The sequence below is a fragment of the Canis aureus genome, chromosome 26, assembly GCF_053574225.1.
Source record: "Canis aureus isolate CA01 chromosome 26, VMU_Caureus_v.1.0, whole genome shotgun sequence".
Taxonomy (NCBI): Eukaryota; Metazoa; Chordata; class Mammalia; order Carnivora; family Canidae; genus Canis; species Canis aureus.
Genome location: NC_135636.1, coordinates 22,573,578 through 22,645,666, shown reverse-complemented (window position 1 = coordinate 22,645,666; position 72,089 = coordinate 22,573,578). Strand labels below are relative to the sequence as shown.

At 44.3% G+C, this 72,089-nt stretch overlaps 1 long non-coding RNA gene across 2 annotated transcripts; it reads left to right on the top strand.

Annotated features, from left to right (window-relative positions):
- Positions 1 to 26,791: 26,791 nt before the first annotated feature.
- LOC144298015 (uncharacterized) lies at positions 26,792 to 48,877 on the top strand. Of its 2 annotated transcripts, none has more exons than XR_013365014.1 (6): positions 26,792 to 26,978; positions 38,937 to 39,029; positions 45,552 to 45,668; positions 45,813 to 45,910; positions 48,022 to 48,202; positions 48,630 to 48,877. It is a non-coding gene; the product is annotated as an uncharacterized LOC144298015 (long non-coding RNA). The 2 variants fall into 2 exon arrangements; XR_013365013.1 differs by having other exon boundaries at positions 26,792 to 26,988.
- Positions 48,878 to 72,089: the final 23,212 nt, after the last annotated feature.

Genomic DNA, 72,089 nt, shown 5'->3' with positions numbered 1-72,089 from the left:
GCCCAAGATGTGTCAGTTACTCATTATGTAATCTTCAGCTGGTTATCTTAACTCTCAGGATCTTAATCCATTATCTAAAAAATAATTCCATTTTCATAGGCAACTGGAGGATTAAATAGGATAAAAAATATGAAATTAAACTTGAAAGGGTGATAAAAATATATGTGAATTTGAATTAGAGTTCCCCAAGAAGTAGGCTCTGAGCTAAGGATTCATGTATAAGGAATTTATCTGGGAGGTGATGCTGGGACGCCCTTGTTGAGGAGTGGTGAGGGGAGACCGAGGAAGAAGGGCAGCCCATACACATGAGTTCTCAGGCTAGTTATGGGGAGGTAAGTAGGGCTTATTCTCTCTGGGAGCTCTGGGCCACCGGGAAGAACAAGAACCAGAGAGCTATCCTATCTGTGGGGTGAGGGAGGTAGGGGATCTACCTGCCCATTCCCACGCACTGTTGGTATGGCTGCGGGATGTAAGGTAATTTGCTGTCACTGGTAGCCTGCCCCCTACTCATGCTCCGGCTGTCCTCGAGAACTCCCCACCCCCACCCCCACCCCAGGAAGAGAGTTGCAGGTACTGGCAGCTGATGTTATGGAAATGAGTGGTTCCAAGGGGATACTGGTGGAGTTCTGACAGTGTCTACCACAGTAATCATCTTTCAAGTTTCATTTCAAGCAATATGCTGATAATGATCAAAATACATATTTGGATAGACACTTTAATGTTTCCCAAAATCTTTCCCAAATATTATCTCAAGACCTACTTTGTGGGGGACGGCTCCAGCCTATACTTGCCTCTGAGCTCCTACCACCCCACAGTATGGCCCTTCTATCTAGTACATCTGGTGCTCCCTGACACCTTCTTCTCAACCCCTCCCCCTCCCCACCCCCTACCTCAACTGGCCACTAGCAAGGGAGTGGGAATGCACAGATGCTTGGGAAGGGAGAGCTTGTCAACTGACAGAATTTTTTTAAAAAGATTTTTATTTATTTATTTAAAGATTTATTTTCATTCATGAGAGAGAGAGAGAGAGAGACAGAGAGAGACAGAGACATAGGCAGAGGGAGAAGCAGGCTCCTGTCGGGGAGCCCAATGTGGGACTCGATCCCGGATCCTGGGATCACGCTCTGAGCCGAAGGCAGACGCCCAACCACTGAGCCATCCAGGCATCCCCATTTATTTATTTTTGAGAGAGAGAGAGCAAGAGAGAGAGAGCGCGCACAGAGGGAATGGGAGAAGCAGACTCCCCCACTGAGCAGGGAGCCCTGTATGGGGCTCAATCCCAGGATCCTGGGATCATGACCTGAGCTGAAAGCAGATGGTTAACCCACTGAGCCACCCAGGTGTCCCTAACTGATAAAATTGAATCCAAGATGGGACTTGATTTTTTAACTCACATATATTCCTATTCCATCCAGAAACTTTATTTTAGAGGCAGATACCTTCTGATGAGAATGGGGTGCTGGAGAGGCCTGCATAAATAAAACTCAAGGATGACAGCCAAGCCTCTTCTTAAAAATTGGATTCCATCTTTTGTCCCAGCAAAATACTTAGTGGAACTGCTCACATGGAGCAAAACAAACTGGCTTGAATTGCTTGCCACTCTGAAGCAACCCTCTTGGGATATTTCTGATTTAAAAACATCTTATCTCAGAATCTTCTCTCTCCCCAGATGCCAACCCCTCCTACTCTTGGTCTCTATCTCCTGGGTGTCAGCCCCTGTGGTCAGAGTCTGGGGTCCCTCAGCCTTTGCTGGTTTGGCTCACCATCCAGGTACCTCCTTCTGTTTCCCTAACCCATGCAGGGACCTCCAAAGCTGCTTTTCAGCGGGAGAAGGTGACCTTGCAAATCAAAGACAGCCCACCGGCCTAAGACTTGCTGTGAGAGAGGGGGTCAAGAGTGACACAAGTCCTTCCCTGCAAGAATTTCGGTGTCCCCCTCGCTCCCCTAAGTCTGGTGTCTTGAAGCCATCCTTACGCCTGGGAAACTATTGACGGGCTTGATTTTTTTCCATCATCAGTTTTTGGTTCACAGGAGATGAAAGCCTTAGAGAAACTCAGAAATAGTGCCTAGAACAACCCACTTGCAGGTTCCCAAAAACACCAGTGAGATGTTGGTGGCTTTATTTTTTGATAGCTCTGCAACAGAGCCGCCTGCATTTTTTCCCACTCAATTGAGTGACTTTTTGATGGATTTGACTGGTTGTTTTGGCATCGAAGAGGCACACACTTGAGCTGGGGCCCCACAGAGGCAGTGAAATCAGACATGAATAATAATCATAATAAACCTTCACAACACTTGAAAGTTGCCAAGAGCTTTCCCGTGCATTTACCTCGTTCCATCCTGACGTGCCCTGGGACACAGACAGGGCCGATATCACGGCTCTCATTTCCCTCATGAAGGACAGAGAGGCCCAGATGTGGGTGCCAGCTTAGCCTCTGGCCTGACCAGACCTGGATTCCTTGTCTGGGGTTCTTTCTCTTTTGGGGGAAATGAGAGAAGGAGAGCACACACGAAAGCTGCCTGGTGGGGTCTACATAGCAAGAGGCTAGGCAAGGCCTCTTCCGAACATTAACTTGGGTAGTAGAGCCAGTTAGGATTCAGGGAATCAGGTTGCAAAGAGGAAAACAAATATCAGGTTCCTGGATGCCAGCCTGAGGCAGGCCCTGATGGGGTCTGAGCAAGTCCCAGGACTTTCAGGGGACCCAAAGACACCAGGCACACTAACAGGTCCCCAGGGCACTTTGCCTGGTTATCTCTGAGGGCTGGTGCCAGGCACAGCTGTGAGGTGAACATACTTGGCCTTCAGGGTCCTTGCTGGGCTTCCAGCTCTACCATGCAAACCTTTCTAGCAGCTCCCACTGGCCTCTAGGCACATTTTTGCTCCTCCTTCCCCCTGGCTCTCTTCCCTTGGCTTCATCTTGCTGGCCTCTCCTTTCATCCAGTCCACTATTTCCATCCTCCTCAACCCCAGGGGAACTCCCTGCCTCACCTCCTCCTTTCTAGGATTTAGCTCCCTTTGCTCATAGAGGTAACACACTGCTTACCAGAGGACACCTTATGGTCCTCTCCCTTCTCAGGTGAAATACACTTGTTTTTACTGGCACTTTCTTGGGACAGTGCTCCCTCTTCTTGTCTTGGTCCAAGTGGACAATCTGAGATGTTGCTTCTCATTGGTCTTCTCTTGGAGGTGCCAGCACCTTTGCTGAGGGCATCTCCTTCTTTCTTCCTAACTCATGTGGGGGCCTTCCAGGATCTTCTCAGCTAGAGAAGGTGACTTTTCCAACAAAAGACAACCCACCGGCCTAAGACCTGCTATAAGTGAGGGGGTCAAGGGTGACACTGGCCCGCTCAGGAAGGCTTTCTTGGCTGCTCCAGTCCACCCCAATCTTGGGCAGCTGAGACCTGGAGAGCTGGGTTGATTGGCCCTGGGCCCTGCCCCCAGTTCTTTGGAACTCTCCTTTCTCCCCCACCCTCTCCTACCCTCCCTCCTCCCTCCTTCTCTCCCTGTCATCACACACACAGTGGATTTCCTGTGTTCTTGTGATCAGTCCCTACTCTTCTCACAGAAATCTTCCAGGGAACTGATATGCCCTTCTCCCAGGTTGTTCGGATCTCAAGTTGGTCGAGTGGAGCTCTAAGGGAACTCCAGGCCTCTGTTGGGGTGGGATTGGGTGATGTGGTGAGTTTAGCTGGGAGCTCCTGAAACTTGCCAGAAGAAGTGGGGCCATGAGTTAGTGTCTTATACTGAATGAACTACTTTTCTGTCATTTTGACAGATCTGTGTCTAACTCTTGTCTCTCAGCTGACAGGAGCTTCTCCCCTCTTTTGCAGGGACTTCATGCAACTATCTATCTAAACGAGATGCTGTCAAGTGTGGACATGGGACAAGATAGCGAGTGTAGGCAAAGGATAGGTTGTTGTTCCTGTTCGTGCACACCACACAGGTCTTTGGGTGACTTATCTGCTTGGGGGCTTGGGGGTCGGCAGCTCCCTCATGGCCTCCTCTGCTCATGGGCCACACACTCTCAGGCTGCAGCCCCTTCCCCTCCCATACACTCAGGCAGCTGGTGTGAGGTCAGTGCTGGGCACCCAGCCGGGAAGTGAGGGCAGGCGGTGCTGGCCACTGTGGCCTAATGCAGGACACAGGCTCCAGGGTGTCCCTGGGGATGTGTCCTGGCCCCTGGGGATCATAGGGGGTTCTTGGCCCTCCCCACCCCATCCCAATTTCCTTTGGAAGGGCCTGACAAAGATGAGGTCTCTCTTCCCCCTCCCCTACCCCCACCCCATGCCAAATGTGAATCATATTTCATTTATGGCAGTTTCTTTCAGGGAAAAACACATAGTTTGACCAATTAAAGCCTCTGTTGGACTAAGCCCCTGACAGAATTGGGGAGGCAACTGAAAAGGACGTCCTGTTCCTATGGTTTTTCATCTCTCTCTTGTTGTTGTTGTTTTTTTTTTTTTATTTTTTTATTTTTCCTTTTGGTCACGGTTCAGATTTAGAGGGAAGCAGTGATGGGAATAAACTGTGTCCATTCTGGCCTCTTGGCGGCTGGAGGGATCAAGCTCCCAGCTGTGCAGGCAGGGCCAGCAGCAAGGCCAGGCCCGAGAGGCCCCAGTGGACCCCAGGAATCTGGACAGGGAGGAAGGGTGCTGCCCCTGCTGGGGAGGGCCAGGGGTGGAAAGGAAGCCCCTCAGTGGGTGTGAGAGGGAGGAACCTACTCGGGGCAGCAGGGAAGGCAGGGTGTAGAGGGCAGTGTGGCCTGGCGACCTCTCACCAGCTGAATCTCATGCACGGAGGGTCTATGAGTGTAAACTAAGGTGCAAGGGACATAGCACCCTGCACGGGGCCCAGGAGACTGGCTCCATGGGTCTGGGAGGAGGAGTTGGGGAGAAGGAGGACACACGTGGCAGGTGTTGGTGCAGTGAAAGTAGCTGATGGGTTAGTTCCCAAGATTCTCTGGGGCCTTTCAGAGTCACAGAGCAGGCAAGGTGGGAGGGGGTGTCCTTCACAAGCAGGTGGGGCCAAGCATGTCCTCCCCATCGAGAGGACCTCACTGGTGTGCATGGGCTGGGAAGACCTGGGAAAAACTGAGTGACGGGAGAGGGGAGGGAAGGAATGGAAACTAAGTTTGCTGGGCAGCTAGGCACCTGGCACAGTATTAGGTAATTCACACATGCCTTGTTTCATTCCAACAAAACTCATTCATTCATTCACTTTATTTATTTCATCATTCAGCAAACAGTTATTGAGAGCTTATCATATATTAGACACTTTTCTAGGCGGCAGAGATGGAAGTCAAATGAGAGAGGACCCCTCTCTCAAAAGCTCACAGACCTGATGGGAGGGGCCTTCTGTGAGGCTGGATAGTCATGGTTTCCTGGAGGAGGTAACCTTTGAGCTGAGTTTGAAGGACTTAACTAAAAGGAAAATTGAAGAGTGATGATTGGATATGGTGGTAGTGTTCCATGTGGAGGACAGGCCTGTCTCAGAGCTTTGGCCTCAGCCACATGGAACCATTTACACTTCCTTGAAAATGTCAATGCTTCAAATCTCCATGCCTGCATACACATTCTGTCCTCCACCCTGGAGGCCCAGGGGCTGTTATGGGGTCTGAACACAACAGTGAGCTTTGCAATACTTGCTTATTATTATTTATTGATGGGGGACATGACAATGCCACATTTTACATATTCAATTCTGACATTAGTGTTCAAGAGGCCACTTTGGAAGTAAGGGGTTCTGTTGAAGGGCATGGCTGTGATTGGGGGAAGAAGTGGAAAAGCCTGGATTAGGATGATAGCTTCAGAGATGGAGAGATGGTTTTGGTTTTGGGGCTGGTGGGGAAGATGGGGCAGGATTGGAAGGGGAGAATGAGGTGATGGCCACATGTTTTGGCTCATGCAATCAGTGTGTGACCCCTGCTGTCAGAGCCTGCTATCAACATGAGAAATTCAGCAGAGGAAGACAGATGTGGTCTCTTTTAATGGGAATGCCAGTCCAGGAGGGAAGACAGTGAACAAGAAGCAGATAGAGTGGTACATGCAAAGACAGGCAAAAAAGGGAGTTTGGGCACCTGGCTATGCTCTTGGAAGGTTTTGACTAGTGCAGCATCCCAAGGAAGTCAGATGGGGGGGGGAGGTTTGAGATAGAGGGTGGAAAGCAAGACTTGGAGTGATTCTTCCTTTCACAGATGGCAGGGCCACTGAATGGGTCCGCTGGTCACTTTACCGAGAACGCAGGTGGAGGAGCAGCATTGTGGGTATGGACTCGCTGAATCTGGGTGTGTACAGGGCCTCCATGTGGTGATGTCTAGAGGGTGGTCCAATAAGTAAGTGTGGCATTCATCTGAGAACTCACGATTGAATAATTTAGGTTTGCGTTCATTCACATATATGTGGCAATTGAGGCCATGGGATGGGAATCATTCAATGAAAAGAAGGAAGAGTAAAGAATGAGTCATGGAAATAATTGGCTTTCCTTCTTCCCTCTCTCTGTTTGATAAAGCAATATAATTCTAATTAACTTTTTGGGAAGATAAAATATGCACACGGTGAACATTCAAACAGTGCAAGAGGGTATATATAGTGAATGGGGAGTTCCCCTCTCACTCCTAATCCCTAACAGCCCGGATCCTATCTCTAGAGATAAACCAGTTTGTTAATGTATTCTGGAAGTGTTCTAAGCCTATAACTCTATTTTATACAAATGTTAGCACATTATATTTATTTTCCATCTTTCTTTTAAAACTTAACTAAATACGGGGCAGCCCCAGTGGCTCAGCGGTTTAGAGCCGCCTTGGGCCCAAGCCATGATCCTGGAGACCCAGGATTGAGTTCCGCATCGGGCTTCCTGCACGGAGCCTGTTTCTCTTTCTGTTTGTGTCTCTGCCTCTGTGTGTGTGTGTGTGTGTGTGTGTGTCTCGTGAATAAATAAATAAAAACTTAGAAAATAACTAAATATCTTCACAATTATTCCTTATTAGCACTAAAAATCTATCCCAGTTTTTAAATATAGCTGCATAATATTCCATCATGTGCCTGTCCCATGACCTAATTAATCAGTTCCTTATAAGTGGGAATTCAGTATGTTTTCAGGCTTTTGCTCTATATACAATATAGCAAAAATATCCTTGAACATACAAACATCATTTAAGGATTAATTTTGGCTGCATGTAAGAGTGAACTCAAACAACAGATTTAAACAATATAAGGGCATATTTTTTCTCATGTCATGAGAAATCTGGAGTAGGCAAATGCTGGCATTGGGTTAGTGGCACAATGACATCACAGCAAAGTCTCCATGTTTGTTTCTTGTGGCTACAATGTGGCAGCTTCAGATCCAGCTACCACATGCTCTTTCCAGGCAGGAGGTGGGAGGGCAGACAAAAAAGGGGAGAATGGTGCATTGTGAGCTAAGTCTGTTATTCTTTTAAGGGGATATTTTAGAAGCCTTCCAGACATTTTTTTCTTACATCTCATTGGTCAGACCTGTGTCAAGCAACAATCTCTATTTCAAGGGAAGCTGGGAAATATCTGTTAGTTTGGCTCATTGCTCTGCCAACAAAATCAGGGTCTGTTGTAAAGAAGGGGAAAATGGGCCTTGGGTAGATGTATGGTAGATTTTATCTGTAGTACGAATTCTTTTAAATGGAATTGCTGGATTAAATCCTTCTATGCATTTAAAATTTTGATTATGCCAAATTGCCTTCCAAAGGTGGTTTTGTGTTTTGTTTTGTTTTGTTTTGTTTTACCAATTGTACCTCTACAATGTGCAAGAGTGCCTGTTTCCCTGCATCATTGCTCACAGACTATTGCCAAACTCTTTATGTTTTGCTAATCTGATGGGCGAAAAATGACCTCTCATTGTTCTAATTTGCATTCCTTTTGCTGTGAGGTAGAGCATCATTATATGTGCTTAAAAACATTGGCATTGAGAGGAGAAGAAAATCCCATAAGGGAGAATGAGAAGCATGGAGTGGGGAAGAAGAAAAGCAGGAGAAGTTGGGCTCCCAGAGGGGAGAGAGCAGCCTCAAGGATGAGAGGAGGATGGAAGGGACACTATCAAATGTTGCAAAAAAGGAAGAATAAGGACAAAAGAATGCCCATTGGGCTTAGCAACATAGAGGCCACTTAGGACCCTAGAAGGGACCCCAGCAGGTTTAGCTGGAGTAGAAACCAGTAGAACCTCCTTTCCTGCAAAGTGTTTCTTTCTTTTTCTTTTTTTAAAATTTATATGAGTAAATAAGTAAACGCAGAGGCGTTAAATAACTAGCTTAAGACTTACAGAGCTTGGAAGGGGAGCGCTGGGACTTGAGTCCCTGTGTGTTGGACCTCCAGGATCTCTGATAGTGAAACCCATAGAGGTTGTGGTGGAGGGAGAATATTTGTTTAGAATGGCTGCCTTACAGACCTGGAAAGGGACTTTGAGTTTATGGGTCCTCTTGCCCCATTTAACTAGTGAGGAAACCGAATACCATTAAAGTGAAGAAACATGGAAGAAAATGTGAGCTGCTTGCAAGAACCCAGATCCTGCTTGGATTCAGGGCATTTTGTGGGATGACTCCTTTCTCCAACAGGGGCGCTAGCGAGTACCTTGGGTTAAGCGGAACTCCCCTGTCAGTCAGCACCTTTGACAAAGCAACTTCCCTGGGTCCTGCATGGAGAGTCCCCAGTCTCCTGAATGCGGAGAGATAAATCCAATTTATGTTCTCAAAAATGATCAAGATATTGCTAAATTTGGGGTTCTGTCAGTTAGTAGCCTTTTCGGAGTGGTCTTGTTGCTTAAAGTAGACCCTGTGCCCTTTAGAGAATTATTGTTCCCTTCTGTCATGGCAGATGCTCTAAATTGCCACCACCTAAGGTCACTAACATATGTATTATCACCATCTATCTTTGGCTCTCAATAAAACCAACCCGATAGCCATGTCTCTAGCTTGTCTGATGATTTTTTTTACCCATTCATTTAAAACATTTTTATATTAGACTTAAAATAATTGCTATTATAATAAAATATTGTTTATCATCAAAATAATCCCTGTTGAGGAGTTAGGTTAGAGTCGTAATATGCCCAGTCTCTAAAAACAAATCATGGTTGGCTAAGGCAATCATGGTAATATGTTCCTTTTTTGCTACATATTCACTTTCCCAGACTTGCAACTGGATGGTGGAGGAACTCATGCGACACAGTTCTGGTCAAAGAGTGTTAAGAGACACTCACGAGAAGAGCCTTTAGTAGCATTAAATCTTCTACCCCTTTCTTGCCTTAAATGTGGAGGGTAACTTAGAGAAGAGGTAGTCATCTTGCAAAAGCAAGTGACAATAACAGATCAAATAGCCAGAGAATGGAGGAGCCGAAAGATAGGTCTTTTATGACTTTGTTACTGACCCTGGACTCCCAACCTTCAGATTTTTTATGATGTGACATAATGAACTGTCTTTATTATTTAAGCCACTGTTACTCATGTTTCTGAGTATTTGTAGCTAAAAACATTCCTGTTACATTCCTGAGGTTTTTTTTTTTTTATTACAAAGGCTCACTCATTATTCAGTGGATTGCATTCTTCACTTAATATATCTTAGTGATTTATTTATATCTACATACAGGTCTGCCTCATTTTTTCTTTTTACAAGCATATTATACTCCATTACAATAAATATACTACAATTTATTGCCCACTGGTTGAAATTTAGAGTTCTTCCAATTTTTGCTTCTTCAGAGCAGAGCTGTAATGAACATCTTGAACATATGTATTGGACACTTTTGTCAGTATATCTAGAGGTTAAGTTGCTAACAGTGGAATTGCTGGATCAAATGCTATGTCAGCTGTAGAACTTGATGGTGTTACTAAATCATCCTGCAGAAGGGATGATTCATTCATTAGTGAATTCATCATTCACTAGTAATGAGTGAGTAAACACATTCAACAATGAGTAAACACATTCACAAATAGTTCACAGGTATGACTGTTTTCCCAAACTCTCACCAAATACCTGCTATTAAGTGTCTGTATTCCTGACAGTACGATCAGTTTTGAAAAGGTATCTTACTATTTCTTTTTTTTTTTAGATTTATTTATTTATTTATTCATGATAGACAGAGAAAGAGAGAGAGAGAGAGAGAGCGAGAGAGAGGCAGAGACACAGGCAGAGGGAGAAGCAGGCTCCATGCCGGGAGCCCGACGTGGGACTCGATCCCAGGACTCCAGGATCGCTCCCTGGGCCAAAGGCAGGTGCCAAACTGCCGAGCCACCCAGGGATCCCCCGTATCTTACTATTTCAATTTGCATTTACTTATTTATTATTCAGGCGGGGCATTTTCTCTTATGTGTGTTGGACATCTGCATTTCTTCTTTTGTCACCTCCTTTTACCCATTTCTCCACTTTTCCTGTGGAGTTATGAGCCCTTTCTAATTTATACAAATTTTTTTTGTGACTTCAGAAAATTAACCTTTGACAAATGTGTTGCAAGCTTTACCCCCAGTCTGCTGTTTATCTTTTGACTTTCTTAATGGTATTTTTTATCCCTCAAACAATTTTAAATTTTTATGTAGTTGTATGTATAATCACTTCCTTAATGGCTTCTGGGTTTTTATTTTATTTAAATAGAAAGGACTTTGCACTCCAGGATTATAAGCACATTTATTTATTTTTTTTCCCTCCTAGTACCTTTATGGTTTCTTTTCTACGCTGAAATATTTGCTTCAATTGGATCTTATTTTGGCCTAAGGAACAAGATAATGATTTTTAATTTTTTCTTAAAACCCCTGTGCTGCCAGTTCTGAGGAGCCAGACTTGCATGTGGCGACCTGCATAAGTCATGGTTACCTTCCTGTTCCCTTTAGATCTAGACAGTCTTTGGAGTTGTTTTTTTTTTTTTTTAATTTTAATTTCTGTATAGTTGACATACAGTGTTATATTAGTTTCAGATGCAGCACTTCCATACATCACCCAGTGCTCATTACGACAAGTGCACTCCCTAATCCCCATTACCTCTTTCCCCTCATCCCCCACTCCCTTTCCATCAGTTTGTTCTCTATAGTTAAGAGTCTGTTTCTTTATTTGTCTCTCTTTTTTCCCTTTGCTTATTTGTTTTGTTTCTTAAATTCCACATATGAGTAAACTCCTATAGTATTTGTCTTTCTCTTACCGGACAGTCTTCAGAGGTTTGAAGACACCAGGAAAGACAATGTTGTAACACAGGGGAATGGCACTCTGTGAGAATTTCCAGCACGAGGGCAGGCAAGGTGGGGGAAGCAATTGGGGAGTGGAATGTCTGTCCCGAATCCACGACCTTCATAGTAAAGACTGTTTTGAAGGATCTGCTTTGAAAAGCCTCCTAGTGGGGCCTGGATGTGAGGGACTCTGAGAATTTCCTTTTCACAAAAAGCTGGCTGAAACTGTCCGTGAGGAAGCAGTAGATCTTGCAGGGGCTCTTCGAAGCTCTCTCTGAGACACAAACACAGCCTTCGTTCCCCAGGTGGCCAGAAACAACTCTCTCTTTTTTTTTTTTTTGTATATTTTTTATTGGAGTTTGATTTGCCAACAACTCTTAACTGCGTTTTGCTCTTCACTTCTTTCATTCTCCTCTTCCTCTGGTCAGTTACTGGCCTTAGACATTCCCCAGATCCTATGCTGTGCCAGTCCCAACTAGGGACACATTCCACTAAAAACCTCCAGACTCCTGAGCAGGAGTGGAGTGGAGGCAGAAGATCAGAGTTCTTGGCACAAAAGAAATTGGGGTTATCTGTACATGTATATGGCCAATGCCCTCCACAATTTGCAGGAACATAGATTTTGCAGGTGAACTTGCTCTGAAACCATTGTTAAGACTCTTTGAGAGGCTAAAATAAAAGGGCGTGATAATACTAGATTTGGCAAAGGTGTAGAGCCTTTGTGGTATCTACTGAAGCTATTCATCCCTATATCTTGTGATATAACAATTGAGCTCCTGTGCACCAGACATGTGCTAGAGATGTTGATGGCGGCAATGTTTGTAATAGTCCCGAACTGGAAATAATTCAAATGTCTATTGATAAGAGAATGAATACATAAGTTGTGGCAGAGTCACACAATGGAATCCAATTCAGCAATAAAATCCACCACCCCACCTTCAGCATTCAGTATTATACATATTATGGGCTGACTTGTGTTCCCTCCTCAAATTCATAAGTTGAAGTCTTCTACTCCAGTACCTCATGTGACTATATTTGGAGATGGGGTCTTTAAAAATGCAATTGAGTAGAGGTTGTTAGGACAGCTGCTAATCCATTATGATTGGTGTCCTTATCAGAAGATGGAATTAGGACACAGATATGCACAGATATGTGAAGACATGGGGAGAAGATGGGCTCTACTAGCCAAGGAGAGAGGCCTCAGATGAAACTAATCCTGGCAACAGCTTGCTCTTGGACTTCTAGGTTCAGAACTGTGAGAAAATACATTTCTGTTGTTAAGCTCCCCAGTCTGTGGTACTTTATTACCACTGCCCTAGCAAACTGATAAATATGTGACTGCACGAATGATCCTCATAGATGTCATGCTGAGTGAATGAAACGAGATGTCAAGCGTACATACTGCATAATTCCATTTATATGGAATTTAAGAATAAGCCAAACCAATTGGTTAACTTTAGGATGTGAGTATTGGCTGGGAAGTGGCAGGAGGGAGCCTTTTGGGGTACTGGAAATGTTTTAGATCTTGATGGGGGCGGTGGTTATGTGATTATATACCTATGTAAAAATTCATGAAGCTGTGTGCTTAAGATTCTTGAGATGTGCCCACATTATTATTTGTAGACTGTATCTAATAAAAGAATAAAACAAAAAAGATTCTTGAGAAGAGACATGAGTATTTTGGGGTCGGCATCACCTCAGTGTGGCTTGGTCCATCTGCCTTTACCAACAAAGCGATGGGAATGCAGGCCAAGTGAGTACTGTCCAAGTCAGTTCCTTCTGAATCTGAGACAAAAATAACCACGTCTCAAGTATGTTCTTTCCTTTTTTTTTCCAAATGGGAAAGGCACAGGCTTTTTTTCACATTCCCAGCCAGAGGGAATCTTTCTCAAACTTTCCATAGAGATTCTCCTTTGGGCAGACACCAAACATGGACATTTTCCACCAGGGAAAAACATGCTGGGGAGTTAGAGGCTTCTGAAAAAAGAGGGTTGGGAAGGAAATGATGGCAGAGCCCCCTCCCCAACCCAGCCTCTCCCCAGTCCTCCAGGAGCTACGCTGTAGCGCTGTAGCGGCTATGTGTTGTCACCTTGGGGGCACTGATCAAAGGGTCTGTGACAATGTTTCTGGAGGACAGGGGTGGGTGAATGGACTGGGTCAGATAGCGGCCAGGATTGAGCTCACTCTGAGCACTGGGCCTTTCCTGTCTTGTGGGAAGGATTTAATGCTCCATCCCCCACACAAATGGAAGGAAGTCACAGATATTAAAAGAGTGTAATGCAACATATAAAATGTGGACAGTGGATGGAGTGTTCCAATTCTGTCTGGCTGTGTCCATCTGTCAGATGTGGAGAAGAATGAGCCTGGTTTCCTGGCTGCACTGCCTCTCTCTCCTTCCTCCTACTATCCCCTCCCTGTTCAGCCAATTTATTTTGTTCCTCACCATCTTAAGTGCCCGGGGGGTGGGGGTGGGGTGGGGGCGGGGTGGGGACAACTCTTATGATAGCTTTGCTAGGAAGGTATTTTTCAGGTGAGGATGCCAAGTTTAGGGAATGGAAGTGACTTGCCTGAGATCACAAATCTAAGAGATATCAGAGCCAGGATTTGAATCCTGGGCAGTGGGATCCAGCCTTTGGGCTCTGGCCACAGAGCTCAGCTGCCTCAGTTCTCCTTTTCTTGAGAAGGACATTGCTGGACTGTTATACTCGAGCCTGTCTCTCAAGATAACATTTTAATGAAATGTTTTAAAAAATGAAAGTACAGAAATTCATGATGAATAAAATATTAAAATGTTAAAGACAGGATTAGCATCACTGATTTTCCCTTTTGCGTCAGGCTCGAATATAGCACTGTTATGTCAACTTATTCCTGGGATCCTCATCCCCAAGACCTGCTCCCAATACATGATGGTGCTTCCAAAGCCCAGTCTTGGTTAAGCCTGTTTGCTCTCCTTTGCTCTTTGCTCTCTCTTTTCCTTGGAACTCTCAAATGGATGATCTTGTATGCCCTCAATTTCCATCTCAATGTGGGGGACTCTAAATCCTTCATGCCCAGCTCCAGGCATATGACTTCCCTTAGGTGTGCTTCTTGTATTTCCATTGACTTATCAGAATCTCCTGCTGAATGCTATTGACCTCCTAAAGACACCTCATTCTCAACTGAATTCATCCCTCCCCCCATTCTGTTCTCAGATCACCTAAAGGTGATCTGCTGTCCTGCCGTCAGCAATAGCAGCCTTCTTGATCACCTGGCTCTTCCCTCATCATCATTTTCTACACCCAGTCTGCTATCAAGCCTTGTTGATGTTTATTCTCAAATACTTCCAATAGCAGCCCTTTCTTCTCCAGTAACCCACGCAGACCATACCACTTGCTGGGGGTGGGAAGATCCAGAAGAGAGGACAAATGAACACAATGGTTTGTCTGGGCCCCGCAGCTATAGTGGGGGCTGTAGAGAGGGAGGAGTGGACCCACTTAGAGCTGTGTAGACAGGGCAAGTGGAAGATGGAAGCAGAACTATGCACCACGTTGTTGAATTGTCTTCTCAATCTTTTATTGTATACATAAATATTGTGAACCTACTGTATTCTAGGCTCTTGTTGGATGTTAGATAAACAAAGATTGAAACTCAGCTCAGTGTTTGGAAAGCTCACAGGCTGATAGGAGAGGCAGACCTATAAATCAACCCCATAGCAATATACCATTTTGGGGGCACCGAGGAAGAATAACCAATTGTGCTTGAAAAGAAGGCTGGGAAAGTTATCCAGCGAAGGTGACCCTGGACTGAACTTCAAAGTTAAGTGGAATGAGGGAGATGACTGATGTCACCGGTGATGATGTTGGTCATTATAAAGGAGAAGAAGATGTTGAAGCTCACCGAGGTGGTAATGATATCCAAGGAGACTCCATCAGGATGGTTGGATATGATGGGGCTGTGGAAGACACCCTACCTTGGTGCCTCTGCTGGTAATAGTTTGGGTGCTGATATGGGCCATCCCAAAGCAGTCCAGAGAGCTTCATTGCCTGATTTCATGTGTCCTCTGATAGTCATGGCTTGTGATTCAAGGTATAGTTTAGCTGTGTCTTTTTCTTAATGAATGAAGAAGCATTCAGAACCCTGACATTCACTTGGCTTGCAAGCAGAACATAAAGATAATAATTTTTTTCTGGCTATTCACTTCCAAGGACTTGCCTGCTCTGGGATCATAAAGAGATATTCTTGCAACTGACCTTGACTTGATTTTAATCTGAATAAAAAGTCACTAAGAACTGAGGAAAAGGAATTTTTGCACTAATTACTAGTTGATCAGCTGGCAATGATGTTGGACATCTGGTCTCCATCCCACCTCTCCTTATTGCAGAGCCCTCTGATTCAGCATCTATAGCTCCATGTGCCTGGGTGCCAAGGGAGCATCTGTGCTGTGTCCAGAGAACTTGTGGAAGATTTAAAATGGAGCTGTACTTCCTACACTATTCCAGTTCTAGAACCCTTGGACCTGGTGACTGATTATTCCAGAGGGGCTTCCTCATCCCGAAATATCTCTCCAATGGGAGAGAGAGAGAGCCTGTTGTATGTTTGGAGTCCTGCCATTACCACATCATTTCTTTGGCCTAGGTCTTGTATCTCCAGGCAAAGATGAAGAAGGATCATATCAAGATGTTATCACTCTCAAACATCCCAGTAACAGAGTTTATAGGTCACTGTTTCCTGGACCACTGTACTTTAATGATGGGGAAGAAGGAAGAACTGATTAATGTCTGGGCCATTTCTCAATGAACAGGACTGGGTAAGGATGTGTGGCAGAGGGGTCGACAGCTTTGGGACTCTGAGGCCTGAAGGTGGGATCTGCAGATGATGGAGGTGGGGGAAATGCCCTAAAGTTGGCCTGGGACTTTGGGTTGAGCAAGGTTTAGAAGTGAATGAAAGCAGTGGCTCTCTGTTTGCTTGAAGGCATCAGGAGACCCTACAGAGGTAGAGATTGAAGACCCTGTGGATGTACTGGGAGCCCCTGCCTTTCACCTGTGCCCTGCCATCACTCTCCAGAGCTAGGTCTTTGGAAGGTGGGGCCAAATCCTATGACACAATTCATGACAGACATGGGCTTCCCGGGGTAACCAGCATGGCAGGTGAGCAAGGCCCATTGTCTGTAGGGACTCCAAGCAGTCTTGGGTTTGCTCAGGCTCCTCTGGCTCCCTACTTCCTACTCTCAGTTTTTCTTTTCCTAGTATGCTGTTAGTGTAGAGATACCAGGTTGCTTTGCATCCTAGGAAATTGATGCTCCAAAAGAACTCAGTAAAAACCCAGACATTTCTTTGGTTTTAATAATTTTTAGAAAAGCTTTAGCAAGGCCCACTTTTTTTGTTACCATAAAAGTCTAACTTGGAGGGATCCCTGGGTGGCTCAGCGGTTCAGCGCCTGCCTTTGGCCCAGGGCATGATCCTGGAGTCCTGGGATCGAGTCCCACGTCGGGCTCCCTGCATGGAGCCTGCTTCTCCCTCTGCCTGTGTCTCCACCTCTCTCTCTTTCTCTTTCTGTATCATGAATAAATAAAAAAATTTAAAAAAAGTCTATCTTGGTTTTTCTTCAATAATCAGCCATATTCTCTAGCTGTCTCCGCATGAAACATCTTTTCCTGGTCCCCTTTTCAAGGCAAGAAGCCAGGCCTTGAGACTTCAGAGAACTGAAAATTCTGGGGCTGGATGTTCCTGGGTACGTACCACCTGGCTGAGCCAGCTGTCCTATTGCAAAGAATGGCATTTATGTTGGAATCTCATAACCATAGGCAATCAGGTTCTAAATTCAAGAAATTCTAAGAACTCACTGGGTAACTTTGAGTTATTTTTTGAAAACATGAAATAGAAATTGGGAACAGCATCTCAAACTCTAAGACTGAGTCCTAAGTCATCAGACATGCCTATCATTGGTTTGCTTACAGATTCATTTCTTATCCTTCTCCCTTCTCTGCTCTAGATTGTAGAGAACTACATTTTCTAGGCTCCCTGGTGCTGGAGCCCACCTTGCAAAAGTAAAGTTGGAAATTTACACCCTGGGGGCAGCTCTTAACTAATGACTGACAGATGTAGGCGTATCAATACCCCAGCTCCCCTGTTCCTGAAGTAACCTTCTGTAGTACTGATCCAAAGTTAGCCTCCTGGCACTTTGGTTGATTTCATATCCTTGCCTGGCCCTCTCCCTACTCTCATTTCTTCACCACCTGCCAGGACCCACCATTCCCCCCACCATTCACAGGAATTCTTATCACAGGGGAAGACAAAGCAATGTCTCTGACTCATTCTTTTTCTAACTTCCCCTCAGTCTGAATCAATTGGACACTTGGCGCATATTGTCATTTGTCATCATGTCTCAGAGCCTTGCCTTCCTGACCTTAGAATAAGTCCTTAGAGGGTATCTTAAACTCCTAATCCCTCCTGAAATGTCCTAATGTCCTAATGCAGGCACTAATGCAGGCACTAGGATATCTCTAGGATCACCCCTTGTCAGAGGTGGAAGGCTGTGGGGATCATTGAGGCCAGATGAGGAAAAAAAGCCCCAGAAAAGCTAAGGGGCTTGTTGAATAAATGATCCTTTCTCCTTTTCTCCTGACCAAGATGTGTAGGGAGACATTGTGTCCTCATGATAGTCATTTCTTTATTGAGTTGTTATTATTATTATTAATAATAATGCTTTGTGGTATCCTGAGGGGCCTGAGGCCTTTGGCACATGTGATTAGAAACCTTCTTGAAGAGAGGGAGGCCCCATGTCTCATGTTCCAAGCTATACTCTCAGCGTATAGAGCTAGGCAGGGAGAGGAGTATAGGCAGTGAAGTAAATGGAGAATCACAGCAGGGTTTGAGGTATGTCTGTAGAGTCCAGTGGGGGTCCGAGCATTTAGCCCAATGTTGCTGGGGAGGGGAGCAGAAAATGTTTCCATGATGAAATGAAACCTGCGCTGAATGTTGAAGGCAAATAGGAATTTCCAAGGTAGGAAAAGGTAATTCCCCCAAATTCAACATACAGCCAACATTAGATTTAAAGATGATACTTTTTTATTTGGAGAGAGTTTTGCATAGGGTCATGAGAACAGAGTTTGGGGTCAAGTGGAATCTAAATCCTGGCACTATCACTTCCCTTGTGACCTTGAGCAAGTTCCTTAAGCTCTTTGAACCTCAATATCTTCAGCTGTGAATTGGGATAATAAACCTCACCTCATTGGATGGCCATCCAGTTCAAATGAGAGGAACAAATTCTTGACTTGTACAAAGCACTTGAGAAGCTATAGCTATGATGTTCTCACAGCAAACTTTTAATTATTATCATCATCAAATGAATGTTGATGCTTCTCCTACTGTGTTCAAGTGTTGAATGAATTTCATCTTGTCCTATGCACCCTCATTTGAGAGGACAGAAGATATTATACCCTGGACTACAGACTCAGAGAGAAGAGAGGACCTGCCCACTCTTACCTTATGTTGGGTTCCCCAAGAAGAAGATGCCAAATGAGCATGTGAGTACAAGTATCTTACTTGGGAGGTGATCTGAGGAAAGGGGAAAGAAACACTGAGAAGGGAAGTCAACCCATGCAGGAAGCATTTCAGTCTAGTCTAGCCCACCATGGGCAGTGAGCTCAGTTCCACAGGAACCCCCTGGGAGGCAGTGTAGAGCGCATGCCTTAAGGTTACCCCAACCATGGGGAATGCTGCATAGTTATCCAGCAACTCCAGTGGTGACTGAGAGCTGATCCTGGGGCATTTGTAGGCTGCATAGCAGACTGTAGTGGCCGGAGAGCAGGTGGGTGCTGGCAGCTGGGTGTGGGATGTGGCAGTGGCAAGGGGGGTGCCTTCAACAGGACACTATCAGTATCTCTTTCCCTGGTCTTGTGGCTAGGGAACTGAGTGACTGCATGAGCGGAGATGGGTGCCGGGGAGACAGGAAGGGAGTCTGAGGCCAGACAGAATTGGGACAGGTGCTGCATCTGCCTCTGGCATTTATGCTTTGCCTCAATGAGCAGTCTGATTTGGTGCCCTGGACAATTTAAGTGTTCTGTTTAAGATGCTCTTCCCTTAACATGGTGATTTATGGATAACTTTGCATTTTTACACTTTTGCTTCATCAAAAAGGGCCAAGAAAATATGTGACTACCCCCCAGTGTTCTCTGCCTTCAACCCTGCTTTACCTGTTATTAAATTCCCCATCAGTCCTCTCAGATCCAAAGAAAGATTATTAAACATTCCTACTCATAGGCAATTTTCATATGTGAACACCACACACGTTTTCTCTGTCTAGTGCCATGTGTTGTAACCTGACCCTGAGAACAATTTGGACCCAAGGGGGTTATTTGGGAGATAGTCCCAGGAGTCACTCTGTGGAGTAGGGATGTCAGACAGGGAAGGGAGGAAACACTAGTGGAAGGCACATTAATGGGTTAGTGTGGGCCCTCTGGAAACTGTCCTGCTTGAATGTCCCCTGAGGGGTGAGGAGTGAGGAAGCTGGAGTACAGTCCCCAATATCCCCCACCCCCACCCCCACTTCACTGGGTGAGGGTTGCTGCTGAGGAGCTAATTCCCAGGCACTTCCAGTGTGCTCTCTGCTCAGGGGAGCCCCTCCCCTGTCAGATAGTGCACTCAGGTAGGCCTGCTGGCTGGGGCTGAGGGAAACCAGCTATGAGAGCTCACTGGAGGATGGAAGGAGACCCTCTACCAGGAATACACAGGCACCGGAAGCCGCTTGACGTCCCCCTGGTGGGGGTGGGGCACAGCCATAAATGTGAATAACTCCTTCATCAGGCCACTCCCCTGCTCAACCAGCTTCCATGGATCCCTATTACTTATTTCATCTGAGCTAACTTCCCGAATTCTTGCCATTCCAGTGCCACCTGATAATTCTTTACCCTCTAATCCATAAATAATTATAACCATACAGAATGCATAATTAATCAAACTAACATTCCGGCTTTCAACACCATGTGTGCAGTGGGAGCTAATGAACATTTGGCTGATGGATTAGACCGTTTGGGACCTGCCTTGCCAGCCCTACACACAGCTAGCTGTATACTCATTCCCAGCCTTGCTCACCCCCTCACCCCTTCTGGGCCTGCAAGCCCACTTTTCACCTTTTGCCTGCCCAGTTCCTGTGTATTAATCAAGGCTTGGTTGTGGTTGCACCTCCACTGGGTCTTCTTCCTACCCTTGCTCCTTCATAGTGTATGTGCGCAAGGGTCACTTGTCAGGCCAGGGGCTATTTGCCATCTGGTTGAGTGTTGGCTCTTGCTGCAGGCGTGAGCTTTGTCTGCCCAAGGCTGGGGCTTGAGTCTCTTCTCTGTCCACATGGCACAGCCATGCACAGGGTCAAGTTCTTGATCAGTCCTCTGTGAACACTGCTGTGATGGGAGTTGGCGATAGGATTATGAGGATGATAGCGGATGCCGTTGGTGCCCTGCACACATCTCTGCAGCATTCACTCTGTACCCTAAAGCTGCTTGTGGTGAACAAGCACCAGGACTTCCTTTTCTGGCTGGGGAGTGTGTATGGCCTGTATGTAGGGCAAGAAGAGGTGTGTATCACCTCTTCTTGCATACATTAGACTAACACACATACCCCCACAATGAACTACAGAGCAGGAAGGACCCTTTGGCAGTTGGCCACTTCCTCATCTTCAGGTGAGATCACTTTGAAGGGTATGCTGGGTGTTCTCCCAGGGTTGGACCTGCCTTGCCAGCTTTATACACAGCCAGACTTGTTCCCAGCCTTGCTCAGAGGAACAGCTCCAGAAGCCCACAGGGGTAACTTGCTGGAAAATGTACTCCCGTTTTGGGGCTGCTTTCTCTTATTTTTTCAGTTCTCAACTCTCTCGTGAGTATTTCCTACAGTCACTTCTCCCCAGATTAAACTTGCACTCAAATCCTTTTCTCAAAGTGTGCATTCAGGGTCATCCAAACCATGTGGGTGACCTCAACATGAGATCAAGTAGGTATAGGTCTGTGAAGCATTCTGAGATTGTTGGAGGTCACGTGCCTATGAGGGCTGGGAGACCATGAGTGTTAGGGGCCAGGTGGACCTGAGGTGTTGTACTTAGGGGTAGGTCTGAGGTCAAGGGAAGGATCAGGTGGGCATGGGAAGCAGAGTTTCTCAGTGTAAGCTCTTTGCTAAAGAAGAGAGAGATTGATGAACTTGCAGTGACCCTGAAGCTTGTTAGGCCCTGAGCATTGCCAAAAGACGTGCTTTGACTGGAAAGTTTACTACAAAGTAGTTTGGATATTGGGAGAAAGTACCACTTTTGCCAGCCAAAACCCACATCTTTCTGAGTCTGAGAGGCTGCTTGGGTACCTTTTGCCAAGGCATCTGCATACCTTTGTCCTGACACAGTACTTGATCTGTTCCCCACCAAGAGAAACTTGAATTGGTGGTTATGACCTACCCTTTGGGGTCATGGATGGACCTCTAACCCCATCTCAGATTTACCTCCAGTCCTGGCTTCAGAAAAAAACCCCATACTTGCCCTAGGCTGATTCCCCCACTACCCCCAAGCCATTAGACTAACCTATACATCCAATTTCAGATATTGCTCCAGAAACAGATGCTGTCACTTCAAGGAGACTAGCAAAGAGGAAGTGGGTCCTTGAGTGCAGCCAACTCATAGCTGGAGCTCTGAGGGCACATAATCCCAAATATCCTATGGGGTAGAAGCTCTCCTAGGGCTTGAATTCTAGGTGATTCTATAATGTGACCTTGGCAAAGAGTACCAAAGGCCTTCGTGACTATGTGAATTTCATTTCTCATGCATCCATCTGTTCATCCTGAATCTGGAACACTTTTACCCATTGAAGGAATTAAACAGGAGTTGGAAAAAGCTCAGCAAGACCAGCCAAAGACTCAAAGAACATTTGGCTCAAGGAAATTCTAGAAGAGAAAGAGCTGGTGAAAAGGGAGCCTGGAATCCTGGCAGCTACCTCCTACCCAGAGCAGGAAGGGTAGTAAAGCTGCCAAAGGAAAGATCCAGGCCAGGCTGGGAAGCTGCCTTCATACATGGCTAAGGATGAGAGAGGCAATGGGACTCCATTCTCTAATGAAGTACAACACAGAAGCAATCAGCTTTGTTGGGGCTGGTTAAAGGGGACCCTGAAGACGTGCTGAGGAATTTGTTTGGTAAAAAAATCTTCTGATTGGGAGAGAAAGGCCTTGTTTTTACTAATTCTGGTTCTTTCATTAGCAGGATGGATAATTTTTTTGTCTTTCATGAAATTAAAAAAAAATTGAACTCTCATTCACTCTGGAAAGTGAACAAAAGTGTACTGCAAAGCCCCTACCCTGTGCTCTTTTCCTAGCCACTACCTCCTCAAGGATAGCCACTATCCTGACTTTTAACAGAATAGATTAATTTTGCCAGTTCTTGAAAGTCAAATAAATGGAATTATTCAGTGCATATTCTTTCGTGTCTTTCATTTTCCCTTCAACATTACATATGTGAAATTTATCCATATCGTGTGTAACAACAGGCCATTCTTTTTCATTGCTGTATAGTATTTCATTTTATTGCTATACCATGGTTTATTTGTTCATTCTGCTTTGGATGTATGTATGAATTGTTACCAGTTTTTAGCTGTTAAGAATAAAGCTGCTACTGCATTCTTGTGCATGTCTTGACAGATAAATGCTTGCGTTTCCATTGCACATACCCCAAGGAGTGGGATTGCTGGGCCACAGAGTAGGCATCTATTTAGTATTTTTAGATACTACAAAGTAGTTTTCCAAAATATTTTCAGCAACCTCACTCTCACTAGCAATGAATGAAATTTCCAATTGCTCTGTATTCTTGCCAATACTTGATACTTTTTGTATTTTTCATCTTCCCATCCTGGTGGTTATGTAATGATATCACATTATGGTTTTATTTATTTATTTATTTATTTATTTATTTATTTATTTATTTTTAAGATTGTGTTTATTTATTCATGAGACACACACACACACACACACACACACACAGAGGCAGAGACACAGGCAGAGGGAGAAGCAGGCTCCATGCAGGAAGGCCTGACATGGGACTTGATCTCAGGTCTCCAGGATTAGGCCCTGGGCTGAAGGTGGTGCTAAACTGCTGAGCCACCTGGGCTGCCCCACATTATGGTTTTAATTTCCATTTTCCTTATGACTAATCAGGTTGGGCAACTCATACTCATGTTTGTTGACTATTTGGATATCTCTGTAGTGAAGCGTTTGTTCAAAACAAGCTTGTTCAAAACTTTTGCCCATTTTTCTGTTGGGTGGTTTGTCATTCTCTTATTCATTGCCCACAGTGGCTGTGTGATTTTGAGCAAATCTCTACCCCTGTATAGGCCTTTGATTTCTCACATTATGTATTATTATTCCCTAAGGTTCTGGGGGTAGGGTTCACAATCCTGGACTTTTAAGTAAGCTTATTTCAAGTCCATGACACCTCTCTGTTATGGGCAAATGACTCAGGCTGGTCCAATGAGACATTTGTTGAATATTTTGGGAAGATTAAGTTCTTTCTTCTGGGATTTCTGGATGTGAGGATGATGTTAGATGATGTTAGGTCTTGTTGCCGTTGACCCATGAAGACATGAAGAGTTGCTCAAGTGAAACCAACACCAAGGAGAGCAGAGAATGGAAAGAGAGAGAGAATGTGTGTGTGTGTGTGTGTGTGTGTGTGTGTGAGAGAGAGAGAGAGAGAGAGAGAGAGAGAGAATTGATGAAACCATCCTTTTTAGTTTTTCTGGGAGCCAGCATTTTCCTTATCACTTAAAAGGAAGAAAATTAGTTTTGTGATTGCTATTGATGCCTTGCCCATGTTATCTCTTTGGCACTCACTATTCCCTTTCCTACCTATAGCTTTCTGCTCACAAGCACTTGAGACTGAGGATATTTCCTAGTTTTTGGAATCTCCTTGTGTAGGGAAGGCTGGAATACTGGGGCTTAGGAGTCCTGGAAGTAACCCTGAACTAATGACAGATAGAAGTTGGTGGATAAACACTAGCTTCCTCTCCCTTATGTGGGACACCTTGATGTGTTCTATACAGTCCCTAAGAATTCTTCAGCATAAGTGAGCTCCCAGCTTTTCAACGTGGTGACCTGTTCACTGATGCCCCTTCATGGGCTGCCTTCCCTGCCTTGTCTTACTTTCTCACTCCTCTCTTGGTGCTGCCTGAGATCATCTCCTTTTTATTTTTTAAAAGATTTTATTTATTTATTCATGAGAGACACAGAAAGAAGGCAGAGACATAACCAGAGGGAGAAGCAGACTCCTTGCAGGGAGCCTGATGTGGGACCTGATCCCGGAACTCCGGGATCACACCCTGAGCAGAAGGCAGATGCTCAACCGCTGAGCCACCCAGGTGTTCTAGATCATCTACTAAATAAACCTCTTGCATAGCAATTCTTGTCTCACAGCCTGCTTTTGGGAGATCCCAAACAAAGATAATGAAGGAACTGGACTCTAAGCCAAAATTTCCATAAGCATTATGGAATCCAAGTTAATCTAATGTAATCAGATTCAGTTTGAGGGCTCTGTATGGAGCTTGAGTAAGTCCCGGAGCACCTAAATGAGTATAAAGTCATCACTGCCTTCAAGAGCGCTGCCAGTTTGGTGAGAAGATAAGACTCCCTAATAAAACACTTGCATAAATATTTTTCAGAACTCTGATGTTACCAGGCAGGGACCTGTGCTGGGGGTATCTGGCTAAATTTGGCCAGAATCCCCAATTTTATGGTTGCTGAGAATCCAGAGACTTCCTACCAATGTCTTCAAATTCCCAACAGAAGACTGGGCACAAAGCCCATAGCCACAGAGATCTGATCACATACAGCATTTTGATAGTTTGGTAATTTTAGGAAAGGTTTGGAAAACTATGAAAGTAATCCTATCTCTCATCCCACAGCCATTTCCCATGCTGCTGAGGCCATATCTCCTTGAGCAATACCTCCTTCCAGAGGACCCTTCTCATTGGGATTGCCCCTAAGCCATTGGTTCAATCTTCTTTCTTGGTGGAAAACCTGCTGGGCTGGCCAACCTTCTCCAGGGCTCTTTGGAAATTGGAATAAATCAATATTTGCCCTTCTTAAAAACTGAAGTCTAGCTTGATCTTGAAGTTATCTTTGATCCCCTTCTTTCTCTCATCCTTCAAATCCAATATGGTGGCAAAACTAATTGGCTCAACTTTCATGATACATCCAAAATCTGAGCACCTCTTACCTCTCCACTGCCACCACCCTAGCTTGAGCCACTATCTTCTCTTTCCCTGATGAGTGCAATAGCTTCCCCACAGGTCTCATGATTGCCAATATAGTTTTCCTTACTAGAAGCAGATTTATCTTTCTAAACTTGTAGGCCACATCAGTATATAAACTCCTCTTTGCTCAAAACCCATCAAAGGCTCCTCATCTCATTCTGAGTTAAATATGGAGCCTTTCCATGATACACAAGCAGGGGTTGGCTTTCTTCACCACTTTGACTTGAGCATCTACTGTTCTCTGCCCACTTTCATCCAGCCACACTTCCCTCTTGCTGTTTTCTGAACCTTCCAAGAAAGGTCACACCTCAGGGCCTTTGCATGTGCTGTTCCCTCTGCCTGGAATGTTTTTCCTTAGATGTCAGCTTGATTCAATCCTCACTCATGTGGAATTCTTACTCAGAACGAATGGTCTTGACCATTCGTATAAAATATCACCCCCTATTGGCACTCTCTAGTGCCTTACTCTATTTTATTCATCCCTTTGATGTATTAATTGCATATAAAAGTAAAATAATTGGCTTATTGTTTATCTCTTTGCCAGTATATAACCTTCTTGAGATACAGCAATTTGTTGTTGTTGTTGAATACTATAATCTTCGTGCCAAACACAGAATATTTGTTGAATGAATGAATGAATTTCAACCTTGAGAAAGTCTGGAGCTCCTAGGGCTGCTCCTGAGCTTTGATCTACAGAGATAACACAATAATATTATAATGGGTAAGACTCATTGCTTGGTCTGAGAGCACAAGTGAGACTATGTCTCGTTAGCATTTAAATTAAGCCTTAGTCTTTACCTACCCAGATTAATGGCAGTCCAGTATCTTTCTTTGGGCTGAATTACCCCTGAGCCCCAGAGATTTACATAGTCCAGTGGAGCCCCTCCTGCTTCTAGAATCCCTATAGAATAGAAGAATCTGATTAATCTCTGGCAGATCCTTTTTTTCTGATGCCCTCAGCAATTCGCTCTTCGTGCAGCAAGACTTTGTTTGTTAGAGAAAAACATGGATGAAGGGGGAAGACCATGACTCTTACATCAGTGGAAGATGATAGTCACGTTTTGCTTTCCTTTCCTTTCCGGTGTTAAATGTGGAGCTCCAGCACCTTAGTTCCAGGAGAAGAAGAGTAGGCGATGTCTGCTGCTCGGATCGGTGCTGCAGGGAACACAGACACTACAGTGGAGAGATGGAAGTTAACTGTGATATGTGGGCTGGGAGAAGCGTAGGCTGGACCTCTTGTTTCATGCCTTCTTGATCAGACAGCAGGTTGGTCAAAGCAGTCAAGGCAGATGGCTGTTGAACTTATTTATAAATGTCTGTAGGAGCAGAAACTTCCTTGCAAGGACACTTTCTTCTCAGCCTGTGGGATGCTGTCAGTGCCAGGAACCTCTGGGCTCATCTTCTATGAGGATATCACACTCATAACAGAGATGTCATTTCCTCCTTCTTCCATGACAGTGTTCCCTGTCATAATGGGAACACTTGCCCTGCTGGCCTTCAGTGACCTTCAGATCCTCATGACCTCTCCTGGGATCCAGCCACTCAACAGCAAGTGGAAGGTTTAAAGATGTACATTTTTCTTTCCAGTGCTCGATTGTAGAACCAGCTTCCTATTCCAGAGTTTGACTAGGCTGGTTGCCAGTGTATTGACCTCTGAAGGGACTTTAAACAGCATTTAAAACACTGGATATGATTTCACCTTTCTTTAGAGACCAATCCCTGCATTAGATGTGACCTTAATATGTGTGTGTGTGTGGCAGATTTATAAAACATTCCCCAGCAACTCACTTATCAGGGAAAAAGTGGTTTGTCTGTAATCACTCTGCTGTTGTTGTATATGAACCCCCGTCTATGCAGTAATGGTTGAAGGAAGCTGATCCCCCCCCACCCCTGTTTTAGAACTTACTATGATACAATATTTTAGCCAGTCTCTTTTACTAATGCTTGAGATCTTTGGGATAAAATTGCTTCCACCTTCAGCTACCTCACCTCTTCTTCCTTAGATGTATTAGGGTATATGGGCAAGGGGCTCATGAGCCTTTGTAATCCCAGAGAAGATGAGGATTCTGGGTCCATGTGAGGTCTTTCTATGGCCTTCTGTCCATATGTTGGTTATCACTTCCCCTGCTGAAACTTGGGCTGAGGTTTGTTATAATACAGCTTGATCTTGCCTCTGCCTTTCATCCAGCTCTGTCCTTGGCTAAGAGACTGGACTTAGCATGGGAGGACCCTCATCCCTGCCAAAGCTCACCTGTGTAGGCTGGGTCCCCCTCCTCCTCTCTTCCCATCCCTCACCCCCCAAGGAAGTCCCAAGGAGTTTGTGGGCCTCCACCCTAAGCTGGCGGGACTCACAAGCAAGTTCTCACCATTTTAACTTGGACTTCAGATCCATACAAATAGCCCCAATGTCTATTACCTCCCAGATTCTTGTATAGGAGTCAGTAAGTGCTCAAGTGTAGCTGTTAATCTAGCTGGAGAAAGTATCTCCTATTTTTCCAATAGCAAGCTTTCTTAACCTACTCCCTTCCAGGAGTGCCCTCTTTCCCTGTTATTTTGAATCCCAGCCCAGATAAGGAGCCAAGGGTACAACAGCTGAGAGTGGGAGCTTGGGAATCAGACAGCAGCCCTAAGTCTGAATCCCAGTCCTATCACTGGGATTTCTATAGCCCTCTGACTCCTCTGTCCCTGTGCTTGTTGTCACTTATCCTGCTGAGACTTGGGCTGAGGTTTATTACAATGTGTGGCTTTGAGCAAGTCATTTTGCCTCTTTAGGTTTCAGTTTCCTGATCTGTAAAATGGAATAATCATGTCTGCTTCTCAGTATCATCAAGATTAAATGACACTGAGTGCTCAGCACGTGTTGCTGAATGAATGAACTAACATGTAAAATGAATGAGCTAGCTGAAGGGTGGGACTTTACCAGTTTATTTGTGAGCATTGTAATGTTAAGGTAAACACTCTGGCTAGACTTCCTGATCTTTCCTTTCTAACTACTTTTAAGTAAAACTATTTGTCTGTAAATGCATTTCTGTTCACTGTAGGTTGGTTTATCTTCATAGCAGATGGTGAACTCTCCAAGGGTGGGGACTAGATCTCCTGTCTTTCCTTCAGCTTGGCAGATGCTCAGTAAATGGTCACTAGCCATTGTGTCCTATTTGGCCAAAATGACTCCTGAATGCTGGCATGGAGAGAGCAGAGGCCAGGTCTGAGATGAGCTGTTGGAAGTATCAGCTTCTGCCCTCCCCAGCCACCTGGAAAGCTTGCTCTTATGTCCTTGATATGGAAGCAGCTTAGAGTAGCTGAGACATTAACCTACATGTGGAGTGAAGACAAGAGTGCCCAGGGACTGGGCTTAAGAATCAAACACACAGGGCAAGGGGAGAAGGACCATGGCAAAAGAAGTAGATGAAATGTTTCTATCTGATTGGTTTTAGTGCTCAAATGATGAATGTCATGGACAAGACTGTGATTTTAAAATAAGAAGATAGGTCAGTGGCAGAGTTGCATTCATGATGGAGAACAGAAGTGATGAACAGAGAATTCTCCAGGTTGAGAGGAACACCATACAACTCAGTCCCTGGAGCTGCCTTGATGTTTCTTGGTTCCCTTGAATGTAGTTACCTGGGTGGGTCTCTGTTTCTTTGCCATGGTTAAAAGACTTTGCTTTGCAGACAGAATTTAATAACAAAATGGAAGCCCTAGCCAAATTAAGCAGTAAGGCCATGCCAAAGCCAGTGCTTCTCAGACTTTAGCATGCATATGAGATCTTGCACCTGGGGTCTTGTTAAAATGCACACATCCCCATTCATTAAGTTGAGGTGGGGCTTGAGATCCTAACTTCCTAAGAGTTGTCAGTTGAGGCTGATGTTGCTGGTTGGGGGATCATGGTTTGAGAAGCAAGAGCTTAAGCAAACAACACACACACACATGCCTCAACCATCATCAATTACAAAATTTTACACAGAAGTTATTTGAGACTCCACGGATAACCACTAGTTTGTTGTCTAAACTTGTCACTTTTTCACTTAGCTCTACTATAAAGCTGAAGAAAAAACTAATGACTTAAAACAACCAACTACTTTTAATTTATTTTGGGAACGGAAATCCGGGATATGTTAAAAATTAATATAAATATTCTTTAATTTAGCATATGTTTCTTTTGTATTTTAGGACAAGAAATTCAATTAAAAAAACTATAAGAGTTTATTTAGCCTCCTGAAATTATACCTTTAAATGTCTCCTTGGGGAGGACTCATAGAGCAGTAGGGAAGAAATGGATTATTCAATAAATGGTGCTGGGACAATAGTTTTATAACTTGAGGGAAAAATCAATTTAGAGTCTCATCTTACTGTACACTGACATAAATTTCAATGGATTAAAGAACCAAATATAATACAAAAAAGACCATAAAAGCATGAAGGAATCTCTAGACGGGGAATACTTAATCAGGTTAAAAAAGTTGGAAGAAGTAATAAAAGTTACAAATTTTATTATACAACATTAAAAATTTCTGTCTCTAGTTCCTCCTGTTCCCACCCCATCATAATTAAACAAAAATCAAGATAGTAATGGAAGGTGTGCACATCATCAATATCCAGAGAGAGGGCAGTTCAATTAACTCTGTGCATTTGTTGAAACTCAGAACTGTACCCCCAACAGAGAAAACCTTCCTCTATGTAAACGAAAACACAAATTGCAAAAGAGATATAAAAGAAAAAAAATAGCCGCTGAAAGCACACAGGCATTAAAATATTGGCAACACACATAAACCGAACCAAGGGTCGATATTCTTAATGTGTAAAAATAATTTTGAATTAGGTAAGCATAATATTAATATCTCAACAGGCACATGAGTGAGCAGATAAGTCATAAGAGAGGAAATTATAAATGGCTAAAATAATAAAATGCAAACTCACTCATCATTGGTATTTTAATGTCCTGCCTATCAAATTAGTCCAAAGTAAAATAAAAACAGGAGTACTTGATGTGGGCAAGAGTGTAGTGTGGTAGGCTGAGTAGTAACCTCCAAAGAGATCCATGTCCTAAGCCCTGGAGCCTTCAAATGTTATCTAATAGGGTAAAAGGGGTGTTGCAAATGTGATTAAAGTAAGGATTTTGACATTATCCTGGATTATTCAAATTGGCCTTAAGTGTAATCCCAAATGTCCTTATAAGAGGGAGGCAGAGAGGTTTGTCTGCAGAAGAGAAGTAGGAGATGTGCTGATGGAGGAAAGGGACTGGAGTAATTCAAGGCAAGGGGTCACATGCCAAGGAATGTAAGTGGCCTCCAAAAGCTGGGAAAGGCAAAGAAAATGGATTTTCCTCTAGAGCTTCCAGTGTGGCTGTCACCTAGACTTTATCCCATTCAAACTGATTTTGGACTTCTGGTCTCCAGAACTATAAGGGAACACATCTGTGTTGCTTTAAGCCCCTAAATGTGTGCTAATTTGTTGCAGTAGCAATAGGAAGCTAATGCATGCAATAAAACGGCTTTTTACATAAATTGTAAACAGGAATGTCAATAGTGCAACCTCTTTTGCAACATTTTCACAATACATGGGAAAAACTATACAAATTTTATATCTAATGATTTAGTCATTCTGGATCTAGGAACCTATTTCAAGGAGGCAATTTGGTAAAAGGCTCTTGTATGAAATGTTCATCATCTTTATAGTAGCAACAAACTGGAAACAAATACAACAGAAAGGGAAAGACTGAATGAACTACAGACTATCTGAGGACAGATTACCATTAAAGCATAAAATCTTTATAAAGGTTTTGTGAAAATATGGGGAATGTTGTATTGCATAAATATGACATAAAAGTCAAGACATAGCATATATGCACCATAATCTCAACTGTGTAAAAATACAGAGAAAGACTGAAAGAATATAAACTAAAATATTGGCTGGATGTGGATAATGATTTTTATTCACTCGACTGTTCTATCTTTTCATATTTTCTATGAGTAGGTATTAGTTCCACACTGAAATAATTAAGATCAGTAATGGTCCCTTTAGAAATGGAGACCAAGAGCCCTGGATCTTGAGGTTGGTGTCATGGCCAAACCTTGAAGCAAGTAGGAGCCCTGAAGAGATTATTTAGGGACAAGGCAGAAAGGAAGGGAAGAGGAGTACAGGTGTATTAAGGGCTTGGCTGGTGGAAGTGAGGGTGGTACAGCAGTGAAGTGTGACTGCCTGTTAAGGGGGGAATTTGGCTTTGATCTGAGAAAGAGCTATGGCAACTGGTTAGCAAATTTGGGGAGCTGGAATCACTAGGTATAAAATCACTTAGATATAAAATTTTTATGGCTTTTCCTACATAATTGTGAAAATGTTGCAAGAGTTCACACTATTGACATTCCTGTTTGCCATTTATGCAAAAGGCTGTTTCACTGCAAAGTTAGGTCTTGACGTGCCTCACAAAATAAATCTTTTCAGAAAAAAGAGTAATCGCAGTTGGTTGTCTACTCAGCGTCCACTCCCTCTTCCATTCAGGGGAAGAACCCCGAGATTGTGCTGGTGGCCTGCCCCCCAGTCCCACTTCCCCAGTCCATGTCAGTAAAGAAAGCACATCTAAGCCCCAGCTGGGAATAGAAAGGGGGTGGGGGTAGTTCTGACTAGTCTAAGCCACTTATGGAAAGTCTGTCCTACCTCTCTTAATATATATTTCCAGAAGCCAGCTTTAAGCTCCTATAATCACAGAATTTAGAATAATGCCCAACACTCAACAGATGCTCAATAAATGTTGATGAATGAAACAAACAGCACTTGGCATTCCCCTAGCAATTGTTATTGGTCCAGGAATGGATACATGACCTAGCTCCATCGAATGAGGCTGAAGAGAAGGACTTTTAAGGTTAAATGAAAGGTTCTTTGTGTTTTCCACTACTTTGAACAAAGAAGTGCACTGCCCCTGTTCCTGCTGGGCACCATTTTGCCGCCTCGAGAAGCTAGCCCGAGAACAAAGCCCCACAGAGGAGGACAGAGCTGAGAGAATCTCTGCGAGAAGGAGCCAGAGCTTCCCCTAGCTCTGTACTTCCAGTTATGTGAGGTGGTACTACTTGTTTAGGACCCTTTGTGTTGGCATTTATAATGTGTGTGAGAGTCCGAGGAGGGATCCCTGGGTGGCTCAGCAGTTGAGCATCTGCCTTTGGCCCAGGGCGTGATCCTGGAGTCCCGGGATCGAGTCCCATGTTGGGCTCCCTGCATGGAGCCTGCTTCTCCCTCTGCCTGTGTCTCTGCCCACCCCCCTGTGTCTCTCATGAATGAATAAATAAAATCTTTTTAAAAAAAGAGTCTAAGGATATTTTGATGGGAAAACTTTAAGATATTTAGAATGTCCAGAATTCCAATTACTGAGGGCTTACCCTGGGTCAGACACCTTGCTAAAGTTATGCAAGTAGTTCACAACCAGGTAAGGATTTGTATCCAGTGAAGCTGCTGGCTGTTCACTAGATTGACAGGATGGGACAAGCTGTTATCTTTGTGGTCTCAGGAAGGGTAAATGAATGGCTGTGTTACTGGGCTAAATATATGGCAAGTAGAAACCTATTGTTGGGGTTAGAGTGTGCCTCATGTAGGATGGGGTACTTATGCTGCAATAACAAACAACTCCAACAATAAAGGCTTATTGATTGCTATGCTACATGTCTATCATAGTTTGGGTTCAGGGGGAGGATCTCTGCTCCATATAGCTGTCAGGGACCCAGGTTATCGGAGCAGCCACAGTCTTAAGTGTTGTTGGTCTTTTGGAGAAAAAGAAAGTGTGTCACCTAGGTAATTGAAAGCTTCAACTCACAGTGGTATGTAGAGCCAGCTTTGTGGGCATGTAGGCTGTGTATAGGAGTCTAGGGTCAAAGGGCTCCATGCCTGTTTTATTTTTATTTCTTGTTTGTTTATTTATTTAGAGGAGGGGGAGAGAGAGAGAGGGAGAGAGAAAGAGAGAGAATGAGAGGTGGGGAGGGGCAGAGGGAGATGGAGAGGATCTCAAGCAGACTCCACACTGAGTGTGGGGCCTGATGGGGGGCTTGATCTCACCACTCAGATCAGGACTGGAGCTGAAATCAAGAGTCAGATGCTCAATGTACTAAGCCACCCAGGTACCCATTCATGCTTGTTTTAATGCTCTACTGTTGCCATCTTGAAATTCTTAATAATTTAAAAACCAGGGACACACATGTTTATTTTGCACTGGGCCCTATAAATTATGTAGCCAGCCCTAGTGATATGTGTCACTTATATTTATACCTCATTGGCCAGAACTGATCACATGTCCCACCTGGACAAGAGGGCAGAGAAGTGCCCTCATTCTATTTTGAGCCAGAAAGAGGGAAGAGCCAGAACATTTAATGACCAGCATGGAAGAGGACTACAGAGTACCTATCCTAAGTCTTTTGTTTTGTGAAACTGAGGGAAAACTGCTTCTTTGTATGCAGAGCTCTAGGCTGGTAGAAGAATTTATTTGCATAAGGGTCTCAAGATCTTTCATGAGGAAAAGAACAAAGATTTCAGTGTCTGCTCCTGGAAATTCAAAGTTATGGATATCTGTGGGGGTGGACCAAGTGGGGGGAAGAGCAATGAGGTTCCAGAATTGAAATTCACTAAGCTGAGAATGGGACTCAGTATGAAGATTGAGGAGTTGGCGAGGGAAAACTTGTTCTGCCCAGTGTGTGTGGAGCTGGGAACCCTCTATAATGATCAACTCTGGGAGCTGGTGAGTGAGCATGGACTGGAAACTAAGATGGCTCAGCCTTGGATCCCAAACATGAGGCCTTCACTGCATCTGGGCTGGGGAAGTCCGTCAGCCATGGACAAAGATGCAAAGGCCCCGTCTTGGACACTGACAAAAAATGAGAAGTTATAGTCCTAGAAATTGGTGGGACTCCAGTTCTCTCCATCATTTGGAGGCAAGAATGAACCCTCTTCAAACTGATTCAGGCTCCAGGTTCCTTAGAAAATTTGCAAGGGGGAGCCTGGTTGAAACAGAGAGATGTTGGGCTTCTACTAATAGGACCTGTATGATTAAGACAATATGAAAGAAAGTGCTCTGGGCTGTCCGGGTGGCTCAGCGGTTTAGCGCTGCCTTCAGCCCAGGGCGTGATCCTGGAGACCCAGGATTGAGTCCCACGTCGGGCTCCTTGCATGGAGCCTGCTTCTCCCTCTGCCGGTGTCTCTGCCTCTCTCTCTCTCTCTCTCTCTCTGTGTGTGTGTCTCTCATGAATAAATAAATAAAATCTTTATTTAAAAAAAAAGGCAGTGCTCTATATCATATGCTGAATTGGAGAAGCAGCTCATATGGTTACCCTTCAGCTTAGCCAGAAGAGCCATGTCCATGTAAAGCTATCTGAGAGCTCTCTCAACTTGGGAGGCACATCTCTCCCAGTGCTTGGGGCAGCCAAGCTGAATACTCATGGGACCACAGAGCAAGTTCAGTAAACTCTTCTGTGGAGCAGCTGCTGTGGGGAGTACAGGTTCCTGAGACCCTGGTTCAGTCAGAGGGTGGAGGATGGGAGAAGTTGTGTTCCAGAAGATCTCCTTGGATTCATGGCATATCCACAGCCATGTGAAAGAGGCCCATGGGACCAGTTGTGCTCTTCACTTGTTTGCCTCAAAGTCAACCAACAACTGACATGGTACAAAAGATTGGCCCTCTTATCTCAAGGTATGTCTGCTTGGTGGTGCCATTCATGCCCAGAGCTCTCTGCTAGACTCCAGCTGAGATCACATGCTTGCTTGGCTCTGTGCTCTGCACTATTTTCTTCTCTCGTTCCCATTCTCCTGATGCCCCTCCTCCATTAGATTAGTACACCCAAACTCCATCTCAGATGCTTTTCCTAGGGAGCATGCTCATTCTGCTTGCATGCTTGAAGAGGTGTTTGGTGAAGAAAGGACAAAAGCTCCTGGACAGTGGGATGGGGAAGATGGAGGAGGAAGGCACAGATCTCTTTCTTCATGGATGGAAAAAAGCTTCCCAAAGACTGGGGAGTGAACGTCCCTGAAAGGTTCTCTGTACAAGTCCCAGGGGACTGCAGGAAACGACTCACGATTTGAGGAGCCAAAGTCAGCTCTCAAAGAAGGCATGTGGGCTAAGCTCTGAACTGGGACTATGTCCTGATACAAGTCAGCATGGTTTGAAAACACATCCAGTCACAGGTTTTATTTTTCTTGCCTTCTCTTTGTCCTACTTCCCTTCTCTCTCTTCCCCAATTCATTCCTCACCTCTAGAACTTTAGGTGTGGCAGGGGTTCCATGAAGGGACAAGTCCCTGAGGGTATTCTTGCTTAGTGAAACTGCACTGGGCACTGACTTTGACCTGTGACCTCTCAGCTTGACTCAGCTAGATGAGACAGTAAGCACAGCTGTGCTTGCAAAAACTCCCCCCTTGACCAGAAGTGTCCTGCATGACCCCGGTTCCCTATGGCTCTGTCCATCCCTCAGTCTTGTCCCTGTTCTCTTAGTTTGTCTTTCTCTGGAATCTCCTGGTCTAGCCTTTTGGATTTCTGGAATTCTGGTTTATCTTTACAGAGATCCTGATACCAGTCTTGTTGTGCCTATATTTCTTTTCTGCTTAAAATCATTCACTGGCGTCCCACACCCTTTAAGGTCTTCTGCATGGCTTGCAACACTTTGCTTGGTCTACCTTTCTCCACCTTTGCAGCCAATCCCCCCCAACCCTGTGCACCTCCTGCCTTGGCTCTGGATATCAGATAGCTCTGTTTCTCAAATGACTGTCTATCCATCTGTGCCCTTGCTTCTACTGCTCCCTCCCCTTAGATAGCCTCTCTCCCTAATTGACCTTCCAAGAGTGATATAAGCTGCTTTCCCTCTCTGAACTTTTCCTTGTCATCCTGGAGGCAACTGCCCACCCCCCTGCTTTGGGCCCTTTCCTGCCTATCTTCCCCCTACATCATTCAGTCCTGACTTTTAACTGGTAACAGCACCATTGTATTGCACCTCTAGGCTACATCATTGGACTATAAGCATTTGGGGGGCAGGGCTGTGTCCCCTACCTCTTTGAATATCAGGTGTGTTGTACAGGATCCGGCACAAAGCGCCTGGGAGGGATACAGTATCCTGGACTCGCCATCCATGTCAATTTCCTTCTAGTGCTCTTTTTATACAGAAGGGCTGAAAAATCAAAATCCACATTTGTCAGACTCCCATGAAGCTAGGGTTCTGAACGAGATTAAAACAGAGGCCAACTTTCTGCTGCTTCCATTGGTTCTTCTGGATAGAAAGCTTTGGCTGTTTATGATGCTGGGGTTTTCTGCAGTATATTCCAGTGGCTAGCCACTAATTTCATGGGTGTTGAGAGGCAGAGTTCAAGGCATCCATGTTTTGTTGGTGGAGGTCTAGAGAGCATGCCCTTACTCTAGAACAAGCATATACAGGGGGCTTGTGACCCCTGATATCAGTGAGGTCTTGTGTTCCTATGAGTGTAGCATAGAAAGCAGCTCCTCTGCTGAGCTAGTTTAGCAACGTTGTTTTGAGTGTCATGTTTCCTTCAGTCCTCCCACAAGTTTTCTAAGTACCTAGTTTCTTTCATTAAATCCATTTTTGCTTAATACAGTTCAAGGAGTTTCATTTTCCTGCACCTGCCCCCTGATTAATACAGTAGGTTTGCAAAAGATTGGAAGATCAAATGGTTCTCATCTAATAAGTAGGCTAGAGAAGGATTGGACCATTGCTTTTAATATTTGTATAATATATAGATCTATTCATATTCAGTATAAATAATAATAATAAGCAGTATTGACTGCTTTCTCTAACTTTCCCCATGTCACTTCCCCACTTCCCAGTGCTTACTAGAATCATTTTCCTATCAACTACTTGCTCCAGAATCCTTGTCTTAAGGGATCTTGGATACCCTCAGATCTTTGCATCTGAGGCGCTGTCCTTTTATGCTGCTGCCAACTGAGATCCTTGCTTTCAATCCCAAGGTCGGCTCCAAAAACCAGATTAGTTTTGTTAAAGTCTCAAATGCCAAATAAGGTGCTCTTGCTTACATCCCATGAAAGAGAATAAATATCTGGTCCTTTTGTCAAACTACAAATTCTTCAGAAAATGGAATAATCACCTTGAATCTACTGTTTGGGTTTATCAACTTTTCAAACATAAGATTTGTTTAAAAGAGTCCTGCCTGCATTTGGACAGTCCTAAAAACCTCCTGAAAACAAGCACAGTGCCTATGATCTCTCTGTCTTCACAGAGCAATGATGTGTGGGGTGGGGGCCCCAGGGGACACAGAAGGATGATAGTGGCACACAGCCTGGACCTCCTTCAGCATGCAGCCCCAGGCAGTAAAAAAAAAAAAATCTCCAGAGAAACGATAAGGAGATTTAAAAATAAAAGCCAGCAGAGCAGCCTGCAGCATCCCACTTACTGGCACTTCGTCCTCCCCACCCCTGGCTCTCAGCACATGGCAGGACCCAAGGCTCAGTCCCCAGGGCCCTGCCTCCTCAGGCACCTTGGGCCCAAGGGCTCTGCCCCAAGGTCCAGTCTGGCCAAGAGTGGTCAGCAGAGCAGAGAGAATCAGAATGACCCACATACTCAGAGATAAGGCCACAGTTTGTTGATTTAGGGGCTTGGTTATTCTCTAAATAAACTTTCCTTCTTTAAAAATTTCTCTTTCAACTAGGGTTGAGTGTTTCCTTGTTACTTTCCCAGGGGAGAAGCTTGTGTTTTGCTTTTCATAAATTTTTCTAGAAACTGTTCCCACACTCACACCCACCAGATACCAAACCCCTCTGACCCTTCTTAGATTGGCCATGAAGGGTGGGTGCTTGGGCTGTGGTGGAAGTCACACATTCTCTTGGAGTCCCCTGGGATTCAGTGGGGGTGAGGGAAGGAGGGGTTTCTGGGACAAGTACAGGAAACCTGGAAGGTTGAAGATGGGCAATGCTCTGCGGCCATGTAGGGACAGGCAACACAGCTCAAAGAGGGGCCATTACTCTGTCTCCATTTTAAAGATAAGGAAACTGAGGCTTTGTGTGTGTGTGTGTGTGTGTGTGTGTGTGTGTGTGTGTGTGATGACTTATCCAAGACTGTGGTACAACCAAGAGAGAAATGTAAAGTCCAGTCCAAGGACTCAGGCCCATACCTCTCTGCCTCCAACTGACCATGCAAGTTTGCTATTGTGTCAATTAGCTACTGCACATAACAAACCACCCCAAAACTGAGTGGTTTAAAACAACACCATGTACTTAGTTCATGATCTCTATGAGTTGCTAATTCTGGTCAGGCTTAGCTGGGCAACTCTGTTGATCTTGCTTAACTTACCTGTGAGTCTGCAGTCAGCTGAGGTTTGGTAGCCTCGCTCACGTGACTGGTGATTGGCTGGCTGTTGGCTGGCATGATGACGGGGTAACTGAACTCCATTGTCTCTCTTCCTCTAGAAGGCTAGCCCAGGCTTGCTCACAGGTTGGTGGCTATACTTTTCCTGAGGGCAGCAAGAGGAATAATCACACCGCACAGCCCTTTTCAAGTCACTGCTTACATCACTTTTGTCTCACTAGTCAGAGCAAGGCACGTAGCCAAACTCAGATGCCAGGGGTGGAGGAAGACCTCACTTCTTGGTGGCAGGAGCAGCAAAGTCACTTTGTAAGAGAGTAAGTACAGGGAAGGGAGAAACTTCCATTCATTTTTGCAATCGACCATGGTGACAAATAGTGTGGTGGCCCACCAGACCATGCGAGGGGAGGGAATAGAGTGCAAGTGTACCCCCAGTTCAATCCCCAGGATCCTGTTACTGCCTTGTGCTGCTCTTCATGCCACGTCTTGGGTTAACCCATCTGCCCATTTACCTTCAGTCCCTGGTAGAGAGCAAAGAACCTTGCATGGTTGGATGATGGTACACAGGAGAGGGAAGTTTTGGTGTGTGGGAAAGGATGGGGAGGAAAGAAGCTCTGAGTGCTGCCTGGCGTCCAGCAGAGCGCACTGCTGTGGGCTGGCTGTAAGTGGTGGTGATAATGCTGAGAATGGTCCACGATTCATATTCCACCAGACATTCCTCCTGGGCCCCACTTTCAACAATACTTCCACCCCTCTTTGATTCCTTCTCAACTAGTTCCCAGGACTCTCCAGTTGTGGAGGAACCTGGTGATCCCACCTTTTAACTTCTTTTTTTTTTAATCACTGAGCCATCACATATCAAATATACTACCCCTCTCAAGGGCATTTGAAATATAAATAAACCTGGATGAGACAGAACTTACAAGCAGAGTGAGACTCTTTGGAATGATGGGAAATTAGACAACATGGGTGGCCAAGGAGGATGCAGGTAATTTGGGGCAAGTAGGTCGGGGGGTGGGGGTGGTGGCATTCTGTGAGATCTCCCATATTATCAGAAAGCTTTCCCTATATTTCTTGGCATGCTCAATCTGGGACATTAAGAGGTCCTAGAATAGGGTCCTCAATCCAGAAATGCATAGAGCCCTGAAATCTGAACTTGAGAGTTGGAAGGAACCTCAGAGCACAACATGAGACCCTGCCCCTTGTATGGGGTGCTTTAGGCCAAGAGGGATGAGGTGGGAAAAGGACTTGGCAAAGGTACCTGAAGAGGATATTTGCCAATATTAACAATATTGAACATTAGCAAAATGCACAGCCAATATTAGGATTCTGATCTTGTGACACAATGCGACTGGCATTTATTGAGTACCACGTGTCACTAATTCCTACAATAACTCTGCAGTGGATATTATAGGTGCCCAGGCCACAGGACCCACCCCCCAGAAGCTGCAGGCATTGGCTACTGAGAACTCACCCCCCGGGATCTTCTCCAGGAGACTAATCTTGGCTGATGGGAGCTGCTCTGTGGAAGAAGCATGGGAGAGTATGAGCACACTTGAGGGCATTCTTTGGTCAATGCCTTACTGATTTGGGAGTATAATAGCTCAGCCTCCTTGCCTCTGGGAGGGATAACTCTGTGATGCCATTCATGCTCCAGAGCTCCACGTGGGGTCTGGCCAAAGCTAAGTTCCAACTGAGACCACATCCCAGCTCAGCTCTCTCCCCTGCCCTATCCTGCATCCCTTACTTACTCTCACCTGAGAGCCCCTCCCTCCATGCAATAACCCATGTACACCCTGTCTCAGGCTCTGCTTCTGGGAAACCTGACCCAAGATGAATCCTGCAGAATACTAGCTTGAAGTCACACAGCTTGTGAGCCATGTGGTCAGAACTGGACCTCAGCTCTTCTGACCTCCCCTTCACTCCATCTCTGGGTAAAGGGCCTTGTGGGGGCTGAGTAATATTTTGAGTATTTGTTACTCCAGAGCTCACCATATGGGAACCATTAAATGTCTACATTCCTAGTGGGATCTTAGGTTCCTGCTAACCCTCCTGCCTCTCTGAGGGCTCTCAGGGGCAATGGCTCAGGTCCCCCTGGGTGGGAGTGTTCCTTGCAGAGTGGCTAGCAGGCCCTGTGACTGTAGGGATCCAGGAGGCTGGTGGTGCTGAGGACTCCTGAAGATCAGGTTCCTAGGTAAAGGGCATATGGGTCAGGATCTGGCCTATTGAGGTCTGTTCCCCTATCCAGCATCTATCCTGCCATCCTGGGTGTGAGCACAGCAGGAGAAGCTGGTTCTGAGTTCACAGATTCCTAAGACCTCATGATGCTGGGTAGGCTGAACACTTCATATACTTTATCCTGTTTGGTACTCATACCATTTTGCAGATGAGGAAACAGGCTCTGAGAGGGAAGGTGCCTTGGTCAGGGTTGCCCAGCTGGCAAGTGGCTCAGCAGAGACTCAAGTACCTGAATTCCTGTGTGAAGCATAGATGCCATCTGCCCCTGTTTGTGCAAGCCCCACTGTGATGGCCCTTTATTCCTGGTGGTCTTTTCTGGAGAGCCCTGCTGCCCTCATGCTGAAGGACTGACTGGCTGATGCGGGCAAGCCTCTGAATATCCAGTGGGGAGACTGGGTTGCATGTTCCCCAGACATGCTTTTGGAAAGTGCTGTCCTTAGCCCTGGGCAGTTGGGGCCTCTGACCTTTCAGTGCTGCAGAGCAGAGCTTTTCAAACTATCTGTGGTGAGGGACCAGATTTTGAATTGCCCAGTCTGCTGTGGATCAATGCTTTTGTAAAAGACGATAAAAGTGAATTATTAGGGAGATGAAATATAAAAGGAAAATGCACAGAACAAAGCATCAGTTTTTGTTTAATTAAATTCAAAAAACAAAATTAGGTGGTCAGATTGCTAGGAAGCTCCAAAATGCTTGCTCAGCTGCTACACTCACCTAGTCATGGGCCCGTAACAAGGAGCCCCTGGGCTGGCACTGCTCTGTGGTCCCCATTTTGGTCAGTCTGGCTTTAGAGGACCTTGGCATTCCTCCCTTGCCCTGTGCCAAGGAGACTTGTCCACCAAGAGTTCATGACACCCTATTACCTCCCTTACTTCCAGGCCACACCCAGGGTAAGCTGGACTTTGGAATTCCCAATTTAAATGATTTCATCCTGCTTCTGTGCCCTGTGTGGGCATCTTCTCTGGGTCTGTCCTCTCAAGGTTTGCCAGTGCCATTGACAAGCTTCCCTGGGGAGGCAGGCGTCTGGACAGAGCTTGGACTTAAAGGCTCAGTTGTCCACACACGAGCAGGCAAGGCCCTGTGTGATACAGGGCTGGTGCGAGAAGGACATGGGCTGTATGTCGGGGGCCTCCTTTGCCCTTTTGTCTCACCCCCTCAAATGTCAGGGGAGACCCGCCTCTAGACTGATGGTGTTTTCTGCCAAGTTGTGAGTGATAGGAAGTGGAGGGGGTGCCGAGTACCAGGGCTCTGTCAATCGTTGCAGCCCACTAGAAGTAGCTCTCCGTGCCCTGGTCACTTCCCCCTTGTGGCACTGAGCCCAGCCCTTCTGGCCTGTCATGTCTCTGCTTCTCCAACCCTCATGTAGCTTGTTCCCTCTCTCATGTAGCTGGGGCCCTTTGGTTGGGACCCTGGTTGCTGTTCTGTTTGGTGTTTCAGGGGCTGACCCAGTAGTCTGAGGCCCCTGGAGGCCAGGACAGTCTCTCCCATGTCCCTCCAGCTCTGGGACCAAATGCACAGTCTTACGCATGGAAGTTCTTTCATTGCCTTGACTCCAGTTCTGAACTAGAAGCGTCCCCACAGCATCCTAGGATCTGAGTATCGGGTGTGTGTGTATCCACTTACTCCACAGAGCAGATGCTCTCCGAGGGCAGAGACCATAAGGATCCCTGGGACCTACGGGCCTTGCCAAGGGTTTGGCCCGCTGCTTTCTTTAGCAGTAATTCCAATTGGATTTTCAAGTTTCAGGAATGCTTGAAGTTGGCCTGGTGGGGTACGTGCACACACACATACATACACACACACCTGGTACATACTTATCCACACACATACTAACTGTCATGCTTATTCACACTCACAAATACACACATTTGTGTGCACAGCTGTACACATACACAAACACACACAACTGCAACTGTGTCTGTGCTACCCCTTTGTCTAGTTGGCTCAGATGGGGCTCCATGGATGGTGAACCCAGGGCTCTTGGACACCGTCGTGCCAGCTGAGGGGTTGAAGGGCTGCTGTAACTTCCGGGGGCCGTTTGCTGGCTTTCTTGACAGCATGAGCTAAGTTCATTTCTCACGGCTATAAGCCAAACCAGACAGCCTGGCCTTTCAGGACACAATAGCTGAATGAATGCCAGGGCATGGCTGGTTTCTCTGTCCTCAGGCGTGGGCTGGAAGCTTGGGCTATCTTTGGGGTTGGGTGCTGGAAGATGCAGGGGACCCCCAGGGCCACCATCTCTGAGCCTCACCCCGATCTCCCACATGTCCGCACCAGCATGAGCAAGTGCAGTGTTCTAGGGCGGGGGAGACCTGGAAAACTCTGTCTTTGGCTGCCTTAGGCAGCAATAGAGACCAGAAGCAAGACTTTTCTCACGTTTTTGGGAAGGTTCAAATTGATAATGGATGCAAATGTGCTTCGCACACTGTAAAGTGCCGTGTGTCATGAGAGGGGATATTCATTTTTAAGGCCACAGTTGAGTATTTGTGGTCTACTCAGAGTGGTGAACCTTCATTTAGGGCCTTTTAAGGCCAGCCAGGGGCAACTCTTGGACAGTCAGCAAGATGCTGGGCGCCCATTCCCAAGCTTGGCTGTTTGTGTGGTCTTCAAGGAAAATGAGAGCCAAGGAAAGAATAGGGAAAAGTCTCCCTGTATGGTTGCAGTCAGGGCTGTAGATGCCAGTGGTCGGGTGGGGAAGAAACAGTCCCCTCCTAGGCCAGTGTGCCTCCCACAGACCCTCGGAGCAGAACGACACTTAGAGAACCAGCAGTGATTGCACTTAGACAGTAGTTATGGGTTATGATTATGGTCATAATTGAAGCTGGCAATCAAATTCATGGGATGCAATCAATTGCCTTTGTTTACTACGGTTACTTAGTATAATGGTCAAATTTTTGTGTCGACTTGGCTGGGCCACGGAGCTCAGATATTTGGTCAAACATTCTGAATGTTTCTGTGAAGGTGTTTTTTTGGATGAGATTACCATTTAAATCAGTGGAATTTGAGGAAAGCACATTGCCCTCCATGTGGGTGGGCCTCATCCAATCACTTGAAGGCCTTAATAGGACAAAGACTGACCTTTGCTGAGCAAGAAGGAATTCTGTTAGCAGACTGCCTTTGGAGTTGAACTGTAACTCTTCCCTGAGTCTCCAGCCTGTCAGCCTCCCCCATCAGATTTTGGACTCATCATTCCTCCACAATCACATGAGCCAATTCCTTAAAATAAATCTCTCTCTATTATGTATACACACATCCTGTTGGTTCTGTTTCTCTGGAGAACCTTGACCAATACACTTATCTTTATAGAAGGGTAGAAGAATGGAGACACAGGATACCCAAGATCTCCATATCAGGAGAGCCAGCAGCTCCCCAAGTCCACAGCTTCTTTGGGTCTCTTTGGTCACATGGGGTATGTATGGCTGCCACAGTGGGAGCTGAGGTGCTTGCAGGTCACCTTGACACAGAAACCACAGCTTTTGCTCCTTACCAGCTTTTCATACTGTGTGGGTCAGGTAGGCCCAAGGCCTGCAAGCCAACATATGATGTTTCAAATTTATTCTGTTGTTCCAGGAAACAAGGGGGTGAGAAGAAGGAGGCCAAGGTCATTTCTAAGCAGGTCCAGATCTGATGGTAACCCTTTACACACAAGGATGTGATCCCTGTTGCTAACAGTTCTTCTTGTTCCCCAGCATCTGCTTATTATGATTCATGGGTGAAAGCAGAACCCAGAGGAAGACAAAGGAGTCAGCGTTTAGCTTTTGATACTCAGTAGGAGCTTTGAAGCCCCTTCGGAACAGGAATTATAGAAAGCAAGGATTTGGGCTTGTGAGGGCTGGGCTTTGTTTGACATGAAAGGGTTTTCTAAATTCCCCCCAAGTTTTTCTTTAAGTACTAGGAAGGCTCAGTGGTGTCCCACTCCAAGTCATAGTGTGGGACATGCAGGTTACATCATATGGTAGCGAAGGCAGGGGAAGAACCCTTTCTGGGCAGGGAAAGGGGAACTGAAGAATTCAGACCTGCTCCCTGGGTTTTCTCTTGGTCAAAACCCTGAGACTGGGGGCCATATAATCCTGATGGGACAGGTTTGGAAACTCCAGAGCTGGTGGGAGTACGTTGCTGTCCCCTGGGAGAGGAGGGAGAGCCCTCCTTGGAGAGTGGCCTTTACCACCAGAGAGAGTCATGATAAAGTAGAAATAATGGGGAGGCTCAGTTGTGCTGAACGGCCCTGAAATTTCCCTGCCAGCCCTGTTCCAGCCTCCCATGGGCCCTGTAGGGCTTGGATGAGATCCAGAAACATGCCTGTGGCCCCTAGAGAGTGGCAGGGAGGGGACTGAGAGGCAACATGCCAATCAGGACATCACTGTGATGGTAGGCAAGGGGACTCCCTGACATTATCCCTGACAGGAGCTGAGGAGGGAGGGGTGCAGTGTAAGGGACCAGGTTGAGAGAATGACTGAACATGTTCCAAGGGACTGTGGCCCCTTGACTGCTCAGATGGCTCCTTACCCCCTAGTTGCAGGGCCTGGCTCAGGCCAGGAGGGGCTGAGATTGAGCTCAGTAGCCAGGTCTCACTCATTGGTCTGGCTTCTCTTATTTCCATCCAGATGACCTCTCCTCACCACACTAATTTCCAGTAAGCCACTGGGGTCAGGACTAGTTCCCAGTATTGGATGATGTGGAGAGCAGCCTGAGAGCCTTTCAGTTCTTTCTTCAGCACCAAGGCAAGTTAATGGGCAACATTTGGCCATTGGTCACTGGAGGGCCAGCTGGAGAGTAGGCGGCCCCAGCGCTGTCATGAGAGGTCCCAATATCACTCCCCTTTTCCTCTCTGACCAAAATAATAATTTATTTCTTCTCTGCCTTAGACCTGGGAGTGGAGAACACTGCTGAGGTAGTGGACAGATGACCCACGAAGTCCCCAAGACTCGAGTCTGATGAAGAGAACAAAACATCCCGGCATTATGTAAGAGAACTCTACGACTGCCCCAAGTGGGAGCCCCTTGACATCCACATCCATCTTGTCTTCCCTGGAGCATGGTGAAATGAAGGGGGCTCTAGGCCCCCAGGGCTCTTTCCCAGCTTTGAATTCCTCCACAGCCATGGTTGTGGAGGTGTGGTATGTGTCAATGTTCCCTGCCACTATAGAGCCCCTTGTGCCTATTTCCTCTCCTGGCTGGGTGAACAAGACCAGGAAGACCACAGTACAAGGCCAGTAGAGGGCAAAGGAGATCCCAGGGCTCAGTGTTATACACTTTGAGTGGACATCTAGGGGCTTTGTCTATACACACAGGAGGAAGTTTCCCTTGGGTTGGGCTCCCCTGGAAAGAGACCGGAGGCAAGGATTAGGGTGTGAATAATTTATTTGGGAGGTAAAGGAAACTCTGATAGGAAAAGGAAGATAGCCAATGAAGAATATGCCACTGAATCAGTTCCCAATCGGGCAATCACAGCTCAGTCCCCCTGGAGAATTCTGGGAGATGGTGCACTTTGGAGCCTTCTCACCTGAGTGAGGAGGGAGCTGGGCTATTTGTCTACCACTCTTGTCCATTATGCATAGAGGGCTGCTGCTGGGATAATTCAAGCATTTCAGATTGTTCCTAGGTGTGGGCTGAGTGGGTTCCCACAGTCAGAAAAGCCCACAGTCAATGAGTGGCAGATGTTCCTGAGGAGCACCTTTCAACGTGGAGAAGTGACTATGAAAGAGGCATGAGCGGGGATGGACAGATAGCTCCATTGCTCAAGCTCATCCTTCAGCATGCTATCCCTTTCTGTGACTTGTTCCTCCATTCTCTCAGTCCCTCTATGTCTGGACCTCACTCCCCTTAGGGATCTTTCTCCTCCCCCACTCCCAGTCACCAATCACCTTCTCTGGTCCTCCCTGGGTTTTCCCCCACCAACTCCCTGGGTCCCTCCTCTCCTGCTTTCATGGCAGAGCCTAGACCCAGGAGGCCTGCGCCTCAGACCATAGCCAATCTTCTTTATGAACAAGTTCTTTCCTACCCAGACTGATTTAGACTGCTCATCCACCTTTCATGGCTCCCTATTTTCTTCAGGACAGAACTTACTTCTCTTATTCTGGCACTTTCATCTTTTTTTTTTTTTAATTTTTATTTATTTATGATAGTCACAGAGAGAGAGAGAGAGAGAGAGAGAGAGAGAGGCAGAGGGAGAAGCAGGCTCCATGCACCGGGAGCCCGATGTGGGATTCGATCCCGGGTCTCCAGGATCGCGCCCTGGGCCAAAGGCAGGCGCCAAACCGCTGCGCCACCCAGGGATCCCCTGGCACTTTCATCTTAAGTCTAACTTCTCTCTTTAGATTTATTTTCAGAACTCATTTATATCCTATTTCAAATGGTGTGTCCTAAGCCTTAAATTTGTAGTTAGCTGACTGTGTTTTTCCACATCCCACCAGAGATAACCTTTCCTTCCTTCTCTACCTAAACAATACTCCATTCTTCAGAGGCCTATGGAATCAGAAATCACAGGAGCCCACACTAAGTCCTCACTTACCTCACTTACACAGGTAAAGGCAGAGCCCAAGAGAAGGTGAGGTAGAGGGAGAGAGAGAGAGGGAGAGAGAGAACACATCAAAGACAAATGAGCACTTCACTGAGATGCATAGATTTCCCCGGGGCCTGCCGGTCAGCCTTGTCTGGCTGGACACATCAACATGATAGCAGAGAGCCTCAGCCAGATTAGAAAACAAACTTTTCATTAGAGAGCACCATTCTGGTCATTGTCCTATAAGCAAAAATGAAGCTGGAAATTAGAGGGATGCCACAAAGTAGGCAATTTTTGAAAGACGACCAATAATCCCTATGTGACTCCACATCGAGATGAACTATTAATGCTACTAAATTGTACACTTAAAAATGGTACATTTTATGCTAGGTATATTTTTACCACAATTAAGAGATGCAAAAAAGGAAAAGAAAAATAAAGAAAAGAAAGGAAATACCCATTTACTGAAATCCCCACCCCTAACAATTTAGAATAATGTACTTGTTGGGGGTTTGAAGAGTAGGTGGTTGAAGGGGAGAATTTCTGGGTGACGTTGATAAATATTCTTTACAGTTTTTCAAGACCCAGTGTGCTGGCACAAATCCGTAAACTGGATCAGACAGAAGGCAATTTCTGGAAGAGAGAAATAAGCATCTGGACAATTTTTATAAACACCCCCTTGGCACCAGGATGGTGTGCTTGCTGCTGACGTGTTTTGGCCAGTACATGACCAGTCTAAAGAGAAGCATTCTGGGTATGAAGGCCAGGCTTGTCCTGAGTCCCACTGAGTAGGGGAGGAGGGGAAAAACTTTCTTGCTTCCTACAAATCCTGAAGCAAGGGAATGATCAGTTTGGTTGACAGAGAAAGACTGGAGGGGGTACAATGTTGCAGGGATGGTCCAACTTTCTCCTGGTGAGAGGAAACAGTCTCAGGTCCTCCCAGTTGGAGGAAGGGATGCAGTCCTCCCTAGCACAGCATCCTGTCTGTAGCTGGAAGCCCTGGCCCCTCTTAGACGAGGCTTTAAGAGCAAACATGGCACCTACTTTTAGGAATCCTGGGGTCTGATGGGGAAAACTGTTGCTGTCCTCAGGGACCTCAGAAGTAGAAATGTGGTTGGAAATATCATTCTGGATAGGAGCTTCAGGGGGGAAACCAGGAATTGCTTGCTTTTCCAAAACAGTTTCCAGGCCGCTTCTGTCTGTAGGGGGACCTTTCCTGTCTCCAGCGATCTGAGGGGAAGCAAGACATTGGAATCCATTCCTCAGCTAAGGCCTTCCTGTTCTTATAGGTCAAAATAAAAGGGACTCAACCCCCTGGTGTCATGGCCTCTGATGGCCCAAAGCATGTTTTTTTGTGATTTCTGTGGTCCTTCGAGGGCCATCTTCTTCATGGTCCTTTTGGTTCTAGTTTCTGCATCCAAAAATCAAATATCTACTCTGTTCCCATGTTACAACCTGGGTACATTAAGACCTTTCTCAGGTTTATCCCAAACTGCCATCATATCCATAGGTTTATTACCCTTATGGAAGGTTTGAGTCATGAACCATCTTTCACTGATCTTGAAAGTTCTCTTCTTTGCCTGTGCCCCCCTCCCCCTCCCACATTCCTCCCTCACTCTCTTTCTCTGTCCTTGTTTTAGCAAAGTGCTCTTCTTTCTCCACTCAGGTTTTGGCACCCGGTGAAGGTCTGGCCCTGGTGCTCTGTTCTACCCCACAGGCTTCTCCAGGCAAACCTTCCAAAGAAACATGATGCTATCCCCAAGAAGACTTCTGATAAATCCAATTCTCTCCATCTCCTTAATTTGAAACAATTTAGCCAAACTGGGAAAGAGACATTTTATCATCAATTAGCCAAATTACTATCTCCTATGGGATAGGGTGAATCAAGAAGAGAATATAAATGATTAACCTATATATTAGAGATGCAGAATCATAGAATCTTCAGATCAAGGTTTTTTTTTTTTAAAGAAGGGTTAAAATGGAAACCACATCCAAGTGTGTTTTAAATGAACACTTCTCAAACTTCAGTATGCACACAGATCTCGTAGGGTTCTTGCTAAATGAATAGAGTCCAGCAAGACTGTAGTGGGTCCTAGGGTTCCGTATTTTTAATAAGCTCCCAGGTGATGCTGATGCTGCAGGTCCATGGGCCACATTTTGTGTGTGTTTTTTTAATATGGGCCACATTTTGAATAGCAGTCATAGACCAGTGCTTTTCAAAGTTACTTTTATTGAAATTACCTGGGGGAGCTTCAAATATTAATAAATATTTATTTATTAATAAATATTAATAAAATATTGCCTGGACTCCACTCCAAGATTCTTATGTAATTGAGAATGGCTGAAAAAATTCCATCTTTAACAATTGGTGTTGGGAAAGCTGGACAAGCTATATGTAAAAGAATGAAACTAGACCACTTTCTTATGCCATTCACAAAAAAAACCTCAAAATGGATTAAAGACCTAAATGTGAGACCTGAAACCATAACAATCCTAGAAGGGAGCATAGGCAGTATCTTCTCTGACTGTTGGCTGTAACAACTTTTTTCTAGCTAAGTCCCCTGAGGCAGGGGAAATAAAAGTAAAAATAAACTATTGGGACTATATCAAAATAAAAAAGATTCTGTACAGCTAAGGAAACAATCAACAAAACTAAGAGACAACCTACTGGATGGGAGAAAATATTTGTAAATAACTTACCTGATAAAGCGTTAATATCCAAAATTATATGAAGAATTTGTACACTCAACACCCCAAAAATAATCCAATTAAAAGTGGACAGATGATATGAACATCATCTCAACATCATGTCTCAACATCATTAATCATCAGGGCAATACAAGTCAAAGCCACAATGAGATATCACCTCATGCTCATCAGAATGGCTAAAATCAAAAACACAAGAAAAGAGTGTTGGTGAGGTCCCAATAGTTCATTTTTGCTTTTGTTTCTTTTGCCTTCGTGGATGTATCTTGCAAGAAGTTACTATGGCCAAGTTCAAGATAAGAAGCTTCTGCACAGCAAAGAATACAGTCAACAAAACTAAAAGACAACCTACAGAATGGGAGAAGATATTTGCAAATGACATATCAGATAAAGGGCTAGTTTCCAAGATCTATAAAGAACTTCTTAAACTCAACAGCAAAGAAACAAACAATCCAATCATGAAATGGGCAAAAGACATGAAGAGAAATCTCACAGAGGAAGACATAGACATGGCCAACATGCACATGAGAAAATGCTCTGCATCACTTGCCATCAGGGAAACACAAATCAAAACCACAATGAGATACCACCTCACACCAGTGAGAATGGGGCAAATTAACAAGGCAGGAAACCACAAATGTTGGAGAGGATGCAGAGAAAAGGGAACCCTCTTACACTGTTGGTGGGAATGTGAACTGGTGCGGCCACTCTGGAAAACTGTGTGGAGGTTCCTCAAAGAGTTAAAAATAGACCTGCCCTATGACCCAGCAATTGCACTGTTGGGGATTTACCCCAAAGATACAGATGCAATGAAACGCCGGGACACCTGCACCCCGATGTTTCTAGCAGCAATGTCCACAATAGCCAAACTGTGGAAGGAGCCTCGGTGTCCATCGAAAGATGAATGGATACAGAAGCTGTGGTCTATGTATACAATGGAATATTACTCAGCCATTAGAAATGACAAATACCCACCATTTGCTTCAACGTGGATGGAACTGGAGGGTATTATGCTGAGTGAAGTAAGTCAATCGGAGAAGAACAAACATTATATGTTCTCATTCATTTGGGGAATATAAATAATAGTGAAAGGGAATATAAGGGAAGGGAGAAGAAATGTGTGGGAAATATCAGAAAGGGAGACAGAACATAAAGACTCCTAACTCTGGGAAACGAACTAGGGTTTCGTTGGTGGAAGGGGAGGAGGGCGGGGGGTGGGGGTGAGTGGGTGACGGGCACTGAGGGGGGCACTTGACGGGATGAGCACTGGGTGTTATTCTGTATGTTGGTAAATTGAACACCAATAAAAAATAAATTTATTAAAAAAAAGTGTTGGTGAGGATACAGAGAAAAAGGAATCCTTGTGTAGTGTTGGTTGGAATGCAAACTGGTACAGTCACTGTGGTAAATAGTATGAAGGTTCCTCAAAAAATTAAAAATAGAACCATATGACCCAGTAATTGCGCTACTGGGTATTTACCCAAAGAATACAAAAACCCTAATTCAGAGGGATACAGGCTCCCTTATGTTTATTGCAGCACTATTTAAAATAGCCAAATTATGGAAGCCCAAGTGTCCATTGATATATGAATGGATAAATAAAATGTGGTATACACACACACACACACACACACACACACACATTGTGGAATATCATTCAGCTATAAAAAACAAAATCTTGCTATTTGCAACAACATGTATGGATCTAGAGAATATAATGCTAAGCGAAATAAGTCAGTCAGAGAAAGACAAATACCATATGACTTCACTTATATGTAGGATTTAAAAAACAAAACAAATGAACAAAGGGGGAAAAAGAAAAAAAACAAGAAACAGACTCTTAACTATAGGGAAAAACAGATGGTTATCAGAGGAGAGGTGAGGGTGAGTGGGGAATCAATGAAATAGGTAAAGGGGATTAAGAGTACACTTATCTTGATGAGCACTGAGTAATATATGGAATTGTTGAATCACTATATTGTACATCTGGAAAATATAATACTGTATGTTAACTTCACTGGAATTAAAAATTTTTTTCAAGTGGTTCTAATGTATAGCGAGGGTTGAGAGCCAGAGCCCTAAAGTAGAGCATCAAGCACATGGATTAATATTTTATTTTTTCTTAATTACCATACCTGACATGGGTGGACAGGAAGAGGACACAATCTTTTTTTTTTTTTTTCCTAAAGAAGAGACCAATTGTCATATTTCCAGCAGTCCTCTAGGGTCCTGAGGAGAATTGTGTAAGAACTCGGTTCTTTGATTGTTGTGGTAACAGAAAATGGCCTTGTTATCTGAAGCCAATTTAAAAGAATATGTTAATCAATAAAATGACGAACTGAGATAAAATTAAAAAATAAAAGAACAAAGTGGTAAAATGGTAAAAAAAAAAAAAAGGTATAAATTGATATACAAAAAAGCAAATTTTAGGACAAATTAAGTACAATAAGAATACATATTTGTAATTAAAAATTGAGCTGAGATAATACTCAGGTTGAGTACATGAAATATCCAATATTTGATCATATGGAACCTACAACAATAACAAATTCATATGGCTCAAAAATAATGTGGTTAAAAACCAGAAGATTTAGTGATAAAGCAAAACAAGATCAGAGATTAAGAATCAGCCTCAGAGAGAAATCTCTCTGTGTAGGACAAGAGCAGTCCTTTGGACTGGGTACCTATTGTCTATTCTAAGCAGGCCTCACTGATCCTGGGATCTGGGGTGACAGGGACCCCAGGGGAGCAGGCTCTTGGCCTTCTGGTGGTTGACTGTGTGGCCTGAGACACCTGCCAGGAGCCTTAACTACTCTCAGACAGCATCACTAGACGGTTCTTTTGGTAACTAGTTGTTTAGTGCGATCCACTGGCAAATAACCTATTGACTGCCAAGATTCTTACTAGAGGCTTGGAGGAGGGTACTGCTGGCAGGCTGGTCAAATTTGCAAATTAAATTCAACTTATTAAACACTTATTAAATTCCTCCTTTGTGCCAAGCCCTGTAGAGGGAACTGGGGATATAGCAGTAAATAGGAGATCAAAGTGGTATATTTAAAGTCTGGTGGGGTTCAGGCCCTGGAATGGAGTGAGGGAGTTTTACAGGTTGGGGTCCTCCAGAAGTGGACTCTGAGATGAGGCTTTAGCATATGGGTCTATTGGAGCTCTGGGGATCAAACTCTGAAAGGGAAGGAAAAAGGATCATGTACTGGGAGAGACTGAGCTGCAATGCAGTCTCAACAAAGGCCTCAGCTGACCTATGCAGAGCTCTGAAGCTGGAATGGCCCTTCACAGTTGTCTAATGTCACAAGGAGAGTGCTGAGCCTCTATATGCTCACAGTGACCAGTCATTGGATGTGACTGTCCTCTTGGGCGAAGTAGCTGTCTCTAGCCAAGGGTAGTATCCAGGGAGAGATAACAGCTCAGGGCAATCAGCCAGAAGTGCTCTCAGCAGCTGGGACAATAAGTTCTGATGGGGAATCTGGTGTTGCATCATAATGTCCATTACAGGTAGTATCTTAGTTTGTTCTGGCTGCTCTAACAAAATGCCACAGCCTGGGAAGCTTATAAACAAAAGAAATTTGTTTTTCACAGTTATGGAGTCTGGAAATTCAAGATCAGGGTGCTAACATAGGTTTCTGGTGAAGGCCCTCCTATGACTGCTGACTTCCCATTGTGCCCTCATTTGGTGGGAGTGAGAGATCTTTCTGGGACTTCTTTTATAAGGGTACTAATCCTAATCATTTGGATTCCGCTTTTAGAATCTAATCACCTTCTGAGGGCCCCATCTTTAATACCATTGCTTTAGGGTTAAGGATTTAACATATGAAATTTGAGGAGGGGGATACACAAACATTTAGACCATAGCAGATATTGATAAAAAATTTGGCTAGATAGGAACATTCTGCACAAGACCCTGAATGTGAAGTGAATCAGTAAATGGTTAGTTGATTGGATTGTACCAGTCATCAGTGAAGTAGCTGTAAAACAAACTCATCTTTGACTGCCCAGACACACATGACATATCCACAGTGAAATAAGCAAAGTCTTGACTCGGGTGGCACGTGGCAGATGCCTGATGGATCACTCTTCCATCCCAGCCTCATACACCAACAGTAGCCTGTGGAGGAGGTAAGAGTAAGGAGAGGTCTGGAGACCAAGCAGGTCTTTGCCATGGTTGAGGAGTCAATGGCTGCTTGGTACAGAGGAGAAAAGACTTTGTAGAGGGGTCATGGAAACTATCTTGTAATGGACCTGGGGAAGAAGGCAGAGCCAACCTTAAAGGAGGGAAGATTTTGTATCAGTATCAGGCAATATTTCTAAAGTAAGAATTGCTTAGACAAGGGAGTGGGGTGTACTTCACTTCCCTGCTGACAACTTAAGAGATGTAACATGATCATGAGGAAATTTTAAAAACTAAATAGGGAGATATTGCTGGGTTAAACTCACCTTGACCTTTCCTTATAGTTGGGGACCAAAGATATGATAAAAGAATGAGAAAGAAGGGATTTTTACAGATTTTTCTGGAAACTATAAGAAGAAACTGGAGTGGGGTTGGGAGAGTTTCTTCAGAGGAGTCACAGGGATCAGAAGGGAAAGTGTTTGAAATTTGGATAAAAGGGAATGAACTGATCCCATATGTCCAAGATATTTTGGGCACAGCACCTGCTGTTGCATATAAGCACCTGGTAAACCCACAGTGCATTTCCTGAGGGTCTAAAGAACATCACCTGTTGCAGGAAACCTTAAGGAGAAGTTCTTAATCTTATTTGTTCAGTGGTAGTCTGGCGAAGCTAATGAGTCTCAGTATAATGATTTTACACTCATGAAACAAAATACTTAGATTATAAATACAGTTATCAGAGTATTAGAAAAACAAATTTGTGATACAGTATGGCACATAAAAAACCATATCTAGTAGTGGATTTAATAACTCTTGCATTTTTGAAGTAGTGCTAAATGTAAATATCTTTATTTAAAAGTATCTATAAAAGATATGTACAAGCATCATGTGATAAGAAAAAAAATGTATGATTTGGTGACAAAAGCACAGGTATTCCTAATAATACTGTGGTTTGTGACCTGCATAATTGAAGGAAGTGCTAAATGTTATTATTATATTAATTAAATATTAGTTAACTTTTTTCCCACTCAAATTCAGGAATCCCTAAAATTCTGTCCTCATTCAGTCTGAGGATCCCAGATTAATGATCCCTACAGTGACTATAATAGGGAGTCAGTAGTCAACAAGCCTGGGGAACATTCATTGGGTCAGATGTCAAAGGACCTATACCATAGATGGGAGTCTGGCAAGTCTTTGATATTTCCAACCTCCTTTACTCTACAGCCCTTCTTTCTGGCATTCAAGGTACTTTCTTTTTAATGGGACATCGAACCACCATTCCAATGAGGATGAAGGTAGTAAATAAAATTTCTTGATGTAACTTCTCTTGCCATTTACTACTATTGTTGGCCTACAGAACTCTTCTACTGGGAAGATTTCCCAAGTGGAAGAGTTAAAAACTTGGGACAAGGATGGAGTCAGGACTGAGATCTGGAACATGGTAAGCTTGAGAGAGTGTGTGAACCCAGAGGACATCTTCACCACCATTACCCAGCATGTGTTGTTCATTCAGAAACAGAAGAATGTTTCCCAGCTTTAGGGACTCTTGAGTTAAGTTCTGGGGATTTCATGCTCCACTTTCCTCTCTTATGAGAGTTAACAGTATTTAACAGAGTCGTACTTGTATCAGAAAATAGCCAGATTTCATGTTTGATATTTATCAAACCCAGTGTGGTAAAGTGAATCATTGATCTCAATTCTTCACTTCCTGTTTTGTGGATTCACCCCCTTGCTAGTGCTTCAGGGTGTTCAGAGTTTCTCCCTGACCACTTGATCACATGATTTGTTTTGGCAAATGGGATGTTAGCAGATAAGACACAAACCGAGTGCCTTCTGTGCTGAATGTCTTTTGTCATGGGAACAACATTCCCTGGTAACCACTGGACATGGAAAATATGGAGACATAGAGCATATCGGGACCTGGCCTGTAGCTTGGAACCAAGCCTAGCTGAGTCTGCCTTAGATTAGCCAACTTGCAGCTGTGAGGGAATGAGAATTCAGTGTTTTTGCTCTATGCCATTGAATTTGGGAGATAGTTTCTATTTCAGCATGATTTTAGATAGAGGTAGTACACCTAGAAATGTATTCTCAAGGCTTTGTGGTTTACAATAAACTCACATTTTAATTTACCCATTGCTTAAAATACTATATACAAGGTTTACTCTAAAAAAAGATGCCTGTTTATTTAAGTTTGATATTTATTTTTCTAGACTCCAGCAGTTGGTCACTCGGGATATTTCTGTGCATTGAATACACATAAGCTGATGTAACTCAGAGGTAAATAGTGGAGTGGTAGTGAAATAAATACAGAAGACTATTAGATATTAAATTCAGCAAATATTTATAGAATTCCTATTATATACAAGGTACTTTTCTAGGTACTAGAGATACACAGATAAAAATCCCTGCCTTCATGGAGCTTTCTTTCTAGCAGATACTTACTGGATATAGGAGTTATTCCATTCCATAGCAGAATAGTGCTCTCAGTATCAAACCATTGACTATGGGAGAGAAGTGGAAAGAATAAGGGAAGTTCACGCTCATTAAGACTTCAGTATGTGGAAGGGACCATACCATCCGTGAAGGGATAAAATAAGGAATATTTGAAAGCTTGGGAAAGAAGTAGCAATGAGTTTCTTTCAAAATGGAGAGAAGAAGTCCATCTCCCAAGTGGGAAACCTAAAAATATAAAAATAAAGTCAAATCAGAGACAGGAAGTGGCTTTTTTCTTGCCAGGAGTTTACCTCAGGGTCAAGAAGAAGAGAAGTAGACTCTAAATTGTTATTAACAATTATGACCTCTACCTTCTAGTTAAGGAAATCAGAGACTCTGTTTGCTAACCATACATATGCTATCACTTGTCCTCTGGTTCTTCCGGGATCTTTTTGCTTAAAGAATTGGCAAGCCCTCCTAGACAACCTGAGTTGATCTGTCCAAAATATCCACTCTATTAGGCAGTCCTGGTGCTGATTCTGGGGTTCTTGGCCACGTATTTCTAAGACATTTGCAGAAGAAGTGAAAAAGACAGATAATTTGGTTACAAAGTCAAACATCTAAATATATGGAAGATGCTGGAAACAACAATGGCTTGAAGAAAGTATAAATTTATTTCTCAGTCACATAAAAATGTGGGCAGGCTGTTCACAGTTGGTATGGTGCTCCATGTGCTCGGGAACTCTGGCTTCCCCTACTGTTGCTCGTCCACTTGTGGCCTTGATGGCAGCATCTTGTCCAAGATGGCAGCATCTACATTCCAGGTAGCAGGTTAAAGAATAGGCCAAAGAAGAAGAAAAAAAAAGGGGATATTACTACTGCTTCTTAAGGAACAGATGATTCTTCTGCTTGCATTCCATTGGCTGGATTTTAAACATATTGCTTCTCTCAGCCACTAGAAAGGTCGAGAAATATAGTTTTCCCTTTGGGTAGCCACATGTCCAGCTAAAAAAATTAGGGGATCTGACATAATAAAAGAAAGGATGGATACTGGGGATGGATTAGTCAGAATAGGCTAGGCTATGCTGTGGTACAAATAAACCCTAATATCTCAGTGGCTTGACATAACTAAATTTTACTTCTTACTTGGGAATCTAGATTGGCAGACACTCTACCATCACTCAGCTGATTTACCCAGAACCCAGGACCCCCAGGACCACTGTATCAAGGGAAAAGAAGTCATGGAGGGAGGACACTGGCTCCTAAATGCTTCAGCTTGCTGGTGACATACCCTTCCTCTGCTCTCCGGGCCTTTGCCAGAGCTTGTCACCTGGCCTCCACCTAACTAACAGGGAAGCTGAGAAAGGCAGAGAAGGCATTTGATTATTATCAGTGAACGATAAATATCTAAATATCTCTGCCATGGGTTAAAACTGTTAAATTCAGTTAAAAAACTGTGTATCACTTTTGGCTAAGATCAAGTGTAAAAAAAAAATGGACTATGTGTATGTGCATGCACAATGATTAATTGCTAGAGCAAACGGAAGTTTTGATTGAACACTTTCTCAGTATTTACTATTCCTTTCCTCCTCCCAGCTGGCTTGCATGTGGCTGGGAGCCTCAGTTTCCTTCTAGCCCCGACTGTCAATTTGTGCTTTTTGTGTATCCATGGTCTTGAAGAAAAGCCATGGGAGCTGATGCTAGATCTCCCATCTGACACAGAGGAGGCTCCCTTTTAAACAATAATAAAAATAGCCTCCATTTATATTGCTGTTTTTTCCTTCTTTGTCTCGTCTATTGGAAGAGCCAATTAAACAAAGCATGTGCTTTTGGTGCCTGTTCTGCACTCATTTTAAGATTTAATCAACCCTCTGAACCTGCAGCATAACTGCCTCATAATGTCAACTTAATATATTGAGATCAGCTCAAACCCACCATTCCCAAGGGTGGTTTTGTTTAAAGGCAAGTTGTAATTGAATTTCTAAACAACTGCCAAGCTTTCAAGGTACCAAAATAAACATCATCCAAACAGAAACTTCCCCTGGAGTCTTTGGTTAACTTACATATACTTTAAGAAAATAGAAGTCGTAACATTTTTTTTTTTTTTAAAGTGAGCTAAACTCTTTGTTGTCCCTTTAAGAATTAATCACCATCTGCCCCCACTTTTTTTAAGGCATTCGTAGCTGAACAGCCAGATTTACAAATCAAGTAAATCAACAGCTGATTATTCATTGAGACACCGTTTTGTTTTGTTTTTAAAAGATTTTATTTATTTATTCATTAGAGACACACACACACACACACACACACACACAGAGGCAGAGACACAGGCAGAGGGAGAAGCAGGCTCCATGCAGGGAACCCGACGTGGGACTCGATCCCGATCCCGGGTCTCCAGGATCAGGCCCTGATCAGCCCACTTGGGCTGCCTGATACAATTTGCCTTTTAGCTCCTTTTAGCTCCTGAGCTCTTTCATTGCTCAACTAAATATCTTCAGGGCTGCTCACCCCCAGCAGAATAAAGTCCAGATTCTCTAGCCTGGAGTCCATCACTCTCTGTGATCTGTCTCCAACATAATTTTCAAGGCTCATCTCTAGCCACAGTACCCTTTCCCCTTCCAACTGAGCATGGACCTTGCTCGTCAGTCATAGCCCCCAGTTCACTTCTTGCAAATGTGTTTGACACTTTTCTACTTGGGTATCTGCTGATGCTGATCCCTTAATCTGTAATGCTCTTGATCCCCAATCCATCTATGAGAATCTCACCCCAATCAGTAGCCTCTTCTCGTTCCTCTCAGTTGTATTAAATGTCACCTCTTGCTCCAAAGTACTTGGGAACACAGTTATTTTTTTTAAGATTTTATTTATTTATTCGTGAGAGACACAGAGAGGGAGAGAGGCATAAGGAGAAACAGACTCCCTGTGGGGAGCCTGATGAGGGACTCAATCCCAAGACACTGGGATCATGACCCAAGCCAAAGGCAGATGCTCAACTACTGAGCCACCCAGGTGCCCCAGGGACACAGTTATCATATACTTCCTTCATTCTGTCTTGCATCAAAATAATTTATGTCTAGGGAATCCCTGGGTGGCTCAGTGGTTTAGCACCTGCCTTCAGCCCAGGGCATGATCCTGGAGTCCCAGGATCGAGTTCCACATTGGGCTCACTGGATGGAGCCTGCTTCTCCCTCTGCCTGTGTCTCTGCCTCTCTCTCTCTCTCTCTGTGTCTCTCATGAATAAATAAATAAAATCTTTAAAAAAAATGTATGTCTAGTTTCCATGTGAGGTTGTAAATTCCATAAAGCCAGGAAGTACACATGCTGTGTTTTCTCTTTGCTTTGTGTTCCTGAAGGCTTATTGAGGACCTATGAAGTGCCTGGCTCTGTGCTAAAGCTCTGAGAATTATAAGTCGAGCACAGATGCAACCCTTCCAAATCCCATACAAAGACCGGTTGCAATATGGAAGGAAGAGAAGAGATGAGGCAAAGAACAAGGATTAGAAATAGCAGTGCAAGAAGTAAAGCACCTAGAGAGCTACAGGATCTGAAGGACAGTTATCTGTAGCATGACGGGTAGGTGACAGAATGTGGGCACAGTTTAAAAGAAGGGGATGCTGACACCAGTTTGGGAGGAGTTTCTTGGAGGAGCCTGACTAGGAATCCAGATGTTCATAGACAAGGTGAAGTAAAGTGTAAGGTGCAGGGGAACAGCATGGGCAAAGGCAAGAAAGTGGGGGAAGTTGAGTGACACTCAGAGGGGATAGTGGATGGTTTTTAATATAAAGTATTTGTGAAGGGAATCATCAGGGACAGATAAAGATAGTTTTGGGGGAAAGGCACCTAGAGAGTCTCAAACTTCCAGAAGCAGGAATTTGGACATTATTCATTAAGCACAGGGAGCCACTGAGAGCTGCTGAGCTTTGAGGTGACTGGTGTTCTTCCTGGGCATGTTAACCTGGTATTGGTGCAGGTTGGCAGGAGAAACTGGAGGTCATCGCTAATGTAGGGGCAAAACTGAGGCTCAGAACTAAGGCATGGGAGCTCCCCTGGTGTAACGGAAGGGAATGGGTTAACTTGGGCAGACGTGAAGTCTCCTGGACTTAGGAACAAGGGACAGGTAGGAATCAAAGGTGGTCCTAGGATTATCAGTCTAGAAGCCTGTAGAAATGGCAATGCTACTGTCAGTGAGGGGCACCTAAGAGGAGGAGTGGATTTCAGGGGAATCTGTGAGCATGAGGGGCCAATAGGAAAACCAGGTGGGGAGCTATATGCAGTAGGAAATGTGGACTGGAATTCAGAATTCCAGGTGCAGGGCTGGATGTAAAGAATATTTGAATATTTTCAAATTCAGAGCATCACTATATGTTAGCACTTTACTGTTAGAATATCTATGCATTTAATTATTGGAGCATCTTCATATGAATAATTAAAAATATCTTTAATGAGATGTAATACATGTACTACAGATATCACCCACTTAAAGTGTACAGAGTAGTGAATTTTGGATTGCATCTCATTCAATTGGTTTTTAATTTCTGCCTGATTAGATCTAAATTCTGCAGTCATGAAGTCTCTTGAGTCCTTTATGCTTTTTTCTAGAGCCACCAGTAGTTTTATAATAGTGCTTCTGAGTTGGCTTTCTGACATTGAATTGTAATCCAAATTTTGTAACTCTGTGGGAGAGAGGACTGTTTCTGATTCTTTCTTTTGAGGTGAGGTTTTCCTTCTAGTCATTTTGCTCAGTACAGAGTGGCCCAAAACAAGTTGTATTGGGAAAAGGGGAAAAAGAGAGAAGAGAAAGAAGAAAAGAAAAAGAAAAAAAGAAAAAAGGAAGAAAAAAAAAGAGAAGAAAAAGTGAAAAAAAAAAGAAAAAAAAAGGGGGAGGGGGAAGCAAACAGAAATCAAAAAGCAAAAAAAAAAAAAAACCAAGGGGAAGTATCCTCTGATTCTGTATACTGTAAGTCCCTTGACTTCACCTGGAACTTTCCAGTGCTGCTTGGTCAATAATTTGTTTTTCTCCTGTCCGTCTAGCTGGTCTTCTGGGGGAGGGGCCTGTTGTGCTGATTTTCAGGTGTTAGCACTTGGGGGAGCTGCTCAGCCCCCTGCCTGGTGCAGGGCTCAGTGAGTGATGTTTAAGCTGCTTATCCGGTGAGGTCACTGTGAGGCTCAGTGGGGGTTGTTTACCCTGTGAGGCCCCAGGAGGAACAACCACAGTGGCGGTGGCCACAGAGTAGTGAATTTTAAGTATATTCACAGGGTTGTGCAACCACGAATACAATGTCAGTTTAGATCGTATTCATCACTTCTGGAAGACATTCGGTGCCCATCAGCAGTCGCTCCCCATCCCCCTACACCCTCCTCCCAGCCCAAGGGAACCACTAATTTACTTTCTGGCTCTATAGATTTTTCTATTCTGGACATTTTAAATAAATAGAATCACATTATATGTGGTATTTTGTGACTGGCTTCTTTTACTTAGTGTAAAAGTTCATCCGTTTTGTAGTATATATCATACTTAATTCCTTCTTATTGCTGAATAACATTCCTTTGTTTGGATATGCTACATTTTGTTTATTCATCCATTAGTCATTGGGTTGTTTCCACTTTTTGACTATTACAAATAATGCTGCTGTGAACATTCATGTGTAAGTTTTTGTGTGGATGTATATTTTCATTTCTCTTGATTATATATACCTGGAGTGGAATTGTTGGGGAATATAGTAACTCTATGTTCAAGATTTTGATGGACAAACTGACTGAACCATTTGAAATTCCCATCAACGATGCACAAGGATTTCAAATTCTCCACATTTTGATTGTAGCCATTCTGGTGAGTACGAAGTTGTGTCTCCTTGTGGTTTTGATTTGCATTTTTGCATTTCTCTAACAACTAATGATGTTGAGCACCTTTTCAAGGGCTTATTGGCCTTTTGTATATCTTCTTTGGAGAAATATGTTTTCAAACCTCCACCCATTTTTAAATTGGATTGTCTTTTTGGTATTGAGTTGTCTTTTATATATTCTTGATATATTTTTTTAGATATATGATTTGCTAATATTTTTTCCCATTCTGTGGATTATCTTTTCATTTAGTGGACAGCAGCATTTATTTGCAGCACAAAATTGATGTAGTCCAATTTTTAAAAAAATATTTTATTCATTTATTTGAGGGGGAGAGAGAGAGAGCACAGAGGGGGAGTGAGAGGGAGAAGCAGGCTCCCCGCTGAGCAGAGAGCCCAATGCTGGGCTCTATCCCAGGACCCTGAGATCATGGCAGAGTTTAACTGGCTGAGTCACCCAAGCACACCTGATGTAGTCCAATTTATGTATCTTTTTCTGTCATTGCTTGTGCTTTTGGTGTCATATCTAAGAAATCATCACCCAAGGTCATGATGTTTACAACTATGATTTCTTCTAAGATTTTTGTAATTTCAGCTCTTACATTTAGGTCTATGACCAGTTAGATTCAAGTTAATTTTTTGTGTAATACATTCTTCTGCATGTGGATTCCGATTGTCTCAGTACTGTTAAAAGGACTATTCTTTCTCCATTGTGAAATTAGCTTGACAAATACTGTCTGATCTCATTTATATATGAAATCTCAAAGAAAAAAAACCAGATTGAACTCAGAAATAGAAAATAGAAAGGTGGTTACCAGGGGCTAGGGGATGGGGGAAATGGGGAGATGCTGGTCAAAAGGAATAAACTCAGTTATAAGAGAAATAAGCTCTGAGGAATCTAAGGTACAGCATGATGACTGAGGTTAATAACACTGTGTTGTATGCTTGAGATTTGCTGAGAGAAGACCCTAAGAAATCTCACCAACATATACACAAAACAAAAACAAAGACGAAGCATAAGTATGTTTTAGTTGGTGATGGATGTGTTAATTAATGAGATTATGGTAATAATTTCATAAAGTATATATAATTCAAATTGTTATGTTGTGTATTTTAAATATATACCATTTTATGTATTTTTTTTTAAATTTTATTTATTTATGATAGTCACAGAGAGAGAGAGAGAGAGAGGCAGAGACACAGGCAGAGGGAGAAGCAGGCTCCATGCACCGGGAGCCTGATGTGGGATTCGATCCCAGGTCTCCAGGATCGCGCCCTGGGCCAAAGGCAGGCGCCAAACCACTGCGCCACCCAGGGATCCCCCATTTTATGTATTTTTTTAAAAGATTTTATTTTTTTATTCATGAGAGATACAGAGAGAGAGAGGCAAAGACATAGGCAGAGGGAGAAGCAGTTTCCTCACAGGGAGCCTGATACGAGACTCGATCCCAGGACCTCAGGATGATGACCTGAGTGGAAGGCAGACGCTCAACCACTGAGTCATCCAGGTGCCCCAAGTATCTACCATTTTATTTGTCCATTATACCTCAATAAAGCAGAATAAGTAAATTAATAGCTAAGTACCTCTCTCCCCAAAGGAATGGAATATTATTTAGCTGTAAAATGGAGTGCAATTCTGATATATATTATATATATAATATTTTCAAGGTTCATGTATATAAATCTATATCATCTACATAGATGAACCTTGAAAATATTATGCTTAGTGAAATAAGCCAGACCAAAGGGCAAATACTGTACAATTCCACTTATATGAGGGACCTAGAGTAGTCCAATCCACAGAGACAGGAAGCAGAGTGGAGGTTGCCAGAGGCTGGGGAGAGGGAGGAATGGAGAACTATTATTTAATAGGTTTAGAGTTTGTGTTCGAAATGATGAGAATATTTTGGAGATGGATGGTTGCCCAATAATGTAAATGAACTTAATGCCTCTGAATTGTACACCTAAAAGTCATTAAAATGGTAACATTTTGTTATGTATATGAAATGTAAACAAAGGCAGTTAAAAAAATAAAGTGTGTCTCTTTAGTGTGTGTGTACTCTAAAGTGTGTACTCTGAGCCAGTACATAGTTGGATCTTGGCTTTTTCCACAATCTCTTCCATTACATTGGATCACTTCATTCATTTATATTTGGTGTTATTATTGACATGGTTATATTTACAGTTGCACCTTAGCTTTTTGTTTTCTATGCCTCATTCTGTCACTCTCTGTTTCTCCTTTACTGTCTTCTTCTGTGTTAAGTGGATATTTTCTAGAATAACATTTAAATTTCTGTAATGACCCTTTATTATCTGTCTCTTTTTTTTTTTTTGAGAGAGAGAGAGTGTGTGAGTGGGGCAAGGCGACAGGGGGTGCACACGGAGAGGGACAAAGGGAGAGGGAGAGAGAGAGAGGATCTGAAGCAGTCTCCATGCCCAGCATGGAGCGTGACTGTCACAGGGCTTGATCTCATGACCCTGAGACCATGACCTGAACTGAAATCGAGAGTTGGACACTTAACCAATTGAGCCACCCAGGCACCTGATGTTCTATTTTTAGTTATTGCCACAGTGATTGCTCTAAGGCTTACAATATACAGCTTCCTTATCAGATTTACTTCAGATTTTACTAGCATAATTCCAATGAATTCTGAAACTTTTCTCTATAAACTCCAAACTCTTCCCCTTTTTATACTATTATTGTTATAAATGTTACATCTATGTATGTCACAAACCCAGAAACACATTGTAATTATTAATTTACACAAATGCATATTCTTTATAGAAGCTAAGAGAAGAAAGGAAAATTAATATATATCCAGAGTTGTTAAATTAATCTTATTTCCCATTTCTAGTTTTCTTCATTCACTCCTATGGATGCCAGTTACCATCTGGTTTGATTAATTTCTTTGCTTCAACATGTCTTTGCTCCCATCTGTCTCCTTTTTGCTGTTACTATCAAACATATTACATTTCTTAAAAAAATTTTTTTTGTTGTTTATTTGAGAGAGAATGAGAGAGAGAGTGCTTACACACACACACACACACACACACACACACACGCAAGCATGAGTTGGGAGAAGGGGCAGAGGGAGAAGCAGATTCCCCACTGAGCAGGGAGGGCAATGTGGGGCTCAAACCCAGGACTCTGACACCGTGGCCTGAGCTGAAGGGAGACATGTAACCGTAACCGACTAAGCCACCCAGGCACCCCTCAAATACATTTCTATACATCACAGGTCCAATAATACAACTGTAAACAAACTGTTTTATACAACCACTCTTTATATCAGGTAAAGACAGAAGAAGAAATAGGCCATTCTACCATCTTTTATAATTTATCTCACAATGAGCTTTACTGGTGTTTTCAGTATGGATTTGAGTTACTGTTAGTGTCACTAGCTTCAATACATTTTAGGTAAAATATTATAGCAACTCTGACTATTGACTCCCCCATCCCTTGGGGTTATTACTGTTGTTTGCTTGATGTTTGTTTATTTGTTTAGTGACTTGGCTGAGCTAATTTTGTGAAGTCTATTTCCCTTGCAGTGTGCAGCCTCTGATATCGCTGCTCAGATTTGTTTTTCAGGCTACCTCAGGGTCATCCTGGAATCTACTGAAGCTACTTGTTGATCACAGGTTGTGCTTAGGCTTGTTTAGTTGGTTAGAGAGAGAGTGTGTGTGTGTGTGTGTGTGTGTGTGTGTGTGTGTGGTTTGGAGGTCAGTCACTATCATAGGTCAGGGACTCTGTGTTTTGGGCCAACTTTCAGCCAAGGGCTAGCTTGGAAGTCCTTCTCCATCACTCCTGAGAGGGCACAGCCTTGGCTTGCCCACATTTGTCAAGTAGGGACGTGTGTGGTTTTATTTTTCCTCCTAGCTTTCAGGGAGTTCCCCAGGGTTTGAGGGGCTCATCGTTTCGCCAGCATTTCATTAGAGCCTGTGCTTAAACTCCTGTGCTGGGGGGGGAGGGCTTCTGCCCTTTGTTGACGAATCTGTGTGTGAATTGGGTATATTTACAAGTCTCACCCATGCCCAGCTTCAACTGCATCCGAGTCCATGGACGACCACCACTGGTGCACAACCTGCCTGACCCCCAGGGTCAACTGTGACCCCTGGGGGTGTTCTTGGCCGTCTTTTACCTGTTTCTTTTTGTTTAACTTTTTGACCCTCTGTCACTTCACTAGCTGCTACCAATATTAGGGAGCTCCCAGCACACTCTCAATTTCCCTCCACCAAGATCTCTTGGTTTTCTTTTTTTTTTTTTTTTAAGGTTTTATTTATTTATTCACGAGAAACACACAGGGAGAGGCAGAGACACAGGCAGAGGGAGAAGCAGGCTCCCTGCAGGGAGCCGGATGCAGGACTCCATTCCAGAACCCCAGGATCATGACCTGAGCAACCCAGGCATCCCTCCTGGTTTTCAACGACACCCTTCAGCTAGGAATTCTCCACATTCTCTTCCAAATAAAGTCAGTCCTCTTAGGCAGCACCATGGAGCTCTTCCTCCCTCTGGCCTGTCTCTTTCCCTGGGAAGAATCTGTAGCACCGCACATGATCCAGAGTGGGCGATGGCCCTCTTCTTCTGGAGTGACACTGTTGCTCTGTGAGCAGACATTGGGAGGGGTGGTAACTTCTGGTCTTCTTATCTTTTTCCTGTGAGCACAGAGCCTCCACCTGGCGAAGGATCTGGGGCAGGGATGGCTGGGCTTCAGGACGTTCAGCCTGCCACACCTGGAGGAGAGTAGAGCTTCCACCATCCAAATAGGGAATGGGGGGGGGGCGGCGAGTAATGGGGGCTTCCGTTCCTTCATCCACACCCATCCAGATTAGAGGTTCTGCACACAGGGCTGGAGAAACACTGGAGTCTTGCCCTTCTCAGAGTGAAACTGTAGCCCAAGACTGGGAACTGAGGGGAAGGGAGTCCCCGTCTTCTTGGCCATACTCACCTGCAGGAGAGTTTCCATCACACAGAACTGGGGGAGGAGGAGGGAGCAGGTCATGGCTCAGATACCATGGACCCTTGCTGTCTTTGCTGAGGTTTTGCAGATTTTCTTCATGAATGTTTCTTCACTTACTGTATGCCCTTAAGATGATTCTAGAGACTGTAAATACTTTTTTAAAAAATATTTTTTTGCCACTTAAATCATTGTTTTTCTATGGAGAAACTCGACCAGGCTCCTCATTCTGCTCTTCCTGATATATCTTAATATTACCATTTAATCTCTGTGCAAGGATGACCATGGAGTCCTTGCCTCTTCTTTCACATACCCAGCCTGCCAAGAAATCCTACTGGTTCTACCTTAAAAATTTATCCAGGATTCAACCTCTTTTCCCTTCCTCACCTGCTATTATCCTGGCTCAAGCCATCATCCTCTCTCACCTGCAAGAGTCTCCTCTTTTTTTTTTTTTAAGATTTTATTTATTTATTCATGAAAGACAGAGAGAGAGAGGCAGAGACACAGGCAGAGGGAGAAGCAGGCCCCATGCAGGGAGCTCTATGTGGGACTCGATCCCGGGACTCCAGGATCATGCCCTGAGCCAAAGGCAGATGCTCAAACACTGAGCCACCCAGGCGTCCCAAGAGCCTCCTCTTTAGGGTTATTTCCACTCCTTCTGATGTGACTCTGCATTATCTCTGTCATCGCCCCTTTCTTCTGGTCACTCTGCTCCAGTCAATCTGCTCCTCACTGAACAGGTGAATTCTTGTTCTCCTGGGCCTTTGCAATGACTGTCCCTTTGTATAGGATGCATTTCTCTAATTATCTACATTGTTAATTCTTCATGCCAAATAATTTCTCAATTTAATCTTCCTGAAGAGACCCACTCTAGCTATCTTTTAAAAAATTTTTAGTTTGATTTTAATTCCACTGTATACCCTGACTACCTTTCATACTGCAACATTCTCCCTCCCTCCCAGCATTCCGATCCTGCTTCCCTGCTCTACTTTTTCTCTTTTTTTTTCATGATGTTTCCACCATCAAACATGTAGTATAACTTATTTATATGATGATTATTTCTTGTCCATACCCCTTGCTGGAATCTGAGCTGCATTAGGGCAAGCATGTTCATCTTTGTCCACTGTTGTATCTTTAGCACTTAGAACACAGCCTGGAAAAAGCGAGTGCTCATTAAATATTTACTGAATGAATGAATTCATGAACTCTGATTAGTTATGTGGACAACACAACTGGATAGAATTTGGGCAATTAATAGAATAGAGGATAAATTTGGGGCCCTGTGTCCAGAATAAACTTGGGGTTTAATTAATATGCTCTTCTGACACATTTCAGACCCCTGTGGGGGGAAAATGGAAATTCTCCACTGGTGTTCAAAAGAAAATACCAAAGCAAAGAAATGGTTATTATAGTCTCATGAGAAAAGTGGTACAGTCTCATGAAGGTAGGTGTAGGATTTTCCTATTAGACTACACACCTCCTCCTGACTAAAGGTTTAATGTTAAGCCCAGTATCTTAACAGAACAAAAAGTAGTGAATACTGGAGAGAAGGTGATGTTGTCTCACTTGAAATGGTTTCATTCCTTGTGATACACTTCCAGCTTCTCTCTGCCTTTTATTTACCCTATCCCAGGGGAAGTGGAATGTAGCTGGTTGCTAAATTTGGGAAGAGTGAACTCCAGTTTTCTACTGGGGAGGGAGCCTAGCCTGTCTATAGGTAACAGTTCTCTTCTGCTCCTTTGGGCCATAAGTCTTACCCCCATCTCTCCAACCCTATGGGGAGGTCTGTCCCAGTCCATGTGAAATAAGTAATTCTGCTTTTTCCCACAATTCAGTTATCAGGCTCATTTCAACATAAACTATGTTTTCCACAATAACGGCCTTTATAAGTAATACCAGTGATATCTCAAGCCTTCACATGCCACTCCTTTTTCTTAATTCTTATTTTTTTTAAATAATTTTTTTTTTTTATTTTTGATAGTCACACACAGAGAGAGAGAGAGAGGCAGAGACACAGGCAGAGGGAGAAGCAGGCTCCATGCACCAGGAGCCTGACGTGGGATTCAATCCCGGGTCTCCAGGATCGCGCCCTGGGCCAAAGGCAGGCGCCAAATCGCTGCGCCACCCAGGGATCCCCTTTGTCTTAATTCTTATATAGTTGAGAACTCAGGACAGGGAGAAGGGTGCCATTCATGAGCCTCTTGAAAGACCTCCACATTTTTGTTTTCATCGTATTGGCCAGAACTGGTCCACATGGATACCTTGGCCACAAGGGAAGACAAGAAAGTGCTTATTTGGTTTTTCCAGCCTCTCTCTTGGAACGCAGCAAGGGAGAAGGGGCTTGGAATGCCAGTTGAGTCAGCTGTACCTGTCCCAGCAGTCATCAAGAGCCTTGTTCCTGGGACCAGCCTCATCAGCATCACCTGGGAGCTTGTTAGAAATGCAGAGTGCTGGGCCCTCCTCCAGACCTAGAGAATCAGAGGCTGCATTTTAACAAGATTCCCAGGTGATTTGTATGAACATTAACATTTGAGAAGCAACCTCCAAGATCAGAAGTCCACAGACTATAGCCTGTGGGCCAAATCCAGCCTGTCTTTATAAACAAAGTTTTCGTGGGACACAGACATGCTCACACGTTGATGTATCTTCAATGCCCACCTATGCGCTACAATGTCAGAGTTGAGTAGTTGTGACAGGGACCACATGGCTTGCAAAGCCTGAAATATTTACTATCTGACCCTTTGCAGGAACTTGCTGTGTCCTGGTTTTGACTGAGTTGAGGGCTGAGATTATAGCTTGGTTGACAATGCTGGGGACACAAAGAAAAAATAAAGATAGATTTTAAAAATTTTATTATTTTAAAAGATTTTATTTATTCATGAGAGACATAGAGAAAGAGGCAGAGACATAGGCAGAGGGAGAAGCAGGCTCTCTGTGGGGAGCGGATATGGGACTGGATCCCAGGATGCTGGGATCATGACCTGAGCCAAAGGCAGACACTCAACCACTAAGCAACCCAGGCGCCCCTAGACTTTTCTTTAGAATATGAACAACATGAAGGCACTAAGGGGTGAGAGGTAAGGGCCAGTACACCTAGAGATCCTGATGGGAAGAAAGGTAAGTTAGCATCCTGAGGGCGGAGCAGGAGAGAGTCAATTTTGCATGGTAGAGCCTGAGGAAAGGATGGAAGGATCAAAGTGGGGCAGGAATCCAGCTAATTGTTAAAGTGAAAAGAGGGGCATCACAGGCTTTTGGTCCGGTGGCCTTGGCATTTGGAACTTCTCACCGTGGTGAGCATACAATGGAACATCCAGTGAGTGTCTATCAATGTGTTTTGAAAGGAATAAGGAACCTCGGTATATAAATTGAGGTTCCTGACAGCGCATTTTGCTTTCACTTCAAACCCCAGCATCGTGTGCCTTTGTACCAGCAAATCCTGTGGTATCGGAAGGGGACTGAGTTCTCTGATTCCCACTACACAGCTGGGAAATTGTGGCCAAGACAACAGCGACCACCCCAAGGTCACCAAGCTGGGAGGCCATCCACAGGTGGGGTTGGAACCCAGGCCTCTGGGCCCAAGGCCTTCCTCGCAGGGAGGCTGCTTGAGAATGGCAGAGGCTGGGGGTTGGGGTTTCTGTCTGGGACAGTTTGCCATTCGTTTGTGTTGGCTGCTCAGGGACTCCAGTTATTTTTGTCAACAAACTGAAACCCAAAGTCAGGTTTTTAGAAGAGGCCTCTGACTTTGTGATACCTAAGCCCAAAAGCAAGGGTTGCATTTCTGCACTAGACTGAGCTTTCGCTGGAATGTGAGGTGGGGTTGGAGCCAGAAAGAGAGCGGGGTGGAATTTCTGCCAGGGCCTCAGGGAGATCAGAGTTGACAGGAAGGGAGGATGCCAAGGGCAGTCTCTGTGCCCCTTCTGGGGGTCCCTCCCTCACCTCCTGCCTTTCCCCCAAACACCCTCCAACTCAGACTGTTTCCCCAGCTGCCTGAGGCCTGTTCCTAGGGTGGAGGCTCTGGTGCATGCTCGGATCTTCTTTATTCTTCTTCCCAGATCTGGTCCAAACTTTTCTGGGCTGCGTCCTACCTTCTCAGGAACACTTCCTAACACACTCGCCCATGCTGATTCTACCTTGCCTGGCTTCCCTGAAGCGGAGCCTGAATACTCTGGGGTACAGGTGGCTCACTCTGGGAAGTAGGACTCGGGGAGGTAGAGGTGTATTAAGGAGGAAAGGTCACACTGAGTTGTGTTATTAAGGTTGCTCTTTTGGGGATGCCTGGGTGGCTGGGTGGTTGAGTGTCTGCCTTTGGCTCAGGGCGTGATCCCAGGGTCCTGGGATCGAGTCCCGCATCAGGCTCCCTGCATGGAGCCTGCTTCTCCTTCTGCCTGTGTCTCTGCCTCTGTGTGTCTCTCATAAATAAAGAAATAAATAAAATATTTTTTAAAAAGGTTGCTCTTTTGGTTAATGGCACACCCAATTTGAAGCTTTGGTGAAGAGGCATACACATTTAGAATATTTTTCTCTTCTTGCTTTAATACAACACTAAGCCCTTCTATTTCCAGGAGGATTATCTGCACTGAACTC